Source organism: Arctopsyche grandis, chromosome 8, assembly GCF_051622035.1.
Source record: "Arctopsyche grandis isolate Sample6627 chromosome 8, ASM5162203v2, whole genome shotgun sequence".
Taxonomy (NCBI): domain Eukaryota; kingdom Metazoa; phylum Arthropoda; class Insecta; order Trichoptera; family Hydropsychidae; genus Arctopsyche; species Arctopsyche grandis.
Genome location: NC_135362.1, coordinates 11,208,915 through 11,261,488, shown reverse-complemented (window position 1 = coordinate 11,261,488; position 52,574 = coordinate 11,208,915). Strand labels below are relative to the sequence as shown.

Below are 52,574 nucleotides of genomic sequence, written 5' to 3'. Positions count from 1 at the left end.
TGATTTCCTACCATCTTCGTCTTTTCACATCTCGATCACTATATTCTTCTGAAGACATATCCCATATTGCCTTACGATTTAATCCGTTAACAGATATCCGTTACAGATAATCCTTGAAAGGTCACACAGTCTCTGGGATTCTATTCGCTATCCGCGGCGTAAAACTTCTGGCTGCTACGTCAAGTGCGCGGAGACTGAAGGCAGCCACATACTAGCCACATACATTCTACCTTGCAGGCTCTGGCTGCGTGCAGCCAGCTGGCTGCCGTGCAATCGTACGCGATCTATTGGCTGCCGCAGCCAGAAATTCTTGGCTGCCTAGTGCGCGGGCTCCAATGAGCCACCGTATGTTAGATTGGCTGCGGCAGCCTGGCTGCCTAGTGCGCGGCCAGTCTAAACGAGATTTCAGTATGGTTCCACAAAAAACTAATTTTTGACTGGTATATATTCATTTTAAGCAAATTGAATAGATGGCATTCAACTCAGTAATCTATTCAACCAATTTTGAACCTAAAAACAGTTGAAATAGGCGCATATAAGCCTAGTTCAGAAATTCTATGGAAGACAGCCGCGCTACAGACTTGTCGCCCAAAGCTTCCATAGAAGACGGCCGCCGGCAAACGGTTAAAGGTCTGTTCATACCTATCCAGCACGACCCGTATCCTGCAGGTGTCATGCAAGTGCGGATAGTATTCTTTGGTACATGTACAGACTCCAGGGATGTTCAACTCGAGAGCACCCCGGAAGTCGGTTTTCTGAGATAGCTAGTGGTAAGCTTGGGCGGGGCTGGTTTCCTCAAGGTGCCTTCCTTCGTCGTCGGTGGTCTGGTCTCTGCTGATGTCGGCTGCTCTGCTATGTCCCTTTCTCCTTCGTAATGTGCGTGGGATGCGTGATGTGGAAAAAGGGAGGAAATTGTATAATAATAAAAACAGGTTGTAATTCTGTTTGTATGGTGACTGTATTTTATATATGTATAAATACAGAGAATAAGCAGGGGGGGGGGGAGTCCGTCGTGAAATTAGCGCGCACGTGTTCGAGAGGTTATGATAACTTCACTCCTCACGTGACTACGTGATCTGACTTCGACGAAGAAAGACCAGGATTTCCTCACTTCTCACCGGACGTATACTGAAGCTGTACTTCCAGTATCGTCTGCCGATCTAGGCTGAGCTGATCGGGACTCGGTGGTGGGAACAAACTCGGTAGCGAACAGAGATGTTCACTCGACCGAAGCGGAAAACGAATAGAAGGCGGGGACGCGCGCTCGGCGCCGATCTCCCTCCAAAACGGCTCCTTTGGTCGTAACGCCACGAAAGCTGACCATGAAGACTTGGTCGGAACATACTCCCCCCGTTGGAAGTCAGAGGATCGAATTCCAAAACAAACAAGAATTAATGGTGCACAAGCGACTAATGAAATACACAAAAACCAAGCAAATAAGCAAAAAAATAACAACAAAATAACCCAGTCAGCAAACAAAATAACATTAGTCCACCGTCAGTTTCCCATCCTACATAAGCAGCTGACTAAGCCGGCAAGAAACAAACAAAAAATAGACAAACAAACAACCAAAACACCAACAAATAACCAACACCAATGCTAGGTAACAATATTGTTCAACCGTTATATGTCCCAATCTATCCTGATAGCTCCATTACAAAGCACCAATCAAACCAACAAGAGAAGCATAAAAGAAAAGCAACTCAAAAACTTAAGTTAAAACACATAAACTGAATCCACAACACAGATACAAACAACGCGCCAACTTTAATGTGGGACGTTATGAACGCTCGCCACACCGTTGCACAAATTCACTGAGTGCTGCTCGACTGGCAGTCGAGCTACTCGCCGGACTGCTCGCTTGGTGTTGCTGATGGATGAGTAGTAGGACCTACTCCTGTGCCCCTGTCTGCCTGGGGCCGCTGCTGCATGTGCTGGTGTGGTAGCACCCTCGCTCCGGGTTGATCGACCAGATCCTCCTGCTGTTGCGCAACTAGTGGTGCGCCAACTAGGAACTGGCCAGGAGTTATGGGAGCTAGGTTGGGAAGGTCGAAAGATGTGAGGGTTAAAGGGCGCGGGTACATTGCGCTTCGGCAAGCGGAATCTTCGTTCCGCGTAAATACGCGATTCGTCCAGGGGACGCGTAACTGTCTTGACTGGACGTCTCGCGCCAAAACAAGATAACGGATCACGACCCGTTGTGTGATGGCAATTCCGAGAATCGCTTGAAACTGTGGGCGCTTCTAGAGAGCCGCCCAATATCCAGCCGAAAGCTGTATTCATCATCGCGATGCGTCCTCCTCTGTCACCGCGTGACTTGGAGGGAATTAAAATGGTACGTTTGCCATTGCGTAACATCGCATGATAGGCGTCGCTGCCTATCACCATATCCACTGTACCGGGAATATCGAATGACGGATCGGCAAGGGGGAGATGAAGCGGCAAATGGCTCCGAATTTCGGACACGTTGCGCGATGGAAGTTGATTCGCGATCTCGGGCATGATTGCGCAATCGAGATCAACACTGGAGCCCTGATTGGGGATGCGCGGTAGAATTCGAATTACCGCGCCACTAGTAATGGACGTCCTATTTGAACCTATTCCTACCAGGTTGACGTCCATCCTTTTCGACTTTAAGGCGAGTCGCCTTCTTAAGTCTTCAGAGATGAGGTTGAGTTCGGAGCCGTTATCTAACAATGCTCGAACCTTGTGCGAACGCCCATCTCCGCCGCGAACTTGTACTTCCACGGTGGATAACAGGACAGTTCGGGCGTGAGAAGGCGATACGCGTCTCACCGAGTGTAAAACCAACGATGATTTTACGGGTTTGGCGTTCTCTGATTTCTTGGGGCTCCGATAATGTTTGGCCTTATTTGAAGGCGAAGTTTGGTATGGAGTTGAGTCATGTAACATGGTGTGATGGGCATGACCGCATTTGAAGCATCTCTGCTTTGTTTGGCACGCGTGAACTATGTGCCCTGGCCTCAAGCAGTTGAGACATAGTCGACATTTTATGGCGTTCGACCTACGCTCATCACCGCTCATTTGGCGGAATGATGGACAGGCTAGCAGAGAATGACTTCCGCTGCAACTGATGCAGGAGGGGCGTTCCCTCCTCACATGCAGAACTGCTGCCTTCGGATTCGTAATAGTTCTTGGTCGAGGATTCGACTCGCTTTTTAAGACGAAGTCGGCATTTTCCATCGATTGGCACTGGCACGTTAGAAAATGCATTATTTTGCTAAACGTGCAGTCTTCATACTTGGGAGTCTGAAGCTCCCATTGCTGAAGTGTACTCCGGTCGAGTTTTCTGGTGATAAACATCACCAGAATCTCGTTCCAGGTCTCGACCCGGACGCCCAAGTTAACGAGCGCACGTACATGCATGTTGGCATCATCTATGAGACGACGCAGACTGACGTGATTGTTGCTCACAACTGGCTCGGCTTCAAGCAATGCCTGAAGGTGATGCTGAACAATAATTTTCTTGTTGTTATAGCGCTGATCCAAAATGGACCACGCGCTCGTAAATGAATCTGAAGCTAATTCCAAGCCGTCAACTAAACGTTGGGGCTCTCCTTTTAGGCTTCCTAGTAAGTATTGGAACCGGGCGATTTGCGAACTCTCGCCGGCCATAGCGGCCAAGAAGCGTTGTGAAAAAAGCGGCCAATTTTGGACGTTGCCTTCGAAGGTGGGCAACTCCAAACGGGGCAATTTTATTGCCGAATTTGATTGCGGTACAGGTGACATTGTGAGGTTAGCGCCATCTAACGGTGAAGCGCTCAATTGCGGCTCACGCAAATTGATTGCTTCGGTGCATCGCACGAAGGCGGCCATATGCTCCCTATCAAATAGGTCCACGACGGATTCGGAGGCCTGCGCCTCTTCTTGGTCCAGCTCGTTTATCTGAGCTTGGATCGCTTCGAATTCAGACAGTAATGGTCTGATTGTTTCGAGCCTGATTCTGAGCTCGAAGATGCTCAGATCGTCCCCCAATTGATTCGCGTTTCTCGTTAACCGAGCGCGAATTCTTTTCCGCGTATTTTTAAGCGTACTCAAAGACGCCATTATTGAAATGCGACGAAATCAAACAAAGGAAAAAATGGACGCGGGAAAAAACAAAATGGAAGTTGACGACCAAAAAAAATAGCAACAACAACAGAAAAATGCTAATTACGACCAACCTGGATTCGACGACGTTGGAAGACCAGCTCTGAAGACATCCGGCTCGAAGGACCAAATGTACAGACTCCAGGGATGTTCAACTCGAGAGCACCCCGGAAGTCGGTTTTCTGAGATAGCTAGTGGTAAGCTTGGGCGGGGCTGGTTTCCTCAAGGTGCCTTCCTTCGTCGTCGGTGGTCTGGTCTCTGCTGATGTCGGCTGCTCTGCTATGTCCCTTTCTCCTTCGTAATGTGCGTGGGATGCGTGATGTGGAAAAAGGGAGGAAATTGTATAATAATAAAAACAGGTTGTAATTCTGTTTGTATGGTGACTGTATTTTATATATGTATAAATACAGAGAATAAGCAGGGGGGGGGGGAGTCCGTCGTGAAATTAGCGCGCACGTGTTCGAGAGGTTATGATAACTTCACTCCTCACGTGACTACGTGATCTGACTTCGACGAAGAAAGACCAGGATTTCCTCACTTCTCACCGGACGTATACTGAAGCTGTACTTCCAGTATCGTCTGCCGATCTAGGCTGAGCTGATCGGGACTCGGTGGTGGGAACAAACTCGGTAGCGAACAGAGATGTTCACTCGACCGAAGCGGAAAACGAATAGGAGGCGGGGACGCGCGCTCGGCGCCGATCTCCCTCCAAAACGGCTCCTTTGGTCGTAACGCCACGAAAGCTGACCATGAAGACTTGGTCGGAACAGTACATTATATGGACATATTCATATAATCATTCGCGCATGCGCATTTACGCATTCATGCGCGTCCATATAGAATTTACCAAAGAATACTATCCGCACTTGCATGACACCTGCAGGATACGGGTCGTGCTGGATAGGTATGAACAGACCTTAAGGGCCTCAGCACACTTACCGGACCGTCCGGTGTGGTTCTCCCGTTACGTCCGTTTTCATACAAATGAGCGATAGCCGCCACACTATGCGGACCGCCCGCAAGCCCGTCGTGCGAACCGCAGGCCTCTGCGGATGTTTCAATTCCGCATGCGGTTGTCAGTCGGTCGAAGGCGCGCGCATTCGTGTATAACTTGAGTACTACACGATTTTAGACACCGGTCGATTCGTTTTTGAAGTCCAAAATAGAGTATACCTTTGGGACTTGAAAGACGAAAGCTACAGTGATAGGATCGCAAAGAGACGAGCATGGGAGGAAATTTTAAAAATTGTTACGATCGAGGTGGATTGCGGCTTCCCCCCTCAATGCGGCCGACGATCCGGCAAGTGTGCTGAGACTTTAAGATGGTCATTTTTTTTCAAATTCAAAACCAGGACTTTTTCCACAAAATATTTCTATATGGTAAAAGTCGGAATTCTCGACAGGGCGGACCCTCTAGGCTCGGAAGTGAGACTCGGTCAACCCGCTCCTTCCTGTCATTGGTTGCTCTTTCGAGTACTTTAGTATTGGCGCATCCTGAATTAGCTCGACTTTTACCTGTTGAAATACTCCGACATATACTGCCTGGTTCGCATATAATTTCGGACGGTTGGGCAGTCGATATTGTCGATATTTAAAGCAGTTGATGTTGATGATGCGTCTTTTTTTACATTGCCTTTTGTTTTTCCATCTTCAATCGTCGGTATTGAGTATCAGAAAAAAGTGTTGTTTTTCTTTCTGATATCCATGGAAAATGACATTATATTGTATTTTATTTATTTAAAGCAATATTAAAAAAAAAAAAACAGTCAGAATCGTTTGAATTTTTACGTCTTTGAATCCACAGCCTTGATTGAAGCACATTGATCGAATAAATAAAATGATTGCTAATTCAAATTTTTCGTTTCATTGAACTTGTCATATGTTGAGTATTGATTGGTTGTTGTGAATTTATATTATACATATGTATATTGATACAAAAAAAATATTTCCATAACTTTATATGCAAATTGCAAACCATATTGATGCATACATTTCATCTAAACCTGTACCCGATTTCAAAAATTTTTCAACATTCCTCATATTGAAAATTTGTGCAATGATAATATGGATTGGTAGCAATGATTGCAGTGTGAATTTGAAGCGTCACGAGCTGTCATTACGGTGCGGTCGATATCTTCAAATGGCAGTCATGTTGCGTTCAGCTTTTGCTGTTTGTGAGTTGCTTTTTTAATTCTAATTTGACGGAAATTACATTTCACCTGATCGCTGACCATTTCTTAATCATTTATACAAATTTGAAGTTGATTGTAATTCATGACCTGCCATAAATTCATAACCTATTCAAAAGTTGTGCAAAGGATGTTTTCCAGTTGAAGTGCTAAAGTTCAACTTAAGTAGTCAGACCGATGGCAAGTATTGGAAGTTTAAACTTGATCTGAATGCAGTGGAAATCATTTACTACAGAATGCTTTAATTCTTCAAAATTACTACGGAAAAATGCAGTACATGTCATTAAAAATATCTTCTGCAGCTAATATTGTCACATATTTTGATAACGCTAATATACAAGCACTGTCTCATCAAGTTTCAATTTCACAATAATGAAATTGAAATTTCATCTTTGTATTATATTTTAGTTTAACAGTCTTATTTTTAATCTGATTTTTTAAACTGTTCTTTGGCTTTGAGGATATGCATTTATACATGTTTAAATAATGCGCTTTTTAGAGTGGGAAGTTTGAACATCTCTTTTATAATCTCCCTTCCAGGAACATCGGAAAGAAAATTTAAACGTTTAATATATTGAAAATGGATACACCTTCGTCATTGTCTCAGGAGTTGTTAGATGCGGTCAGAGTTCATCTAGACGCTGGGAAATTCAAAGAAGCACTCGAGCTCCCCAACGATAATAAATATGCTGCTGCGCTCAAAGACAACTGTTGGGATTTAATACCTCATCTATTAGACAGAATAAATGACGATACCATTATTCGGTGGCCCGCTCTGCAGAGATGTTGCGAACGACTGCTGATGGTGGTCGCCGACAAGGCAAATCCCGAAGAAGTCATACTCGAGCTCATCGAGCAAGCGGAAGTTGCGAAAAACGATGCTCGATTCATTGCCGTACTAAAGCCGCTACAAAATGTGATGATTCGCCTGTCCAATAAACGGGGTCGATCGCTGGAATGGTGCGTTAATACTATTCTCACATATATTGAAAAACTTCCCCTGCCCGAAGACTTTGATTTGTCAAATCGTGAAAGGTTGCTGACTGACTGTGATGAGAATGGACGACGGATTATCAAAGTGTATACTGAATTGCCGACGTTTTATGATTACTTTGTCGAACAGATATCGAAGAATAAAAAAACTTCATCTATCAAAGACATTATGGTTTGTTTTATGATAGATTTGCTAGGGAAGCCGTTCGCTTATTTGGATTTAGAATACGATGGTAAAACGAAGAATCAACCTAGAGTCCTCGCCGAACAAATTTTTAGAGATTTGTGCGTCATAAATGAAAATTTGTATAGATTTTTAGAATATGTCCAACAGAAGTGTCATCCGCGCACTAAAACTAATTCTGATGGAGTTTATGAGGATGCACCGACTGATATTTTCCTTTTTGATGAAAAATTATCACCGATCAGTCTAGGTGTATTGTATTACTTATTGCTAGCAGAAGGCTTACCTGCGCCACTTTTACCTCAAATTTATTCACCGATGTATATTTATCAAGAATTATTAGGGCTCGTTGTCAATATGATTAAACAAGAGTCGAGCACTTTACAATACAAAGGTTTAAAATTGGCAAAAACATTGATAGGATTTCTTTCACCGAACTCTTCAGCTTCTTTACTCTCTTCTAATGAACATCAAGCTCTAGTTAAACTTTTCTGTAGCACTGCAGTATATTGTCCTGCTGAATTCATAAGAAAGGAATCTGTGTGTATTTTAAAAGAATTCATATTTAAATTTGAAGATAAGGGACGTTATTTGATAGTATCAAGTTTGTTACCCACTCTTGAGCATTCAGGGATAAAAGGATACATAATAACCTTATATAAAGACATGTTGTTCGAGGCGCTCAAAGGTGGCGGCGATCGAATATTATGGTTCAAGGATAAACGTCTACGAGAAATTTTAAGACTCGCTTGCAAGTTGAACAACGGCGTTGAAACTGACATAGTCGAATCGGCCGATCACATAATTTCAACATTGAATCTTTTGAGATTTATTGTTCTGAAAGATACAGAGAACGTAACTGGAGTGTGGAATTATATGAAAGATGTAGATAGTGAGTTTTTGAAGCCGCTGCGTGAAGGACTCGGCATGTCGCGTGCTCATTATGAAGTGAAATTGAGGGAACTTACGCAACCTTCAATCGAAGAAAAAATGATATCAGTAACAATCGCCGGCTCACCGCTTGATTCGTTGCCCATTGAAAACAAGGAAGAAGTCGTCAATTCCGCTTTGAATGCATTGCATCTGGTGGATAGTTTATTGTGTCGACTTCAAGAGTGCCTCGCAGCTCGTTAAGATTAAATACTGCTTTAATAAACTCATCTACTCGTTTTAAGAGCTTATTGTGATTTTATAGTTTCAGTAGAACCTCGATTATCAGGCCTAATTGGGGATGAAGGTAGTCCGGATAATGAAAAATCCAGATAATCGAAAAAATCACAAAGACGTGTAAATTCAGTATGCATAATTTTTATTTGTCTACATTTACATATACATACATATAAAAACATGAAGATCAATATTAAATTATTCTTTATTACGAAATTCAATTATGGATTTTTGCTTAAAGTTAGGTGTTTTTTTGTAGCTGCCAAATCGCGAATACTTTTCATACAATAATGGACCAGATATCGGTTGTTCACACGATTGTCTTTGTATGAACCACATAAAAATCGAAAGCGAAGTAAGAAGAGGCTAGTAAAAATACACTCTTCGACTTTTTCGTTTCCTGATTTTTTCATAGCCTTATGCTCTGAGCTGACATTAAAGAATCAGTAAACTTCATAATGTTTTCACTTTGTTTTTTTATAACCGAGATCGTTGACATTCCAACATCATATTTATTTGACAAAAAACTTTCTAAGATACCGCTTTTTAAAACGTTAATTATATCTAATTTGTCTTTTAATAAAAATTTAACACGTTTTCTTTTCCATATTGGTAATATTAAAAATAAATATTTAAATCGCGATCAAATTTTCAAGAAACAAACTTCCTTTTTGAGTATTTTGAAGGCAACCGATTCATTTCTCATCTTATTTTCGAAATTTTATGTTATTCATTTCCAACCAGCAAAATTTGTGTTTGTTTTTACGAGGGCTGGACACCAGCGCCTTGTCCATACAAACGTATTAGATTTCTCCCTTCCTCAATTATGGCACTAGAGAAATTATTTTTTAATATGCTATGGATATCCACCATTGGATTGCATCTTTCGTTTTATTTTTTTGATTAGTTATTTTTTATAGGAGCTAGGAGCCGCCAAACATCAATAAAATCGCATCTTTTTTCCACCCATGAAAAGAGTCCATCGTGCTTATTTAACGGTCGATTTAAAAAAAAATACAAGCATAGTTGCACAGAACATATCTTTCTCATACCGATGATGAAATTTTTATAAAAATTGGTCCAGTTTCGGAGGAGAAAATAGGAGAATACGAAACCTCGATTTTGTCAATTTAAAATACGTTTTATCTGGTCGAAGCGCAACTGTCGCATTCACTCAATATATATATTGATATATATTGTCGCATTCACTCAATATATACATATATCGAAGAAAGGAACGGCAACAAAATTGAGGTTTCGGGTGTACAGCCCTCTTTACAACAATCGAGATAATCGAAAATCGGGATAATCGAGGTTCTACTGTATTAATATGTTTACACACTATTTAAATTGTGTATGTATGTATGTATGTATGTGCACCCTCACTGCCAAAGAATAAATCTATTGTAAATTAAATATAAATATATAAGAATTTTGCTGTTGAATTTATTTTCCTGTATAATATTTAGCGAATTTATGTGTTATTTATTTTGGATTTTTATTGGATTTACATTCCTAAAATTTAATTATAAAATTCAAATATCAAGTGTATGGTGCACATTAGAATGTTTTGTAAATATTTAATTCAACTTATTTAATAAAACTGCTTGCGAACGTAACGTTATTTTATTTAAATTAATCTATTAGCATATTAGATTTATTTTATTGTTTTTAAGCTTGTCGACTGCTAGTGCCAACGCGTGGAAGGTTATTGGAACCGTTGCAAAGGAAACTCTTATGTACGAACAAGGATAGTGATCCTCAGAATCCACCGATCAATGAAAGTCAACCGAAAGATGATAACAGCAATGTGAATGACGATACCTATGTAGAGAATATACGTAAAAATATATTGTCGGCATCGTTAGAATTTGTAAGCATAGAAGGATGGTCGGAGGACGCTTTGGCTCGTGGAGCACAAGCTATTGGATATACACCAGCTACGCACTCCTTGTTTCCTCACGGATCGGTTCATTTGATTCACTTTTTCTCTATGGCGTGTAATGCGCAACTAGCCGACAAACTAAAACAGGTACCATCTCAATATTTATGGTTACAATATTGTTACAGTTACATTTGTTCGTATTGAAATGAGTGTTTTGTTTCATTTTAGACAAGTACTAACAGTAATAAAAATTATCTACAGACAGTAGAAGATGCTATAGTATCCAGAATAGAAATGCTCGAACCACACAAGTATTGATCTTGTATATGTATTTAGTTTTTATTTGAATTATATTCATATGTTACGCTTTTTTGTAGGGATACTTGGAGTGCTGCTTTGGCGAAAATTATGAGTAGTAAAATGGCACATAAGTATATAGAGTCTTTGTTGATGTTTTCCGATGATGTGTGCTATTATGCCGGTGATAGGAGTGTAGATGTTGGTATACAAAGATTCGTTTGTGTTATGTTTGTTGGATTAATATGCAACTGATGTTTATTTTTTTAGTCTCGTTGGTATGTAAAGCGAATTGGGGTAGCTGGTATATATCAAGCTAGTGAATTGCACTGGTTGGGAAATGGAATGAAGCCAACTGCGGAGAGATTACAAGGAGTGCGACAATTTGCTGAATCTCAAATTAAATGTGCTTCTGTTTTATACGAAGTTCCATCAACCCTTTCTGCAATCTTTGCAACTGTAATTACTATTTTTTTTTTAAATTATATTTATTATAATGTATACAAGTATTGTAATCGTTGTTTTTCGTTATTTTCAGACTAAAAACATTCTACCAATAAGCTCTAATAGATGAACATCTAATAGCAAACATACAAAACATTATTAGGTGTAGTTTAATTTTGAGGTGTTATTGTTTTTGTTGATGGTTTAATTTAAATGGTTATTGGTTTGTCTTATATAAGTATTTAGTATATGAGAACTGAGTTCAAGTATTATTTGAAATATTTATTTTTTAACAAAGTTCATTTTTTAATACAAATATTATACATATTTTCAATATGAAGCATTTTTTTTTTTTTTGTAAATTTGATTAATCTTGCTGTTCGAGTGTCCATACGATTTTTTCTATTTGAAAAGACCTTCCTCCAAGTGACGTTAATTGCATGGCCATTGCTTGTCCTACTACCCTGTAACTGAATAAGAAAAAGTGCTGTTTTTAATTTCAATCATACATATGTACATATAATATCTTTAAAATGAATTACTCACCCAAAAGTTTTTGCAAGAATATTGAGCATCTGATAGCCTGCTAAGTTAATCTCCATATGATTTGGTTCTATGATGCTAAAGTTGACTTTGTCTTCTGTGAACTTTTCTGATAATACGTGAGTTTCATAAGAAGTCAGGCCCTAGTTGAATAAAAGATGAAAATTATTATTTTTTTTGTATAGTGAAGATTTGATGATATGCTATTTTTTTTAATACCGCGAGTTTGAGAGATATCGATGATGGATATTCCAACCGTGTCAGGATTAAGTAATGCATTATTTAATAATTTATTTTAGTACTACTCAAGCAAATGTTGGACGTTGAATAAATTATCACACATATGTCGTTCTGTCTTAAATACCTTCAGCTTATCATTTGGTGTCGAAAAATATTAGATTTAACCGTGTCAATAAACAGGATGCGAAATTGATAATCTCTACAAGGATGTGGCACATTTGATTGTATCTACATATGTATATTAGATTAGTGGTATAACTTATGCGTCTTACATAATTATATTTCATTTTGTTTTGTTCGTCATTGAAAATAGAATATGTGTGGGAATAATAATCATGGTTTTTGCATTGCATTATTTATTCGTTCGAAATTTATTTATTACATATTTATTTGTCATGTTTAAAAATACTTCGTTAATACAAATGTAATGGTTTTTCAATATTTTTTTTTGTTTATACGTTTGTCGAAAAACAATACTACCCTGCAAGCACGACTAGTAATTACGCAGATCAAGTATATTTTTGGAATGATATATTTATATAATGGTTGGAACACAATGCGATTAAATATATATATACATATATTGTATAAAAAGTTTAAAATTTCAGATGCGTTTTAGAACTGTCAATTTTATTTTGAATGGTGAAGATCTTGAAATGCTGTTCGATTTATTTTTTTAATTGTCTAATATGTTCCTAAGGATTAAGATTAATTTATGTTGACCACCATGATTTTATATTACAAAAACCTTTTTATTTTTGAGTAGATTTTCAATATTAGTTCGAAAGAATAAAAATTGGAATACATATTACGTATGTAAGTATATTTACGACAGTGTCTTTATTATTACAAGTATGGATTTATGTGATGAAAATAAGTCTTAAAGTAAATAGACACAAAGTACTAATAATAATGTTTAGATTTCGAATTTTAATATTTTTCAATCTGAATCGTTTCTGTTCAATATTGTTATGGAAAATTATTCAAAAACGCACCTGAAATTTATAATTGTAAACTTCAGTTCATAAAAAACTGCACTTTCCTATTCTTGGGTGTTGGTATTGTTTAAAAAATAATTTTTGAACAATAGGAAATGTTGACATTGATACATTTAATAATTGTTAATCTAAAAAAATATTGCTGTATAATTTTTTATTAACATCAATAAAATTTAGTAAAATTAATTTTATAAATTGACTGTCTTTTATAATCTTAAAACTAAATTGAATTCCATACAATTTCTAAGATTTTTTTTTATTGACTTGAGATTATTTTTTGTCCAAACATTTTTGATTTTAGGTTTTTCTTTATCTTATGACCTCGAGTGAAAAATTTTATAAATAACCTTTAGGATAAAATTAAAAATTAATTATTCTACCTATAGATAAAATAAGGATGCGCAAATACACTCATAGATACATTTTCTTAATAATATTTCTTTTAGGTATTTTTTTTTGTGTGACGTCAAAAAAATGGTTGTTACAAAATTATTTCATTGTAATATTTTCCATTCTACAGTATACAATATTTTTAAATACCTGTTCGAAGCACTTTTAAATAAATAGATGAACGCATACGAATATTTATATCGTCAATTGTTTACAGGAGACAGGGTCACAAAATATTTTTAATTATTTTTATTTTATGATTTTTAGACATCGAAGGTATAAAAATTTTGTCGGCGATCTGTACAACCTAATCGATATAATGGAATGATAATTTTCAATTTTGTATGCACAATAGTTATTCTTTTAGAATTGTTTTTTATTCCGTTTTTAATGTATTAATTTGATTTATTATTAACTTTGAAGCATTCACAATCACATTGATATGTTTCACATATTCAATAATTATTGCACTCGTTTTGATTTTTCTTTATTCTGTCTTTTCGGACAATGACTCTTTCACGTCTTGACCATTTTTTCCATGTTGTTTGTAACTTGGTCTTCTTACCGGTGAACATTCGCTTCCCGAGTCACCCTGAAAAACATTTTAAAGCATATTTTTTAAATCAGGTTTCAAGTTCAAATAATAAATATCTCTTTTTGTCTTACGTTGGATCCAATTGAAGCATTATTCGATATTAAAAATTCGCTATCGGTACCACGAGCTTCTTTATTTTTTAGTATGGAACGAGCTCTTACATTATCAGGTTCTGAAGACCAAGCATTTCTTTTATTACCGTTTTTACCTGTAAGCATTTTCGCATAGATTGTTAGGTTTTGGAAATTAATTATAAATCTAGTAATAATGCGATTTGATCAATACCTCCAAATATGTGATGATTAATAATTCTTGTGGCGATACCCCGTGGTGGTCGTTTTTCATCATCGGTCCACTCCTAAAAATAATATTAGTATTAATAATTGATTATTCGATGGACATACTATTTTACTATTAATTTACCCCAACATAAAAAGTATTTTTTTGTTATTGGAAGGAATAACATTGAACTTTGTGTTAATAAGTGCTTATTGCATGAAATGATTTGTTAGTAGGCTTGCGAACCAGTTTCTAATTTAACAGCAAAGTTCATTTAGTTTAATGTTATGTCTGTCAAGCAAGTTACATTTAAATTTTAATGTAGAATTAAAAATTAAGGAATGTTTGAATCTTTTTGTGTTGGTTATAGCATTATACATTGTACGTAGATAGTGTGTAGTACCTGTTGGAACCGTGTTTTTCTGTGCTTGGGAAGGGAATCGTTAAGACTTCCTCTTGAATCTTGCAAAGTTTGTATTGGACTGATTTTCAGGTCATGTGATTGAAAATTGTTAGGCTTAGAAACCGGTTGAAATATGTTAGTTTTCGATTGCATCGGGGAGAGACTCCCTCGTGAGCCGAGAAGCGATTGATTTAATGGTTGTGTTAAGCTTCCTCTTGATCCTTGAATGGAATTTTTGTTGCACAGTAGTGCACTATCACCTGATGTACTTTTCTTCACTCCCTTGTACTGTGTAACACTTTCTGTGGCGGCTTTACTGTCCAACGGATTGACGTATAAGTTGGAGTCACCATCGCGCGTGATGTCGCCCTCTGAAGGAAAAGTGTGCGTAAGGCATGATGCAAATGTATCTGGAATATAATATATGAGTGTATATGGGTACTTAAAAAATTTGCCAGTGTGTTTGCAGAAAGGATATACCTGAGCTATCTAAACTTGGCGCGGTTTCTGGCAATGCTCTCGGAGCAAAACCTTCCCTTCTCAAACAGTTCAATTCTACGCAAACGGGTTGCTTGAAATCGGAAGTTGGCAATGGCATCAAGTGCTCGGCGTCAATAAACTCTTTATAACCCTGAATACATGGCATAAATATCAATTAGTTCGTTTTAAGAATCTTTAAACTCGTATATTTCGTTGTTATTTTGGTTAGTATACCTTGAACGTGCAAAAACAACATTCAAACTCTGACGGTAGTTGATCCAAATCTAATTGTTTATCAACAATTTTTTTCTCCTAAAATGGATGTTACTATGTAAATTCTTGGTTAGTCATGCGTTTTCTCGATTTAAATACAAATTATGTTCGAAAATCAAAATATTATATTATAGAGAAATATTCTTGCATCGAATAAACACAGTAATACCAATCACTACAAGGGTTTGCATACACAAGATCACTTTATGCTGTAACATTTACATAATTTTTTGTTTTTTTCTTCTACGCAAACTTAACACGGTGATCTTATTTATGTAAACTTGTATGTAACATAAACATGCAAAACACTAAGTATATAATATAAATATATTAACAGTCAAATGATGTAGAATAATTTTCATAATTAAAGAACTAGGTTTCAACGATTAAAAATTAAATTTCAGTAAGAAAAAATCAGATGATTTTGCTGTTGAAGCCTTTACTTTTAAATTTTGAATATTATATCACTATTATTAATGAAATCTAACAAAACCTATATTGAAAACTATCTGAATTAGTATGAATCATATATTTATATACATATATTGTATATATGTTCAGTTGAAAACACTGATTTTGTGTTTAATAACAAAAAAGTTTACAAGTTTGTACTCACAGGTGTTGGTTCAGGATTTAATAATAAGCATTTTTCGGGACTGGTACCTTCAGGAAAATCTTTATCGTGATTTATATTCGCCTAAAATAATGAACAAACTAAATATTTGAGAAGGGGGTGTGCGCATAGTGGATGCAGCGTACGTGGAGAGACTAATACCTGAGGTGAATCAGTAGACGTCGGATTGTCAATGAATTGGTCATAGTTTTTGTAGCACGCAATGGCCGGCACGGGGGGTGCATCACCTTCTAGACTGTTAGCATCACCCTGCGACAAGTTGTGTCCTGCGAGAACCCAGGTCAGTCAGTGTTCCAGCCAACAAGACCCGGACCGCATCCCCACCCACACTCATTCAAACCACTATACGGTGCAATCTTGAAACTCGCTAACTTACGATACTTTTTGACTTACTAAATTGTACGTCGACATGAAGGTAAGAATTTAAGTAAATGTTATACAAAAGGGAATGGAAAGAAAAGTATTCGACAATTCTTATTGAGTAAAAGCTTTTTTATTAATGTCTAACTACTGAAATAATAAGGCTTGCTAAAGATCCGCAAAAGAGCCATAATTATCAAAAAACAAAAAGCAATAGCAATATATTTCGGATGGAATGTATTTTGGTGTTCAAAATTACACTGAATATTGGTGGGTAATCACGGTCCGGATTTAATCCCAAAAAACACAATCTACATACATATTAAAATATGTCCACCACACCGAATAAATGAATGAAGCACAAAACACAGAGCCAATAATACACAGGGTGCACACAGTGTAACTTCCAATTCAAATTAGTTTTATATTTATTTTATTTTTTTTTAGTTTAACCATATAATCATATGCAACGTCAATTTTTTTTTAGTTAACTCGAGTGTGAAGATATCATCTTTAGTGTTTACTAAGTTGTTCGTCTGATGTCTTCTGTAGCTTCTATGAGAACACACTTGTCACCTGGAGGGAAGGAATAAAACACTCTGAGTGCACCTCATCAGGGCCAGCGTAACGGAACAAGCATCAACTAATATTGAGAAGCTCTGTCTTAATGAAAAATGTAATATGCTTTATAAAAACCAATGTTTGCTAAATGACTCTTGTGAGCTGTTATTATGTATCTAATGGTGTGAGGATATATGTATCGTATAAATTAGATTTATTAAATGGAATTTGTGAATGTTGCTGTATAGATAATATTTTTGAAGGAAGTTTCACAATTCACATGCAAGTGCTTCAAAAACATTACTGACACTATATTATATATATATAATATATAACATACAAATAGATAATATAGATTTTTATGATGATAAGGAATGATTTAAAAAAAAAAGAGGAGTAGTAATAAGTGAACAATACAGTTGTACTGACCTGTGTCTACGATGACGTCTATGAGATCCATGCTTTTGGCGAAAGCGTCTCTCAGATTGATGTGGTGGAAGGATACAATGGAGCCTTCTCGTTTCGCTCTTTCCAGTGCTTCACGCCGCTTCAACGCTTTCTCCCTTCTCATTTGATTCTTGTAAAATTCGGCAAAATTGTTGACAATAATGGGGATGGGTAAGGCAATTACTAACACGCCGCATATACAGCATACTGAGCCGATAACTTTGCCCAACGGTGTTGTCGGGTAAATGTCACCGTATCCTACTGTAGTCATGGTAATACCAGCCCACCAAAAGGTTTCTGGAATGGAAATGAACTTCGTGCCGGGTTCCTCCTTCTCGGCAAAGTATGCCAACGATGAGAAAATTAGCACGCCCATAGCTAGGAAGAGCATCAGAAGACCGAGCTCTTTGTAAGAGTTCCTCAACGTGAAGCCCAGCGATTGCAATCCGGTGGAATGTCGAGCTAACTTTAGAATGCGGAGGATTCGCATGATGCGAAATATTTGCACTACACGGCGCACGTCTTGGAATTGATCGTTGGTGTTTTTGTTAGTTTCTAACAGAAACAAAGACACAAAGTAAGGCAAAATTGCCAGCAAGTCAATGACGTTCAAGCCTCCTTTGAAAAATTTCCACTTATCGGGCGATGCGCTGAATCTTAGCACGTATTCGAGTGTGAACCACGTTATACAGACGGCTTCTACCATTGCCAATTGTGGGTTGTCTATAGCAACACCTTTGTCATCGGTCACTTGCATCTGCGGGATGGTGTTAAGAGTGAGGGCGATGGTGGACAGCACAATGAAGAGAATAGAGATGACTGCTATCACCTGCAAGGCACACATTCGTTCAGACTAACTGTGCACCATTGGAGAACTTCAACATTTAGACATTTAAATATAACATATCTGAAGCGTGTTATGTACACTTTTTTTTTGTGATAGTATGTCGACATTACATAATATATATTGCTGAAAGCTCCAGCACACATACATGATGAATTACTATGTCATTGAATGCTGTACATTCTGGTTTGTGAGAGTATGAAAATTGTATTATATATGATGGATAGTATTAATTCATGTTATAATATGATGTTTTATGTGTGCATTGTTTATTTGATCGTGTATTTATTTAACTATTTTATTTTAATCAGAAAGGAAATATATTATTTAACTTCTCAAATTTGAGAACTAAGCATTTAGAAAATACAAATATTACCAGACAATTTAACGGTAATATAAATGTTTCTCAACAATACAACAATTAAGAAAGCAACAATATATCGAATATATATATAAATATATACGAATATATACACAAATTAATATTTACAATGGTCAAATATCTACACTAATGAAAGTAGGTGTACAGCTTACGAATAGTCACATGAATGTTTGGTGATTATGTATTTGAAATTGTACGGGTATGATTGGTATTAGCGACAAAGCAGTATAATCATGTTAGCATAATAATAATATAAATTAGTGTATTATGTAATACATATATAAATATATGTTAGTATAATATATATACAGTGATGGTCACTGAAAACGGAACGACTTACAAAAACACGAAAAAACCATTTTACGCGTTTATTTGAATTTAAAGTCACGCCCAAATGATTTAAAATGATGGTTAGAAAGATGTAAAAAAACGAACTAGGACAAATTAAGCGTGAAGGATATTTTACGACCAGATGGCTTCTTCACGCATTATTTCTGTAGAAAATAAACCCCAACATTTTTGAACATTTTTTTAATTGAATAACAACATATTGACATATAAAAATAAGATAATAAAATATTTAATATTTAGTTGCTCCCCCTTTGTTTTAATGACTGCGACAATTCCCCAAAGCATGGAATTTACGAATTCATCGAGGATTTGTAATGGGAATTCCTCAAATCATATTCTTTGGATAGTATTTTGTAATGATTGAAGGTTTGGAATGATATTTTGATATTTGAGTCGTTCCGTTTTCAGTGACCGGCACTGTATAGTAAGCTGAAGCACAAATGCATAGACGTGATAATCATGTATGTCGGATAGAGATTTTTGAATGTTAGAGTATTAATAAGTTAATACAATATATGTTCGGTTGTGCAGAGTATTAGTATGGTTTATTGAGACGGTGGATAGTGTTAGTAAAATGTTTTGTACTCTTATTGACTGTTATGGTACGGTTGTGCTGTAAATTTTGAAAGCTCGTAAAGTCCTCAAAATCAACACAATCCTACACATTCAATCAACCGAGCTCTCTGACACATTGCAGTGGTTGGTCATATCGCACAAGCCCATCCCCATGCCCCTGGGACAACAACAATTAAGGCCGTATTATAACTAAAACCCAACCAAAACCATAATAACATATTAAGCACAATCACCGTTTAACGCGGCGCACAAAAATGCGCCGAGTTAAAAAAATTGTGTCAGTCAATTCTTGCTGGAAACATAAAACATTAATTATATACTCTTCTTTAATATAGTCAATATATATAAAGTCTCGTGCCTGTGCATTTGACAACTCTAAATTATGAAAAGGCTATGGTTGAATTTACTAAAAGCATGCAGATGGATTCTCTCGGTGGTGATATTTCTACAATAGCAACAAAAGGCATACAGGTCATCAATTTTTTGAACCCCCAAATACCGAAAAAAGTTTAATTTTATCTTTGTCTGTATTTTTATTTACACCTGCTATTAAAGATAGTTCAAAACTAAAGTGCACACAAAAGTAACTTTGTTGTGCATTTTGGAATGGTACCAACTATATATAGCAATCAGCATATAACAAACGACAGCGAAAGTAAAATATTATTACATTTTCGTTTTCATTGAATCCCAGATTTAAAATGTTATGATCATTCAAATTTTCGTTAATCGGTGCAAAACAAAAATATATTTATGTTATTTATGTCATTGATAATAATACCTTTTGTCACTGTTTATTCACACAACATGCAATTACACACTCACAAAGACACTGTTAAACATATTAATATTTAATATTTACAAACACATTAACATTAACAACATCAATTTGAAGTCAATTTTTACTCCATTTTCATATTTTCATTGGTAAAATCTAAATTATTTGGAATTAAGTGCAAGAAAAATGAAATTTGATAGTAAAATTTAGCTTCAAATGTGTAAGGGTAGAATTTTATGACTGAAAAACAAGAAATTAGCTATTAACGTCGATTAAAGTGCTCACAAAATCAAGATTCTAATAAAACGAAGAAAATATGCTATGTTCAACATAAAAAAAATGCCAATGTTTCATCATACTGTTATATCTTTTCTCAGTGTAAAAAAAGATTCAATATGACTCAAACATGCGCATACTTTTTTTAGCCTTTTGTATAGCACATTTTCGCAACACTGAATCACAACATTTAGATTTTCGCTACATATTAAAATAAAGTAAATAAATTTAATAAATAAGAAAAACGTGCCAATATTGTCTCTACGAAAACAATAAAAAATAATATAATATTTAAAGAGATTCTGTAAACCTTTATTTGTAGCATTGCATGATATACATATACGTAAACGTGAAAACGATATTTTAAAGCGGTGAGGTTTAGAAGCACTTTATTTTAAGTACCAAAAAAGTTAAAATAATTATTACCTCAATTTTGGTAGGAGATACTATAATTATTTGTTTTCAACTCAAAATCAAAATAATCAATGAAATAAATCCCTACCGAACTAATTTCTTATATAAGCCAAGTTAATAGAATAATTATTAACGTATAATATCATTTGTTAGTGGGGTTTTAGTATTTTTTCAAAGTTTATAGTAAGCAACATAATTTTTAAGTGTGATAAATTAAATTTAGGTAAGGGTTATTTAGAAGCATTAAACTAAATTATTTCAGGTATTAATTGATAAATATTAGGGACTCGATTTATTAGAAATAACTAACTATTGATTGAATGTTTTGTATGAATGTAGTTTGGGACGAGTTCAAATAAAAACTCTGTTTCCACATATGTAGACGAATTGTGATCCATTATCCTTTTAATTTATATATTGGTCAGTTAAAGGTTCATTAAAATGATATCATTATAATTTGATGATGATTAAATAATTCAGAAATAAACGTTGCATTGTTTTAAGCCTGAATGTGATGAATCAATAAATGACAATTAAATCGGGAACAATTTAAAATGGAAAACCAGCATTGTAATGTTGAAATATTAACCATTTTCATATTATATTGTATGGCACTGTTGAAGGTTCATCATAAAAGCAATTGGAAAAAATGAGTATGTGAAAGTAGTACATAATTATTGAAGTTTGGTTTTTCATACGTACTTTGTAGTCTACAAAGTGATTAATAGGCCAAATTTTAAATCAACATTAAGCAATTTGAAGTAAAAGGAGGAAAGGTGTCCTAAATAGGAAACGAATATGAATATACCACAAGAACTGCAATACGCTATTTTAAAGTTATCTCAGTAACATCGAACATTGTCACAGTGTGCTACTGCTCTCCAGATGTTAATTTTAACTGCATCTAATTTTAGGTAAACTTCAGATACCGCCACAATTAGATTAACTATTTTAAGCAAACGCGCTAAATATTTATTTCAGTTGTGTTTTGCTTTGCATTAATGTCACGGTACCCCTTTGGGCAGGTATTTTGGACGATAAATCGGATTTAGGCTGAGTTATTCAATGTTAATTAGTATTATAAATAAAAAATGAAAATGAATTACAAAGCTGGAGGTGTGGAAGCAACTTCTCTAAGAATAGTGTCATTCAGTTTGTGAATTACCCGCGCTGCAATACTTGTGGTTGGTTTCTCTAGTAGATCCCAAAGCCATTTTTGATACTGAGCGCAAGTTCCCTGTCCGAACTCTTCCTCCTCCCTCTGTCTCAAGCTTTCGGCTTCTTTTCTCATCTCCTCGTGCACGTGCTCCTTTCTCTGGTGATATTTGTGTTGGCAGCACGACTCTAAGTACAACTCGTCCACTCCCCAATATTCTAGGTCGTCACTGAAGGCCAACACGCACATTTCGTCCACTAGATGTAATTTTCCCGTTCTGTAGAAGTTGAGGATGGAACTGAAGCTCTTAGGATGGCGATCGAAGAAATACTCGTTGTCGACTAGAGAGTAATCATCACAGAGTTCCGTTATAGCATCGTGGGTGTTGCAGTCTCTTAACCTTCCCAGTCTTGTGTGAGGAAGACGTTCGAGGGTGCGCCACATGACTTCATGTTTGACACCCCCAACGTTGATAAATACTCTTCTGTTCAAGGCTTTGGAGCGCATTATCATGAACGGCTCCGGCGGTAACGACGACATCGACCTGCATTGAACATACATACACACATTTTAATACTACTTTACCGTAACCATTTGAAAATTATTGAATACTGGTGAAAATCAGTTGATATTCAACAGGTGGTTTTGAAAGGAATTAATAAGTGATTTAAAATTAAAGTTCCCTCTGGATAGTAAGTGTATTTCAAAAGTGTTGACCTGAAAATTTTTATGTTCATTTTTTTGGAATATCGGTTTATATATCGATGGCTTGGTGCACAGATATTGTATGTCCATTTTTGAATTTGTATCCAATTTTTAGATGCTGGAATAATTCAGGTTTTTCCTTTCGAGGTAATTTATGTGGTATACATAATGTGACAATTTATTTTTGTCCTCAAAACGGGACATCTACCAATTTTTACAAACCTCCTTTATTACGTAATAGTATGTGAATTCAAGAAAACGCGTATTTTTTCATAGTTTTTATTTATTAATGAAAATAACAGGAATGCTGATGAAGTCAAGAAAAGAACAGGAATGAATAATATAAATATAAAAAAATTATGTTGTTTTATATTTTTCTGATGAACAAATTTTCTTAAGTATTACTGGGTTTGCTTTTAAATAAGAATGAAATTCTTGGCAGGATTTCTTAAAATTGATTTTAATTAACATCATCGCTTTAAGAACTGCGACTTACAATTGCGTTTTTTCGGTCGTCCACAACTTGTTCATCTGTGAAAAGACTCTTTCTACGGGTGCATTAGTTCCGGGCAGGCATACAATTTATTCAATAATTATACGATATATATATATATATATATATATATATATATATATATATATATATATATATATATATATATATATATATATATATATATATATATGTAATAATTCAATAAATATACTCTCTTTTTGAAAACGGGACATTTCGACGTCCCGAAGCTGTGCTTGGGGACAACGGGACAGGCTACCTAAAAACGGGACGGTCCCGTTCAAAACGGAACGTATGGTCACTTTAGGTATACATAAATTACCTTGAAAGGAAGAACCTACATACATTATTCCAGCATCTACAAATTTAAAATTCGATAGAAATTAAAAATGGACATACAACATCTGTGCACCAAGCCATCGACATATTATATTGATTTTATACCGAAAATTTAATATTTGGAAAGTGGTAAGAATTAACATTTTCTGAGTTTGTCACTATTTTATTAATATTTTGTGATTATATTGATACTATAATTATAATATTATGGTCCACCATCTCATAAAATGATGTATGAATGAACATTTATTCATACTCACAACATTTGATTTTTTTTATGATCGAGAACTATATTACTAATACTGTATAAATGAAGTAGCTTAAATGGCTTCTTATATTGAATTAGAGCATTGAATGTGTTTTATGTTTATTAAGTAATTGTAAGGCTTTTATTAAGAAGAAAAGAGTTGAATTCAATTATATCGCCAGTTTTATTATATGGCAGTTTTATGTATTATTTTTATTCCTGCTTGAAATCAATATTTTACTCATATCAAGGGCAAGTTGAAGACGCATCCTTGTCCTTCCCATGGGTATGCCTCAATATTGGAAGACTATTTTTTGTAAATCTTGTATAATTGCATATACATATGTATGTATTGGTGATATTTTTTCGAAATTTATAATAATTTTTCTACATCTGCTAATTATTGGAATATATTCGAATATCGAAGATCGAATAGTAGCTTTAAATTATTTATTTGTAGTTTTAAGAAGTTGAAGATATTATTAAAGTTTTAAGAGAACCATTATCCGGAACATCAAATATAACTAAATGTGCTGTAGATTAAAAATAAAAAGATAAGTTCGTATAAAAAGTATTTGAATATTCGGACTTGGGATCCCTAGTAAGCATCCACGCGAACTTGCGATTTTTTGTCGCGCGATCACTTAATCACAGCCATTTTCCACGGTTTCTGTGGCGCGATCGAACGTCGCAAGTGCCTAAACCCCATGCATCCCGATTTCCTAAGAATGGTCAATCAACAAACATTAACCAATACTGAAGCTTTATAGCGTAAGAGTTGAAATGAAATTTACACTTTTTGGTGGTTCGTGGTATTAGGGCCGGGCCGCACCGTGCAACTTTGTCGGCTGACTAGTTGCGCGACACGAAAAAATGTATGAAAATGTGTGCGACAAACAAGTTGACGGGTGTGGCATGTCCCATCTACCTGCATGCATTGGTCTGGTCGCCCTCAACCAAGTCGCTCGCAAGTCGCACGGTGCGGCCCAGCCCTTAGTGGATTAGATGGGGTGGGTAGGCTTTGGATGTGGATGTGGGTGGAGGGGTTGTGATGGTGGTACCTGGAGTGGGCCCTGTGCAGCGCGGTGGGTGCCGGCAACGAGGGCCCATATCTTGACTCCTTGTTGTGGTCATCGTCCCCGAAGGCAGAGTCGGGCGGGTGCGCGTAGCCCATGGGTGCGGGCGTCAGGGCGGGCGGCGGGGACGCGTCCCCCACCTCCCACCGCACGCCCTCCCGCGAGCTCCCCAGCATGGGGCTACGCCATCGTGTGGGGACCTCCTCGCTTCACCTTCTCACCATCTCACTATCATCTGCAATACGAAATACATGATCGTTACTTTTCGATTGCTACCACCGATAAGGCACAAGGCAAATTATCAAATTAGCATCTTATCAAATCTAATGTTATCGAATCACGCGATTCGTATTCGTAATCGCCGGGTCAAATAATAAAGGAACATGTCCTTATTAAAAAAGCCGACTCGTTTCCGTTGACGCCCTCGAAACACAAAGCGTGTTATGAAGAAGATGATATATGCAGTGGTGTCACCCCAATTTTGGAACAATCGGTTCCCAATTTTTTTTTCAATCTAAAAATACATTTCGATAAAATGTCTTTCTTTTTAACTGTTACTAGCTGAACCCCGCATGCGTTGCAACGCCACAATAACGCATGCAATTTCCGTTCCCCTTCCCATTCGTCGGAAAAACGCAGGCAGCGAACACGTTGGTCGCGACGCGAAAACATTTGAAATTATAGCGTGGCAATGACACCCATTTCCGATTTTCCCGTTTCCGTTCCCGTTTTTTTCACAGTAATCTTCCCGGAGATGCATACAACAAATCCTGAAAGTTCCATCGTAATCGGTTCAGTGGTTTAGGAGCCTATTCGAGACACACACAGACATTCATTTTTATATAAATACACTAGCTGAACCTCGGCATGCGTTGCAATGCCATAATAACGTATGCAATTCCCGTTCCCGTTCCCGTTTCCGTTCTCGTTCCCGTTCCTGTTCTCGTTCCCGTTCCCATTTGTTGGAAAAACGCAGGTAGCGAAAACATTTGAAATTATAGCGTGGCAATGACACCCATTTCCGATTTTCCCGTTTCCGTTCCCGTTTTTTTCACAGTAATCTTCCCGGAGATGCATACAACAAATCCTGAAAGTTCCATCGTAATCGGTTCAGTGGTTTAGGAGCCTATTCGAGACACACACAGACATTCATTTTTATATAAATACACTAGCTGAACCTCGGCATGCGTTGCAATGCCATAATAACGTATGCAATTCCCGTTCCCGTTCCCGTTTCCGTTCTCGTTCCCGTTCCTGTTCTCGTTCCCGTTCCCATTTGTTGGAAAAACGAAGGTAGCGAAAACATTTGAAATTATAGCGTGGCAATGACACCCATTTCCGATTTTCCCGTTTCCGTTCCCGTTTTTTTCACAGTAATCTTCCCGGAGATGCATACAACAAATCCTGAAAGTTCCATCGTAATCGGTTCAGTGGTTTAGGAGCCTATTCGAGACACACACAGACATTCATTTTTATATAAATACACTAGCTGAACCTCGGCATGCGTTGCAATGCCATAATAACGTATGCAATTCCCGTTCCCGTTCCCGTTTCCGTTCTCGTTCCCGTTCCTGTTCTCGTTCCCGTTCCCATTTGTTGGAAAAACGCAGGTAGCGAAAACATTTGAAATTATAGCGTGGCAATGACACCCATTTCCGATTTTCCCGTTTCCGTTCCCGTTTTTTTTCACAGTAATCTTCCCGGAGATGCATACAACAAATCCTGAAAGTTCCATCGTAATCGGTTCAGTGGTTTAGGAGCCTATTCGAGACACACACACACACACACACACACACACACACAGCCAGACATTCATTTTTATATAAATAGACTAGCTGAACCTCGGCATGCGTTGCAATGCCATAATAACGTATGCAATTCCCGTTCCCGTTTCTGTTCTCGTTCCCGTTCCCGTTCCTGTTCTCGTTCCCGTTCCCATTTGTCGGAAAAACGCCAGGTAGCGAACACATTTGAAATTATTGCGTTGCAATGACACCCATTCCTGATTTTCCCGTTTTTGTTCCCGTTTTTTTCACAGTAATCTTCCCGGACATGCATACAACAAATCCTGAAAGTTCCATCGTAATCGGTTCAGTGGTTTAGGAGCCACACACACACACAGATATTCATTTTTATATAAATAGATGTAATCGACTGCGACCAGAGAAATTTAATAATAATAGAAGGGCCCTTACGAATAAATAATTGTTGTCAACACGGAATACAATCGGATCAATTTACTTATAAAAATGTATCCCATGTTGTTTATTGTGTGTTTTTGAATGTATTGTGCAATTTTTACCGATGCTTGCCCATCTTGCGAGTAATATAAACAAACAGAGAATTTTTTATCGGACATACGTTGAGCACCAAGCATCAAATACGACTGATGCTAAAATTATTTAGGATTGTCTGTGGACAATCGTCACTTGACAACAATATGACGCCTAAAGCCACTTCTATTAATATAACATTTCTCTCACTGCGACCTTTCCGAAGTTATAACCGTCGGCAACAATTTTCAAGATTTGTATAATTTTTGACAAAAATTACATGAATTTTTAGATTTCTTACGGGTTTCTGGAAACCCATGGAAACCATTTGGGTGACACCATTGGATATGTGTATGTTAAAACGGACACGATTTGTGTATGTGGGTATGTATGTAGCGGATGCGGAGATTTCAAAAAACAAATTTTAGATTACCAGAAGCATAGGGATGTGGCGTGACGACCGATCGTGTCGATGAGACGGGGGGAAGTGGGAACCTGAGCGTCTGACATGTGCTCCTGATATTGATTGCCTGACTTGGAACGGGTGACGTCAGCGACAGACAGACTCGAAGCCGTTGAAATCAAAGGGCATAACACTAGTGTATAATAATTAGGTTACCATTCCAGCACTTATTTTGTCCATATTTCGTCCATTCTTCTAGCTACGTGATCAGACTATTGCCTTTTGAATCTATTGACTTTCCCCACTATATCAACTACCCTTGTCATACTTTTCACCTACATATTTCGTATTGTATCTCTCCTCGTTATGCCGTGCATTGGACTTTGTGCAGCTTTTCGACGTTCAATTTCCAAGTTTCACATCCATACCTCATCATTCGAAAAACACATTGATCGAAGATCTTTTTCTTCGGACAAATTAGTGTTTTTGATTTAAAAACAGCGCTTATTCGCCCAAATAAACTCCATCCTAATTTCATAGTAAATCCATAAAATATAAGCATATTTTTAAAAAACAGTTCGTTTCGGCAGTGATTTTCTTTATGATGGCCGCAAAAAATACTTTTGAAGAGATCTTACATAAAAAATACATTTTGCGAGAAAAGAGTTTTAATGAAAATTTGTAGGGAAACCTAAAAAAGTTACGGTGAAGTATTATTATTTTGGGAAAAACGATTGTTTCATAAGTAAAATAACAACGTTTAGTAATACTTATATTTTTCATTTTTCGACTGTTATAAAACACGAAATATTCACACATTACAGTGTAAGTATTAATGTTGTTTAATTGATATGGTAACCAAACAAAAAAATACCATTTTTCAACATGTAACTTATATGTATGCATATTGAAAATAATGATATAATATATAATATGAGCTTGTGTGACTCTCCAATGATTAAAGTAATTAAGTTTTTTTGGGAGGGGGTTAATTAACTAAGCATCAAAGAGTCAAAAATTGATTGTAAGGGTTCTTGTCCACCTACAACATTATCAAGTTAAATGTAATACAAGATACGAGTACAAATTTTAATAATCAGAGAAATGTTATATTAATAGAAACGCCTTTACGAATAAATACATTGTTTCAATATTACGCGGTACGACTCTATAACTACGCTAAAACGCACGGAATACAATTAAGGTCATCACATATTCACTATAGAAATTAAAGTTTTATTTTGATATAGATTTATTTATGTACAATTCGAGTATATGGTGGTGTTGGGCGTTGGTGGCCAATCCGTTTCTTTTCTCTTTTGGCGGATTATTTTTATTCACTTTTTTTATTTGTCTGTCCTTTGAAACTCTTAAATTAACGTGTAGTGTATAGTTTCAACAAAAATATGTACACTATAAAATGAACGATGTTTATATTAATTAAACTTAAATAATTAATTGGTCATTAATATAATCGAGTATTCGGCGCCACCAAGAGAAATGTTTTTACATTTATTTAAAAATAATTTTTACATTTCTCTGGTGCCACCCCTTGAAATGTTATGTAGAATGCAGGCGATCGCCATGACACTTTTAAAAACTGTCAAACTACGATGTTAATTGAATAATATGTTACTTAAATGATGAATTTACTTATAAAAATGTATCCCATGTTGTTTATTGTGTGTTTTTGAATGCATCGTGCAATTTTTAACGATGCACTTGCCCAGAGAAGTATTTATCGGACATACGTCGACCACTAAGCATCAAATAAGACTGATGTTAAAATCATTTAGGATTGTTTGTGGATAATCGTCACTTGACAACAATATAACGCCTAAAGCCACTTATATTATTATAACATTTCTCTGTTAATAATAGTTCCCGGAAAGATGCACTAAATTGCACTGAATAGTAGTTTCGAGAAGTCCTAATTTATAAAGCGCTCAAAAAGAACTTACGCAATAGAATTCCTTACGAGAACTTACACAATAGAATTCCAAACTTTCAAAGATGAGCATCTTTGAAAGTTTGGATGTCCCGAGAGTGCAACTATATCGAGTGCATTTTTCCGGTCACCGTTAATCATTTCAGAAGTTATAGCTCACTCATTTGAGCTGTGGAAAATCGGGAGTTTTCCGTACGATGCACTAGAAAATCGTAATTTAAATTACCTATATATATATCTCTGTTTATATGGTTTATAGAATTTTGAATTTATGAAAAAATTTCATGCAACACTTTAAGCAAAGCTCTTCTACTCTAAACACCTACTGTATTAACACATATGAACTTCAAAGATATCTGTTGTTACAATGGAAGAAATAAATACATTTAAAATTCAATTATGCACATTTATGATAAAAAAAGTGTTGAGTAATACAATTTGGAAATTTTCTGCTCGGAGTATTAAATTTAGTATGTATGATTTTTCTACATATTAAGCGCATGAAAGCAAGCCAATAAATGCTTAATGCATGGTCAAAGCGCGTTACGGTCTACATGTAATAAAATTTCATAGTTGCGTTTACCACTATGTATGTTTATATGAACAAACTTTCTCATATAAGACAAGCGTTGGAATAATAATAATAAGAAGAAAAAAAACATAGCACATAATGGCCTGGAAGTTTGCCCGTTTCGCCTACATTTCGAACCGGAATCATTTCCTTTCTCATTTCTCAAGTTAACTACACGGTTAAAATTTCTCGACCACTTAAAAAGTAAAAAGCGTGTTTTTAGATTTCCACCCGTACAATATGTAGGATTTTCATATTTAAAGTACGAAAAAAGCTCGAGTGCAATGTTAAAAATAAAGTACGCATTGGTAATTCCCTTCTGGGAATTTACCTGGCGCTACAAATTTTCAAACAATTTATTTATGTATCCCTCAAAGTGCTGTTCTGTGTGAGTGCTTCTAGTATAAAATTATTTATTTTATGCATTCGAGATGTAAATTTTAGATTTCGTCATTATTTATCAAAAGAAATAAATGTTTTCGTGTTGAAAAAAATTGTATAAAACTGTGATAGATTTCGTGTAAACGAATTGATATGGACCACTTGTATTATTATTCAAATATTTTGGCACTGTTCCTGAAAGTAATCGCCGCATTTTTTACCAGAAAATTTTACAATGCTCGATTTTTTATTCATACATATTTGCGTCTATGGCAAATTTTTAACACTATTTTTGAGATGTGTATGTATAATATCCAGCCGAACAAACGTCGAAATGAGATACTTTTGATCTCTTCGCGCCCGATCGTTAGATATTTTCGATATGAGCGCCGCGATGTTTCCTGAACATAGATATATGTATATTAATAAATTCATGGTTAAATTGGGATATACTGAAGTATTCAAAGGTCGTCAGGAAAGTGGGACAAGCATTTTGATTAAATTCCCGAAACATTTTCAGAAAAGAAGACAAAATTATTTTCATGGCGAAGATGAAAAAAATATATTTATTATTTTAAATGATCGGGTGCATTTTAAAATTATAGCATTAGAAACACGATACGAACAAACACGAAGGGCTGAAAAAATACATTAATTTTCATGTACGTTCATAATTAACTTCATGCACGTCACTTGAGTTATTTTCACATTGTATTTTCGAGCACAATTTAATTTTTTTTTTAATGTTTTTATTTATTTTTACACCATGAATGTAAGCACTCAACATAATTCATAAATATTTTAATTATTATTATTATTTTAATAACAACTAAAATGCACTGTTCGTATTATATTTATTTTAAATTATAATTGAGAGCCACTGTTGTTTTTCAAATAATGTAAAATTTAGATAATGATGATATGAGTGACATGATAATAATATAATTCATATGTCGACTACTTTTACAGTTCATAAAAAATATAGATGCCTGTATATAAACGTATTTTATATAAAATACTGAAAAAATTATAAAATAGAATCACACACATACGCATAAACGTCCGTTTATATTATCCGTCACTGCACGTTCAGTACAACAGTGCACGGAAAAGACCAAGTCTATTCACACTATACAGCACTGCCCATTTTCATATTTTTTTTGGACGAGTGTAAGGCAAAAACGCCTTACATATACGTTACAGAGCAGAGTATCATCGTCACAATATGACGATTCTGAAAATATTCATATGCACATACATGGCAGCAATTTCATGAGTACGGGTGCACTCGCCACATGCGTGATTATTTCCACAGTGGCTAAAGAAAACCGGTCCCGCTTTATACGTTTCGGTGACATGTACCGCTGTATAATATTGTAACGTGGGACCACGAGAGAGAGTATCCGCTATCTAAGTGCATTCGGGGGTCATCAACGGAGACCCCCGAATTGGCCTAACGGGACTCAGTAAGTACCCGCTAGAATTCTCAGAATCCGGGCGAGAGCGTGAGACTCACTTAAAACTATACATGTCTAGACAATAGATACATAAATGGATCGGGGAAGCTTTGGTGAGCAACTTATCATTTATAAGGAGAAACACATGCCATATCAGACCTCCTGAATCATTCAATAAATGCTGTGAAGCGACTTTGGCCTTTCACATGGATCCTCAACTCACCCGTACGCAACAATATGAATAGATCGTGTCGGTTACTGCTATTTCGGATACGCCGCATACACATTATAGAACATACATATTGTTACGTATACTAAAAAGAGCCACCTAGTAATTGCGATCGGATTAGGCCGGGAAGCGGCCTGAGAGACCGTGTGACCGGTGTAAGTGGTTTTAAGGATTAGCGACAAGCTAAGTGCATGTAGGCTAAACAATGGCGACCGAGTTGGCTGGTATTGGTCCTTTCGCAGAATTGACCTGTACCGTGTCGTGGGAATGTCGTGGGAAGACATATCCGTACGTGACCATAACAATAGGTAAACAAATTAGACGTCGAAGATGTCCTGAGAGATCTATCCTTTATAAGGCGATATCAGGTCATTCTGGACTGAGCACTGCGAGTGCGTGTATCTCCTTAATCACCAATAAATGCTGTGAATCGACTGTTGGCCTTTTACTTGGATCCTCCACCCACCCCTACGCAACAATATGTATGAATGTGTAAATATAAATAGCAGAATGTACTAAAAAATATTTTTCGTACTGCTGTTTACGGCTTGAGCTGTTCTGGTATAAACGAACCTTAAAATATTTAAGTCATTAATTAATTAGCTGGAAGGTTACGGCTAAATATAATATAAGCTATTCTCGGGTACAAGTTTAAGTTGGAAGCTGGGTATAAATTATTCAAAAATACTCGCGTGACCCAAACGTTAGATATTAAATACCAATATTAACCCAACCTTTTCGGCCCGGCAAACATGGGATAAATTTAATCTCATCGTCACGCAACTTTTCCAAATTTTCCGGCAGAATTTTCTCCTCTGGACCGAAAGCTATGTCCAGTCTCGGGTGCACACGCGTTACCACTAAACTTTTCGTCGAATTTAGCACGCAGATGAATTTACTATTACAAAATCATTTGAACACATCAGCAAGTGGGCGCGAAAATGTCATAGCAAACTTTCAATTTTTTTTTGGCAAACACACACCCACACGCGAAATTCGCTCCAGAAACGCACTCGCACTAATTCGTAATTGGTTAATTATAATATTAGATTACGCGTGTTGCGCTTAAATGTGATATCGTGCAACTGCACCGTGTGTTTAACGAGTTATCCTCGTATGTTGTTTCAAATTTTACAAATTGGTCGTACTTTTGTAAAATATTTTCGCACGCGATCATTCCATTCAATAAAGCAAAGTAGTGGCGTGATCGCTCTGGAAACTGAATTTTTTCGAATATTTTCATTGTTAACAATGGAAAAGCGGAAGGATGGCAATCCAACGTGCAGCTTGAAATTCGGCTGAAAGCCAGGAAATTCGCACAGTTCATGACTCAACAGCGAAGGTCGGAAAACGGTTTTTTGAATTACTCATACATTTGTACAATGGATACATGCGTATAATGACCAATTGTAAAACAAAATTAATCATTATCTGAATATCTGAAGGTTAGATCATGATCATTTCAGTTTTTCACGTCGAGAAGAGTTTGGGTCTAGGCCACGATCCCCACAGATCGAAATCTAGTGTTTTTTTTTTAGAAAACAAGCAAACAACATATATTTTTAAATCAACATGTAGCTTATAACCAGTGGTATCACCCCAACTGGTTTCCAATATTTTTTGGAACAACGTGTTTGGGCAATATGGTTTGAAACAACGGGTTTCAAATTTTTTTTTCAATTTATATACATATGTATATACTAGTGGCTTGTGTGCACATAATTGTGCACTCCATTTGATCGGCCGACATAAACAAAAAAATAAATTAAAAATACGATCTTTTTTCCAAAAAAATAATTAAATTTTAAATATTATTACACATATGACATGACGAACATTCACACGCAGCACGTGGTGCGCACGCAATAGACAATTATTATATACGATTATTTTTTTTTCGTCCAAGGCACTATTACGTGAAAATTTAAATTTAAATTAAAATAAATATAAATTTAAATTTTTACGTAATAGTGACATGGATGAAATTTTTTCTTATATATTACTTGAATGCTTTAATATTTTTATAAATGCACTAGCTGTTAAATTTGATTTCAAGATTTGTATAATGTTTGACAAAAATTATATGAACTTCTAGATTTTCAACAACGGGTTTCCGGAAACTTTTGATTTTTAAAAACTGGTTTCCGGAAATCAATGGAAATCATTAGGGTGACACTTCTGCTTATAACTTGATTTATATGTATGTACATATGTAGGTTAGGTTTAAAATTTGGGAACAAAATGCAATGGACACGAGGATGGATGCTTTTTTTGTGTATAGCATTTAATGTGTTATTCAGAAATTTATTAACAAAATAATACAATCTATTTAGAAGTTTCAAAATATTGAAAGTCTAAAAAAAATGAACTTTTAAATTTTTTTATTTACATTCGTTTGTTTTTATAATTTTTAAATGTGTTTCTGTATGATTTGATATTTTAAATTTAACTAATAATTTATTACAATAAGCATTCTAAATGTGGCTTATAAGCTTACATTACAAATCATCCCAATATATTTAGCACTGCGAAATTAGGGCGAGTTGGATACTAAATCCGCATCAAGATAAGATACTTCAGCAGGATTAGATTAGCTTCGCATGATTTGACAAAAAACAGATCAGTGATAAACATCTCAATTAAAATTGGCCGTAATTTATGCCGAAAGAATAATAAAAAAAGCTGTATATAAATGTTCAGTATTCTGAAGTATGTAATAATCTCATTACGAAGGGTTTATGTTCTGTTCATATGTAAGTGGGGTAGCAAAGTGATAGCTGCAAAAATATGTCGTACGTTCGCACAAGTTGTTTTAAACGTGTTTGCCACGGATTATATCAAAATTGTCGTAATTTCGACCTGTCGAGATTGCAAGCGAAGAGTTCAGACTCGATCGATCCACTAAATGGTTCACGTAGTTGACTATTACACTTGATTCGTTCGTGCACAAGCTCTTGCACACAAATACAATTCCACACGTATCGGTACACATTCGCCAAACACTGTTTATAAGTGTGTCAAACAAAGCGTGTCAAACGAGAGAGTTAGCTGAGCACGCACACGTCTAGAAAACGACCCTGCAATCTCGGGGCTGGATCTCTCTCGGGCAGGTGGGGGGGTGGCGGTTCTTATCGCGAAACCAGGTGACCTTTGGAGACGAGCGGGTTTCGGAAGTAAGTATGCCGAGCTTCGAAATAACACTGGCGACTTGGGCAAAACGTTTTTATAATTGAAGTGGAAGGCCCCGGCCACCTCGCCCTCCGCCGCGAAGCATTTAAATTTAAACAAGCTCTTAGTCACGACTGTGGAAGCGGAGCTCAGCTGGCGAGCGAGCTTCCCAATGCAGGTGCCCTGCCAGTCTTGAGACTTCTCGTCATCATCATCATTACAAGTCTCGGAAACCGCTGAAACTCTATTCAACAATTCAAGCATTAGAAATCCAGAAACAGAGAGAGAGAGAGAGAGCGAGAGAAGAGATACTTGGAAACCCAAAACTAGAGAGAGATACTTGGAAACCCACAACTAATGAGCTCAGAGTGCTTGTGGCGTTGTATGTAGTTAAAGTGGCGGTATTCCAATTGCAAAAGTTTTCGATTAAAATCTCTCATATTCATATGTGACAAAATATGTTTAAATTGACATACATATATGTGTAATGTAACACGACAAATTGGGTTACTAATCAGATGTACAGAATAGCTGCTCTCGCAACTTTTGGTATGGTTATTTTTTAATCATTTTATTTCTGTTCTTAAATTAATTTCATTGAAGGCGTACGTATAATTTTTAACTTTATATATGTATGTTTTTAATAGCCATGCAAAGTAAATATCTGTGGTAATCCTGTTTTGTGTATATTTTTTTGTCGATGGTTATTTTTAGTCGATCGGATGATGGCTCGAGCTATTTCGACGATTTAATATGATATATGGTATAAATCCTTTGACCACTGACATGATTAATTGTGAAATATGTAAATAGCACAATAAATCTTTTAAAATTTATTAAACAGTAGGCGCATATTTATGTTTGCAGTTTGTACTTGTTTCCCAAGAGTGGTGAATGTAGTGTAGAGAGTGAAGAGATTGCAATAGTAATAGGTGGGTTACGCAGCTAGAAGAATGAACAAAAGGTGGACAAAAGAAGTACTAGAATTATACCCGAGAGAATTCAAAAGGGTCCGTAAGGACGTGAAGTCCATAAGGAAGATGTGTAGATGAAATTAGGAAAAATGTGTGGGGTGAGATGGGTGAGAGTTTTGCAAAACAGAGACATATGGAAGCGTGTTGGAGAGTCCTTTTATAAAGTATATAAGTCCACTTTAAAGATCAATGAAGTCAACCAATAAAGTCCTCTACATGAGGCCCCCCCCCCCCCCCAACGAATACAGTCTGAGAGACCCTTCGTGAGAGATTGTTGGAGAACGAGACGGTTCTTCAGCAATATAGCACTAGAACAACCGCACATCACTGCTCCATTAAAAAAACCAGTACAAATTTACTGGTTCTTTTAATAGAGCATAGCAATTTACCTACTAGTACAAAACAATCACAGCGCATAAAAAATAAATAAAACAAGCAGTGGATGACGACTCGTATTATTAGGTATCAAGATTTGTGTTAATTATTTCGAAATTACTACTCGAATTCGCGCGGCTGACTATTGGTGGTGGAATTTTTAAGTTTCAAATATTCCTTGTTCGAGATTTTCATGACGTGTGAGAGAACGCCATGGGGGAAATTTTCACCAAACCTACAAAGACATGTGCATTGTAGAAAACGTATATGAATCACCAAAACAGTGGACGGAATTAATTGGAGGTATATTGTCAACGGCCTGCGGCCCTATAGAACAATCTTAATATATAATTTCGAAAGAGACTTTGTAACTATGTATGTAAGTATGTAATGTTGGTTGGTAACATCGAAAACAAATCAAAGTTTCTATGACGACGATTCGATATGGTTTCGATTCGAATAAATTTAATAAAAAAACAAATGAATATTTACTATTAAATTCGCCATGTGTAAGCTGTTTATATTACAAATACTGAGCGAAGCTGGGTAAAACAACTAGTTTACTATACAAAACGAAGGACACAAAACAAGCGACGTAGAGAGAGATTTAGGAGAAGTAGGACAATAAAGAGGATGATAAGTATATACACGTTTGTATATATGTATACAATAGAATTCTTTGAAACTGATTGTTTGTATTAATTCAATGAGAACTATACCTATATTATGTTATAATATATTGTTTATTGGCATCTTACGAAATACCCATTTCGTATGGAAATGAGTACTAAAATTTTATTCACGTTCTTACTCTAGCTGTATGTGTATGTATAATGGCATTGATAATGTCAAACCTATAGAAATGTATAACTCAATTTTGTATTACATAATATATAATATTATATAAATTAATTCCAAATATTTACTATATATGTATGTATGTATGTACATACATGAAATGGATGCATTATGTATTCGTTACAAATATGTAAACGGAAGCTGAAGACTCACTACAAAAACTGCAGTTTAAAATTATATCGATGCTCCTTTGATGTGGAAAAGAGAATTTTCCGGCGTTAAATAATTACATAGTCCGCGTGTTTTGTGGAAATCGTTAAAGTCAATGTGAAGTAAGTTAACAACTGCATCCCAAACGATCAAAGTGTATAGAAAATAAACATATGCGAATAATGAACCGGCTATGTCGATAATCTATAAATTATGTAGATCGTTTGCTTCAATAGTTATATAAAAATCAAAAAAATATATTGAGAAAAATAATTTGAACCACGTTTACATTGATGTTTACATTTTAAAAACAAAACTATTTAAATAAGTAAAGTTGCTAAATGACCGATCGAATTATCGAATTTAATAGGCCAGTTTGATAAACTATGAACTTTGCAAGTCGGTATCGATTTATGAACCATTCTAATTAATAGTTTGGAACAACTGTGAAAATTAGCTGTACGTTTTCATTGTACTTTCCTCGCGTGCAAAACAAAAGCATTTGTCAACATCTTTGTCGTATTTCATTCCGAAAAACAAACAGCTCGAATTAAAACATACTGCAAATAAACAGGAGGAGAAAACTTCGCCAATATATAATAGTAATACATATACATACATATATACTTTCCGATCATTTGATGTTCGATACTCATCGAAGTCTATAAAGTTTTATGTTATGTTCTGTTGTACAACGCGTACCTACGCTTATCTTGCGCTCAGAAATAGGTTTTTATCGACGTTGCGATGTTGATGATGATGATGATGTTGTATAAAGTCTGAAACGAAAATATACAGAGTAGAAGGAAAGTATATATTGTTTTCTTCACGTTACAGCTTATTGGAAAACTCGGACTTGTTATATGTAAGCTTTAATATTTCACTTGTGATTCTTACTCTATCTAATAATCTTATCAAATATTGTACAATAAATATAACATGTTTTTAATAAATTTCATCTTCGTTGTGTTAACCATTCTGATTTCTCGATTATTTTAATTTATCGAGGAATTTGGATGTAGTATTGCAGTATATATGTACATACGTATGTAGTATTGCAGATAGCTTTAAACATGTTGGACTGTTGACCGACAACTAGCCATATTAAATTTTTTGAATGGCATTAGTTTTGGGCATATTTACATATGAACAAACGTACAAAATATTGTTAATGAAGCAGATGAGAGCTGAATGATCGTTAAAGATGTGAAGATGATTAGTTATTAAGCTTTGAACGTTGAATTACGATTGAAATTCGGGGTCGTTTGTAAATATACCTGATTCGTGAAGAAAAATTTTAATGCTTTGGTAGCAACAGCTGTTGGTGGTTTACATGAACAATATAAAAAATAAACTTTATCGGAGCGGGGTATTAGATTACCAAAGGGAAGATAAGACCAGATCATTAGCAATTTTTTGCCCGTCGAATACTTTCGAGACAAGAAACTAACAAGAAAGTATGCATATTTTCAACCATCTGGCACAAACCTTCTTCTAATCTGAGTGGTCCGTACGCACAAATATTTGGTAGTTAAAACTTAAGCAAATATGTTAGTGCTCGATAATTGTAAACAAATTTTGCAATCAAATACTACAAACCCCTTTTAAAACCTTCCAAGAAATATGAATATTTTTAAACATTAGGCACAAACCCTCAAATGCTTAAAAAAAGGTGTGGTTGCAAAAGCTTGGTTGCACAAAAAAAAGGTTGCACTAAAAAATTCTCGCGAAATCAGAATTCTCGATTTGGAATTTCTCTCGTGAAATTCTCGATAAGAAATACATGTTGTGATATACCTACTTAAAAATCAGAATAATAACCGTAACAATGCAAGTCAATAATATGCATGTACGAAGTTTTTATAACATTATTTACATGGGATTGAATTCAATTTAAAGCATTGCTATTTCATTGCATGAAATAGAAACAGAAAACTAGCTTTTTATGGAGAACTGTTATGTAACTGGTAAATAGGATACAACAAATACAGCGTTGCAGTATGGTTAGATTCTATAATTAATAGATGCATATATGTAATTAATTGGGTTGTTTATTATGATGAATTTCAGCACTGAATGTACATACATATGTAGCCGAAATAAATATAGATGTAAAGTACAATGCTTTGGTGGTATGGAATTATTTTGGACAGGAATATTTATAGAAATTCGAATGGAAGGTATTTGAGATGAACTATAAGTTGAAACCTGAACTATTTAGTCTTTAGTATATACATAGAAAGCTTTGCCGATGTGGATATATCACAAGTAAACATATTATACGTTTATGGGAAATGGCTGGAGAAATATCCTTTTATCGAGACTATTAATTACAAAGTAAACAGTAAAAATGCTCGTAATGGCGAAGCGACTATAATGGTACATTTATAAGAAGGATTAATTGGTTTTCAATAAAAAATAAAATACATGCCTGCTAAGATTATTAATTTTTATGATTGCGGATGTATGTATGACACATCCAAAATTATTAGCGTAGATGTACTTATATTCTGGTATTATTTTTTATTAAATTTGAATCATATTTTTCACTTGAAAATACAAAATAAAAAAACTTCAAACCCGTCTTTTTCAATTGCTTTGTCCACTAAACTAATTTCCATCGCTTTCAATGAACCATACCAACGCCATATTGCTTCGTTACACTCGAAAATCACCAGTCACTTCAAGAGCTGACATTTTCCTGGCATTTTATCGATTGCAGGTGTAACATAGCCCAGACTAGTCGTACTTTGTATCGATATCGGTCAAAGCGATTCATACCTATGTATGTATGTATGTACATATATGTATGTATCTACATTCGAACATAACTTTGTGTATGGGGATAAATGGATTCATTAAATTTATTATACCCAAACGAAATTCGAAGTACCATACACTGGGTAAAACGAGATAAATAAAATATTTTTTCACAAAATAAATAATAATGCGGAAATTTCGGAACCCTCGCGTTGTGAGTTATGTTTCTAAATTATTCATCCGGGGATACTGATGCGTCCTGTCGATGGGTTTTCTATCCAGTTACCCGGTTAATCGAGTGTGAAATTTGGTGTATCGCACGTACAAATACATAGGTATACCCAGTACTCGTATTTACACGGATATGCTTTTAAAATAGGGCCAGAACGTTGGATTACATTAGCACAGATAGTGATTCCAGTTATTCATCGGCACGTATAGGGATTAAGAATCTTTGCTATGAGTGCATGTATGTAGTACTCGGTTTATTGGATTGAATCACGCAAGGATATCTATCTATCCAGCATGCTAAATTTAGGCCGAGTACGCAGAACAACATATGTATGTATGTATGTACATACACAGGAGTATTCAATTCGGTTAATAATAAAAGCAACAGCACTTATGTCGAATAATACGACGGCGACGTTCATAGCAATTTCATGTAATGGATATTCAGAAATTATAAATGTGGTACGAGAAACATATGCCACGTGTATAATTTACTGGGGGAGCTACGGAAAATATGAATTTTGAATGATATGGAATGAAAAACCTTCAATATTTGCATGTACATACGGGCATACATAATTAATATTATAATCCGACTTCCAGTTGAAAACGACAAAGTTTTATTTCCCAGTGGTAATTGTCTTTCCTTGAATATTGAAAGCTTTACTTTACAACACTTTGAAATGAAAATTCAAATGTATGCATATGGAATTAAAAAAAAATTACACAAATGATTATTTATTTGTTTCGTAAACATGTGATTTTCGTAAATAAATGGTTTCTTAATATCCAAGAAATATAAAGATGAAGTAAAAATTTCATGGAATCTGTTTATGTCAACGTAAATATCGGAACTTTAATGTCTTGGAGAATGAAAGCAAATTTTCATATGTTTGAATTCATTTGATTCATTTTTAATTTGAAAAATATTTTTTTTACATTTGAATTTTCATAAATATTATTTTAAAAATTCATTTACACGAGTGTTGTTTTCTAAAATTTGATTGCCGAGTAAAATTTGTTCGTTATATTCGTTGTTACATATGGAATAAGTATGTATAGGTAGTATGGAATAAATTTTCAGAAAATTTAGACCCTAGCCGACGGTCCGAGGAAACCCGGACACTGAAAGCTAATTTTGATTAAAAAAATATTTTTAGGCGTTCTATTAATATAAAATTTAATTTATTTGAGTGTCGGTCGCAGCAGTTGGAATATAACGAAGGGATAAGGGAAAGGAAAACATTCGTAGAATATGCGATGTTTTTCCACGTCTAATTAAGGTGACGTTAATTCATATATCATCTGGGAAATCCTCTCCGAATACGCATTATAATTCAAAAGAAATATTTTTCTAGCGTCCCCGTCCAATTATTAATTTCAACCGATGATGAAAGCGAAAGAGTGGGCGATTTATAAAACCGAAATTAACTGAATGGACATGCGGTGAATAAAAAATTAACACGAAAATGAAGACCGATTGTTGGGATCGATCGAGGGAAAGAAAGAGAGAAAGACAAACACAAAGAAGAAACGATTAGGGCGGTCCAACCTGGCATAGCATTAGAGTAATTACACTTGGAGGGTCGAATGGTGCTATTTACCCTGGACAACGTAAAAGTTTTTAAGGGGCCATTCTTTCATATTAACGTGCTGTAAGAACAATGCGAGAGGAAACTCTTAGCCGAATTGCGGGCGAGGGTCGATTTGAATTTTTCGACGATAAACAGATCTTACGCATTCAACTCGAGTAAATTCGACAGCATACGGTATTCACTATATCACAGATATTATTAATAAATTGAAGAGCCGGAAAAATATTGGAAGCGTGCGTAGGCGAGCTTTTGACCTTTTCATCGATGGTTCGGAATGGTCCACGGCGAGCACAGTCTGTCATATGCGTAATAGTTTTTCCGACTAATCGACCGGATGATAAGAAAAGCGGTTCTCACCGATATGTGATGCAGCTGGCATCGGTGTGTACTAGTTCTAGAAAACTAATTCTCCGAACACACGGACAACTAATGTCACGTTTTCGGCACAACTCCAACACGAAAATTCGCACTACGGCCGCTCGGAAAATTTTCTAATTCGAAAGTCGTCCATCCGGCCGTTGTTTGCTTTGCAAATGTTGCATACATAAAAGATTAACAATAATTTATTAGTACAAGCGTCAGGCATTCAATAATGAGCCAGTGAACCATTATACTCTCGATTTCATTTCATAGTAGCTTGAGAACGAGTCCGCTCTGGAACAGTTTTCAGAATTGGAATGCTAAGGTGTCTAATAGTGCTTTCGCGTCAAAATGGTATGCTATCAAAAATTAAACAAACGTTAATATCGTAGAAAAGTAGGTGCAACAGGCACGCAAGCACATGTAGTAAAAGCTAGAGGGGATGCATTAAGTCGGATTAGTTTTTCAACAGTTTGTTGGAATACGCAGTAAAAAATAAAAGTGTTGAAAGAAATTATCAGAGTGACTGCGGTAGTTAATTAAAGTAGTAGCTTGGCCAATTATCATTGTTTTAGCTTCAAATCCAAGCATAAATATGCATACTATGGACCAGATTACTGATTACTTATTACATATTATTAACTGTCGGCGTTCTAAAATACAATATGTAAGTAAATCGATGCAAATATTAAATCTTGTTCAAATCTGAATAAAGTTAGAAAAATAAAATATTCAAATTCTGAACAAAAAACAATCGAACTCCATTGTTATTTTTTTCTATATAAAATAAAATTAGCTGCATTCAATTATTTTCTAAATGAAATAAATTTAAAGTTTAATTGTAAAAAAAACATTGAATATTGATTTTTTCACGCACTGAAAAGGCATAATCTTTGAGTGCTGATGTATTTTCTGTTGAAATTCCGCCACATTGAAAATTTCGCCAACATTTCCAACTAGAATTATCTAGAAATCCAATAGAAAGCAGGTATAAAAATTGTAGCTAATCCAAATAAACCCTAGATAACTACCGCTGAGGATTTCGAGTTTTGTAAAGATGTGCTTAGACTCTCTTATATATCTTGCAACAATATAAAATAAACAAAATAAGTCTATTAATGAATGTATTTTTCCAAAACTAGTTCCATCCTCTTCATTGTTGTTAAAATGTAATGCTCACAATCCAAATATCAAGCCACAATCTTAAATACTCAGCAGTTAGGGATTTCCATAGATAAATTTTGCTATGGTTATAAATTCAGAAACTCCGGTGTAAGCCAGTCTTTATAAACATTGACACGGATTACACGCTCCATTTTCAATGCATTTTTTTTTCAATGCTACCTGGAAAGGCTTAGCGGGTAGTATTCTTGTTTATTTTTACATACCTCCTTTACGTTTCACATGGCTTTCGTGTTAGTGGTCATTTTTATCTCTTATCCGATCGTTTTCATACTTTGCCATATTGTTTACATACTCAAAATACAACGCCTATTGGTGCATTTCAGGCTTATGGACTTGTTGGCAAAACGCCGATCAGCGTTAGTCAGCATTCAAAGGGTTCATGAAATAGCAAATAACTAAATTGTATATTAGATCATTAAATAAATATTTCACATTAAATTCAAGTACAGTAAGATCGTTATATTGGATGAAATATCAATGCAAAGTTTGATTTCGATAAATCAAATGGTATGAATGTTGATACGTTAAAGGAACTGACGCACACACTGTTATTCATCATGAGAGTTACTTATTCACATGTTTTTACTATTTATATATTGTATAATACACACACATATTTCAACGATTTCTAAAATAATAATAAAAAACAAAACGTTTCCGTTCAATTCGATGCCAAACGCATTCAAGCGCATAGGATATGAATGCAGTTTCTGTCAAATCTTTAATTCGTATACGGTGCAAGTGGCATAAAAATTGAACCGCTAGCTCGCGAAATTGAATATGATTCATTGGCAATATTTTCGAATTGGATATTTTTCAATATTCCGAACCGCAATCAATGTATATTGTAAGTATAACGTTACACAACCTCGTTTATTATACAATGGAAATGTGTACATACGCGATATTGGTTTTATTACCATAATGGAGTAAAACATCTCGCCATTGGCAATGTATGAGAGGGAGATAGAGGTAGGCCAGAATTTTAACGCGTTCAGTAAATTTGGAATGTGCCCAAAGAAGTATTGAACGTATCATTCGCGAAATTTCCCACCGGTCATTGTACCCGATGAAAAAGTCGAAATTCCATCTCGACTTTGACATTGTCGGAGGACCGTTTAGAAAGTGGACGAGTGCTGGTGATAAGTGGAAGTAGCTGAAATAATCGCCGGAAAGGACCGAGAAAGGGTCATCAATCAAAGAGCGGATGAAAGTCCTTTGAAAAAATCCAGCACCGACAAGAAGTGCTTTTTTAGACACTGTGCGATCCACGATTTTGACGAGGCCATACACCATCTAGTGAAGTGGATGAAAGCACGAATAATTGCCATGTATAAATATACCGTAGTTAAATATCACTCAGAACGACGTAGTAAAAAGATATTTTAAAGCTGAACCACTCCAATAGTAAACTTGCTGCTTCAGCTAGAACGGTTTCACTATACTTATTATACTAGATGTTTGAGTTTGTCAATATTTTCTGTACACTGTACAAGACCACTTTGCAGATTGAGTTTGAGTATATTGGCGAAAATATTTTGTTACAATTAAGATAAGTGTTGAATTTATGAAATCGACGATTATTATTAGATTGTTAACTTTTTGACGAATCGCATTGTGTACGCTTGATATAGACGTTGCGTGTTTCCAATCTATTTCTTTGCACAATTTTTTTATGTGTTATAAATTTAAGTGGTTGAAATTTAAGTCGCTCGTCGAATACATTTTTCATGCTTGTACACATTTTTCATGGAATTCGTATTTAAAATGAATGAAACACTTTTTTTCTGAAGAAAATACCAAAGGAAACGAAGAAAAATGTGTGATTCAAATTCAAACTCGACGATCGTCTAATTAGAATATTAATTATAGAAATGTGTTGAAATCCGTTTCCGATACAGCAAGAGTAGACTAAGTTAAAAAAAAGCTTGTAAAAATATATAATTAACTCACTTTTTGTGATATTTTCTCGTTGAATTCGACGAATGATTAATGATTTGAAATGTACACAAAGAAATATTGGAAAATAGTAATCAATTGTAATAAATAATGGCGAACAATCGCGGAACGGCTTCTTTCTTTTTATTTTTCACCAGTCACAACGTACCTAAGTTGAATAATGTAATTTTAATGTGAGTCATAAAACGAATATGAAATTTAATTTATTTTTTAGAGATCATAACGTCACCTCTGTCACACGTTTTGATCGATCATTTAATGGCTATAATATACTCGTAATATAAAATATAGTACTTAACATGCAAATATGCCTTGAAATCAATAAGGCAATAATTTCATTAGAAAGTAAATTGTGTACAATCCATAAAATTAAAAATAAGTATATACGATTTTAATGGAATGTCTTGATTTAGACGTTTATTTTTATTATTTAAAATCGGTCTCTTAATCTGTTTTACGGGAGTAGCTTTATGAATAATTTTATGGGCTTTGGACCTTAAAAGCGGAGAGGTCACGGTATTGTGTGGTGCTTTTATTGCATGGTGTAGGAAAGGTCACCATTGGCAGACTTCCAGTTTTATAATACGCGCTTTTTCATGTTATTCAGATGATACGCGCTCTGCTTTCTCTATTGATGTTACATATATGTAATGATTTATGCGCCGAATGATGAATATTGCAAGTCACCGTCGAGATTTATCTCTCGAAAAAATAGCAGTGAATTAACAGATTACATTTTCCAGAAATGGAAACTTTGTATTTAAAACGTACACGTCAAACAAAAGGTTGGAGTTCAAAGCCGTCACAAAGTTTTTTAATATAAACAAACTTAAACTCGAGAGCTTCAACTTCAGAAGAGGAAGTTTTCCACGAAATTATCTCGCTGTAAAAATGTCTATTTATTATTTGATCGCAACAATAAACTATCAATGAGAGCTCGAAATCAATTTACACGAAAATTTTCGTGTAAATTGATTTCACATGCACGATTGCATACATCGGATATTCAGTAAATTATGGCTTACACATAATCGTACATATCTGATAGTATCGATCGCATGTTTTAACATACTGATAAGTTCCGTTCGGCTATTACTTTTTTTATGGAAAATACATAAATATGTATGTACAACGCCGATATCGTATCAGTTTATCAGACATCATATTATATTATACCGTCGTTGTCATTGGAAAAGCTCATACGTTTTAATAAAAATCCTGTCAGAATTTTACCAGTCGTAGACAAAGCAATCGATCATTTAGCATAGAATATGAATACTGATTTGTTCGATTTAGTACACAATTGATATTGTGAATAGTATAATATAAACAATATTTGTTCAATTACGAAATTATTATATTGTATGTATGAATATATTAAGCTAAACATAAAAATTATGACAATAGAAAGAAAGTAAACAAAAACATTCATATGTAATACTCACGGTTGTTTGAAATATTAATATTATATAGTACACATAATACATACATACATAAATAATATAAAACAATATAATGAAAGTGCATGAAACAGATTTGCTACAAAATGCTAAGCAAATAATATTATAAAACATCAAATTTTAAACTAATTTATCCTTTTCTGTAGTGGCAATGTACGGAAATCTCATGTATTGAGCAAAAATACTGAAACATATTTGCAATATTGTGTCAAGTATAATGAATTACTTGTTTCAATTTTGAAACATATTCTATAGTAGGTTCAATAAACCTCAATCCGATAATTAATTATTAAGTGAGTGACAGAATGACAAGGCATGTTTTGGATTGTAAGATACTTTCTTGAAATGAAACTGGTATAATATAATACAATATACAGTGCAACCGCAATAGTGCAAGGAGGGTGTTCATTAAATAATTAAACCAAATCTAAATCAAAAGTCGGTAGTAAATTTCGTTATATTTCAGTACATCGAATGTAAAACAAACCGATTATTGCTTGTCTATAGCAATGGCATGCATTTTTATAAACAAAGGTTGGAGTATTCATTTCGCGTTTTATATAATTTAAAATAATTACATACATACATATATAGGTTATGTGGAATTTGTAAGTTCAAATCGAAAGTTTACTTAATTTATTTATCAAATAATTGTCAAGTAAACGGAATAGCAAATGGGGTCAACGAGTGTGCATTCATCAAATATACATACGTACGTACATACAAAGGAAAATAATGACTTCGTATGCATCCATTAATGATTTAAATTCTGCATAGTCACAGTTAAGGCTTTGCTTTATATAGTCAGAATTTGATTTATAAGATAAACTTGTAGTATAATATCGAAATAAATCGTACAGGTACCTGTGCGCACGTTGGCATTGCACGCGCACGTGCACTTTCCCGCGTGCTGCTCATCTGCCGCGAAAAGCTCTCGGGAAAGCTCTCGCATTCGGAAAAGTCATCCGACGCAACAAAGGGCCGAGAATCGATAGTGATGAATTTTCCGCAACGCTTTTTCGTCGAATAAATAATGCAGAGGCCGAAGAGGGCCCGAAGAGAAAACGTGTATATCCCACCTATGCCAATTTTCCTGTGGTGGGTGGGTGTGTCGTCCGTACCTTGGTGTGCAAAGATGAAACCTCGGTGGGGGTGAGACTTTGGACCAGGGGGGGTGATGCGGGGTGAAGAAGGCGGGGGCTGCGACTCTTGCGCCCCCTCGGTCCGGAGGCCCCTGAGCCTGGCCGTTGGGGGCGCGAGACCGCGCTCTAGTGCGCCGGCCGACACTGAGAATTGAAGACGCGCTTGCGCGTCCCTGCCCCTGCGCCCTTGCCGCCCCTCCCACCCCTCCACAGGGCCCCCATAAAAGTTACGGCGCTGCCACACGCTCGATACACAGCATCCGCCGCACACGCACACCTCTTCTCGCTGAAGCAGTTCGGGTCTAACCACGACTGCTCCAGAACACCCCGTAGTGTTCTGAAAGTTTTGGATTTTTTTCAGGAGATACATTTCAGGCTATTGGCTCACCGTGGGTGTAGGATCAACTTTATGGGTAGCTCTAAATGAAGTTTTTTTTATTTATTTATACTCGTTTCCGAGCAAGGAGGCACCATATTAAACATCTATGTATATTATACTGTTTTTTATGTACTGAAGCTATGTAGCTTGAGAAAAGCTTTTATCTCCAGTACTTATTCATTTGCCTTCTGGAACGGAAACAATGAAAAGTGGAGATGGGTTATAATTTTGTTGGTGCTAATTTTGTAAGGAACTGTCGACATAGACAGGAAGAGGGGACAAAATCTTGAGACCCGTTCCATTCAATAATAATAAGGATATGTTAAAAATAAAAAGAATTAATTAAAAATTTAGCCGATATTAACGAAACCGCATTCACTGCGGTCATGATAAAAAACAATCAACTGTATTTGTTTTTAAAACAATATTTTTCAATAGATAAGAATACTTACGTATACCTATCTATATGTATATGTATATATATCATACACTTTTGTATGAAATATTAAAGGAACTAGATAAAAAAGGTTTATTTTATTCATAATTCTTCCAAATAAAAATCGAAAAACTACGACATGATATGATCGATCTGGCTTTTATAATCATCCATATATGTAGGTATGTAGATTGAGTGAATTTTTCGATTCGGTCAGGTTTTGAGCCCAAGAACCTCAACTGGGAGACAAGCTACGATGTGTCCAGAAAGAAAAGCAGTTTTTGAATTGCTCAATAAATTGTTGGATAATATTCAAATTTCCCATGATGGTAGAAAAATAAACAATAGACAGTAATGGAGATCGTTAAGAAGGTGAAATTACCAAGTAAATAAAATAACAGCTGGTAGCTTATCCCCAATTTTATGAGCCGCAGTATGTAATAGGTACTGGAATGTACATATGTCCATACACACAGTAAAATTGTACAAAATAAATAATTTAAACAGAAAAAATGGTAGTTCAGAGTATAAAGTTATGAAATAATTTCGAAATGAGAAAGTCGAAGGGATTCAAAAGCGTTTATTATGTATTTTGTGAATAAAGCAATATTTCATTTGTTTGTTTTTTAATTTGAATAAAAAAGATTCAAATTCAAAGTCAAATTATCATATGTTTGTTTGAAAGCATTTTTAAATTCCAATTTCCAATATATGTAGAAAATACAATAACTAGGAAAGGTCGACGGTAACCCAAAACATGGAGGCACAAAGAGCAGGTGACAGATCTTACATACATATAAACGTTACAACTACGCATATCAATGAAATAAACTGGTGTTTCGATTTCGGCACTGCGGATATTTGAAACGAATGAAAGTGTAATAACAGTTGTAATATTTAGTTGCGAAAATACTTACTTTATTATATGTATCCTTTCGTGAAGAACATACGAGATCAAATATGGATTGTTTGCGTCAAATAACCACTCTCAACTAATCCAACAGTGTACACGTTATGATCCTTCGGTCATATTGCAAGAAGTGGCGGCCCTGGATGATTCTATGAATACATATTTTTTTCAAAATCAGCGAACCTTTTGATCGAAATATAGCAGCTCATTATTGACAAAAAGCTTGTGCGTGGTAGGTAGCCAAGTATAGAAGGTAGTATTGCCGAAACTTTTACAAAAAGCAATCCTAATTGGATCTTCAAAGCGAATTATTCGTTTTACATCTATTTGTATGCACATACGTAGATCTCCAGTCACGATTTGAATTAAATTTTTTACGGTGAATGCATTTCCAATATCGGAATTTGTCAAACGAACGTCGAGTGATGTTATCGAGGTGAAAATTGTATTTGAATGAGCATGTCTATTATTTTTTTGTCATATAGGTACAGATGTACAGTCGAGATACTCTCTGCAGTAAAAAATAATAATTTTGTTTTATTGGATTTTATGATATAGTTTTTACCCTAGTGATGCTCTTAAGGTCGATTGTGTAACAATGTTTTGGCTGAAAGCACATAAGAGAGGGTAAAGTATTCCGGTATGACCTTTTCCAAGCGATCACTAGTTTATCGCACTTGATGCCTATGTACACCATTCAACCTATTGTCAGCATAGATAAGGTTAGGCAGGGCCGCGCTTAGGAGTTCGGCCGCCTGTGTGCAAACTTAAATCGGCCGCTCTTTATCAGCATTTGTATAAATCATATTAATAACAAAATTTAAAAAAATGCACAAAGTGCATGCGAGTAGTGCAAAAATCTTAACTAGTGATAAATATTGTGTGAGTAATACAGTGCTAACCCTTTGAATGCTGACCAATTCTATGAGCTTGAAACACGTCGATAGGCGTTGTTTTTTGAGTATGTAAAAAATAAACAAGAATACTACCAGCTAAACCTTTCCAGGTAGCACTGAAAAAAATGCACTGAACATGGATCGTGTAATCCGTGTCAATGTTTATAAAAAACAAATTTATAAACAGCAGAATTTCTCGATGGAAATCCCTTAACTGCTGAGTATTTTAGATTGTGGCTTGGCATTTATATTGTGAGCATTACATTTTAACAACAATGAAGAAGGTGGAACTAGTTTTGGAAAAATACATTCATTAATATACTTCTTTTGTTTATTTTATATTGTTGCAAGATATATTAGAGAGTCTAAACATACCTTTACAAAACTCGAAATCCTCGGCGGTAGTTATCTAGGGTTTGTTTGGATTAGCTACAACTTTTATACCTTTTTTTTTCGCTGCGTTGGAGGTGGGGAATCTTCGGAAGACAGCCTACAGTCCGAACTGCAGGGTAGTGCCGGATTTTTACCGGCTAATGATTATCCAAGCTTCCATCTTCTCTATTAGCTTCTTGCCCAGGTTTTTGGGTGAGGTCACTCCAATTTCCTCCAATATTTCTCTTTCTTCCGCCCAAGCTAGGCACCCGAAAAGGGTATGCTCTGCGTCGTCTCCTTCGGCTTCATAGTATAATAGCATTTTGTTTCGGCCTCCTTTTTGATCCTGTGGAGGTACTTGCCAAAGCAGCCGCGGTCCGTCAGCAGCTGTGTCAAGTGGAAACTGGTATCCCCGGTTTCCTCTCAGCCCAGTCGCTCACGGACGGGATAATCCTGTAGGTCCAGCGTCACTTACATTATTCATCCCACCGCCTCTGCCAGCACCTCATCAGCTTTTGCCGTATCTCCTTCCGCCTGCGTGTCGCTACTTCTTGGGATTCCGATGCATTGCCTCTCGAGCCGTCGAAGAGTTGCTTCATCTCCTTCGCGAGCAGATCGATCGGGATGATTCCTGCAACTACGGGCCGGGCCGCACTGTGCGACTTGCGAGTGACTTGGTTGAGGGCGACCAGACCAATGCATGCAGGTAGATGGGATATGCTGCACCCGTCAACTTGTTTGGCGCACACATTTCCATACATTTTTTCGTGTCGCGCAACTGGTAGGCCGACAAAGTTGCACGGTGCGGCCCGGCCCTACCAGAAAAGCGTTCTCGGAGACAGTCGAGTACGCCGTGGCTACTCTGAGTGCGCTCCTCAGCGGTACTGAGGCTAACTTTTTCCTCGTCCTTTCTATTTCCATGGAATCCGCCCAGATCGGTGCTGCGTAGAGAAGCGTCGAATGGACGACGCT

At 35.6% G+C, this 52,574-nt stretch overlaps 3 protein-coding genes across 8 annotated transcripts; 1 reads left to right on the top strand and 2 right to left on the bottom strand.

Moving 5' to 3' along the window:
* The first annotated feature begins 6,190 nt into the window (after window positions 1–6,190).
* LOC143915829 (glomulin-like) lies at window positions 6,191–12,489 on the top strand. The gene is made up of 8 exons (XM_077436647.1): window positions 6,191–6,284; window positions 6,840–8,605; window positions 8,672–8,713; window positions 10,320–10,675; window positions 10,757–10,839; window positions 10,906–11,026; window positions 11,096–11,284; window positions 11,364–12,489. Exons 2-8 carry the CDS (start codon window positions 6,880–6,882, stop codon window positions 11,397–11,399), a joined length of 2,553 nt encoding a protein of 850 aa, XP_077292773.1. The 5' UTR covers window positions 6,191–6,284; window positions 6,840–6,879; the 3' UTR covers window positions 11,400–12,489.
* LOC143915828 (uncharacterized) lies at window positions 11,637–12,128 on the bottom strand. The gene is made up of 3 exons (XM_077436646.1): window positions 12,032–12,128; window positions 11,816–11,955; window positions 11,637–11,739 (listed from the first exon to the last, which is right to left on the bottom strand). The coding sequence occupies exons 1-3, from the start codon at window positions 12,089–12,091 to the stop codon at window positions 11,637–11,639; spliced, it is 303 nt and encodes a 100-aa protein (XP_077292772.1). The 5' UTR covers window positions 12,092–12,128.
* A 17-nt stretch (window positions 12,490–12,506) lies between the features above and the next one.
* On the bottom strand, window positions 12,507–48,770 carry Shab (potassium voltage-gated channel shaker cognate b). Of its 6 annotated transcripts, XM_077436823.1 has the most exons (13): window positions 48,547–48,755; window positions 38,545–38,696; window positions 25,116–25,365; window positions 22,259–22,793; window positions 17,455–18,301; window positions 16,246–16,370; window positions 16,087–16,167; window positions 15,432–15,509; window positions 15,198–15,348; window positions 14,718–15,088; window positions 14,321–14,393; window positions 14,107–14,243; window positions 12,507–14,032 (listed from the first exon to the last, which is right to left on the bottom strand). In XM_077436823.1, the coding sequence occupies exons 3-13, from the start codon at window positions 25,304–25,306 to the stop codon at window positions 13,928–13,930; spliced, it is 2,694 nt and encodes an 897-aa protein (XP_077292949.1). In that variant the 5' UTR covers window positions 25,307–25,365; window positions 38,545–38,696; window positions 48,547–48,755; the 3' UTR covers window positions 12,507–13,927. The 6 variants fall into 6 exon arrangements, with proteins under 6 accessions (XP_077292949.1, XP_077292947.1, XP_077292946.1 ...); XM_077436821.1 differs by lacking the exon at window positions 38,545–38,696 and having other exon boundaries at window positions 48,589–48,770; XM_077436820.1 differs by lacking the exon at window positions 38,545–38,696 and having other exon boundaries at window positions 14,718–15,127.
* Window positions 48,771–52,574: the final 3,804 nt, after the last annotated feature.

What these genes read in the sequence shown, in the direction of transcription:
- LOC143915829 (XM_077436647.1), top strand. Translation starts at nt 6,880, where the DNA reads ATGGATACACCTTCGTCATTGTCTCAGGAGTTGTTAGATGCGGTCAGA. An exon ending in AGGCCTAATTGGGGATGAAG is followed by an intron (nt 8,714 to 10,319) that starts GTAGTCCGGATA and finishes ATTGTTTTTAAG; the next exon opens with CTTGTCGACTGCTAGTGCCA. An exon ending in CCGGTGATAGGAGTGTAGAT is followed by an intron (nt 11,027 to 11,095) that starts GTTGGTATACAA and finishes TTATTTTTTTAG; the next exon opens with TCTCGTTGGTATGTAAAGCG.
- Shab (XM_077436820.1), bottom strand. Translation starts at nt 25,306, where the DNA reads ATGCTGGGGAGCTCGCGGGAGGGCGTGCGGTGGGAGGTGGGGGACGCG. An exon ending in TAAATCCTGAACCAACACCT is followed by an intron (nt 15,510 to 16,086) that starts GTGAGTACAAAC and finishes CATCCATTTTAG; the next exon opens with GAGAAAAAAATTGTTGATAA. An exon ending in GCCAAGTTTAGATAGCTCAG is followed by an intron (nt 15,128 to 15,197) that starts GTATATCCTTTC and finishes ATTATATTCCAG; the next exon opens with ATACATTTGCATCATGCCTT.
- LOC143915828 (XM_077436646.1), bottom strand. Translation starts at nt 12,091, where the DNA reads ATGCATTACTTAATCCTGACACGGTTGGAATATCCATCATCGATATCT. An exon ending in CGATATCTCTCAAACTCGCG is followed by an intron (nt 11,956 to 12,031) that starts GTATTAAAAAAA and finishes TTATTCAACTAG; the next exon opens with GGCCTGACTTCTTATGAAAC. An exon ending in ATTCTTGCAAAAACTTTTGG is followed by an intron (nt 11,740 to 11,815) that starts GTGAGTAATTCA and finishes TTTCTTATTCAG; the next exon opens with TTACAGGGTAGTAGGACAAG.